The sequence below is a fragment of the Amphiprion ocellaris genome, chromosome 9 (assembly GCF_022539595.1).
Source record: "Amphiprion ocellaris isolate individual 3 ecotype Okinawa chromosome 9, ASM2253959v1, whole genome shotgun sequence".
NCBI lineage: Eukaryota > Metazoa > Chordata > Actinopteri > Pomacentridae > Amphiprion > Amphiprion ocellaris.
In genome coordinates this window covers 10137163-10194285 of record NC_072774.1, presented here as the reverse complement: position 1 = coordinate 10194285, position 57123 = coordinate 10137163, and the positions used below count along the sequence as shown (strand labels likewise).

General features: G+C 41.2%; 6 protein-coding genes across 7 annotated transcripts in view; 5 read left to right on the top strand and 1 right to left on the bottom strand.

Annotated features, from left to right (window-relative positions):
• kdf1a (keratinocyte differentiation factor 1a) overlaps positions 1-1158 on the top strand; it is a 3267-nt gene extending 2109 nt beyond the window's left edge. Inside the window, exon 4 of the mRNA XM_023278403.3 lies at positions 508-1158. Coding sequence (XP_023134171.1) covers positions 508-596 — 89 coding nt within the window. The 3' untranslated portion in view covers positions 597-1158. The remainder of the gene's footprint in view (positions 1-507) is intronic.
• Positions 1159-4400: 3242 nt separating this feature from the next.
• Positions 4401-5651, bottom strand: nr0b2a (nuclear receptor subfamily 0, group B, member 2a). Its single transcript, XM_023278404.3, has 2 exons — positions 5040-5651; positions 4401-4945 (listed from the first exon to the last, which is right to left on the bottom strand). The coding sequence occupies exons 1-2, from the start codon at positions 5563-5565 to the stop codon at positions 4704-4706; spliced, it is 768 nt and encodes a 255-aa protein (XP_023134172.1). The 5' UTR covers positions 5566-5651; the 3' UTR covers positions 4401-4703.
• Positions 5652-14600: 8949 nt separating this feature from the next.
• gpatch3 (G patch domain containing 3) lies at positions 14601-18711 on the top strand. The gene is made up of 7 exons (XM_023278411.3): positions 14601-15041; positions 15566-16023; positions 16160-16334; positions 16793-16852; positions 16962-17083; positions 17175-17302; positions 18436-18711. Exons 1-7 carry the CDS (start codon positions 14621-14623, stop codon positions 18617-18619), a joined length of 1548 nt encoding a protein of 515 aa, XP_023134179.2. The 5' UTR covers positions 14601-14620; the 3' UTR covers positions 18620-18711.
• Positions 18712-18953: 242 nt separating this feature from the next.
• On the top strand, positions 18954-23661 carry gpn2 (GPN-loop GTPase 2). Its single transcript, XM_023278405.3, has 6 exons — positions 18954-19031; positions 19298-19829; positions 20247-20403; positions 21210-21370; positions 22772-22902; positions 23105-23661. The coding sequence occupies exons 2-6, from the start codon at positions 19410-19412 to the stop codon at positions 23175-23177; spliced, it is 942 nt and encodes a 313-aa protein (XP_023134173.1). The 5' UTR covers positions 18954-19031; positions 19298-19409; the 3' UTR covers positions 23178-23661.
• A 2282-nt stretch (positions 23662-25943) lies between these two features.
• arid1aa (AT rich interactive domain 1Aa (SWI-like)) lies at positions 25944-45267 on the top strand. Of its 2 annotated transcripts, none has more exons than XM_023278384.3 (20): positions 25944-27161; positions 29560-29772; positions 29861-30466; positions 30568-30663; positions 32360-32600; positions 33867-33956; positions 34049-34219; positions 34753-35098; positions 36248-36393; positions 36485-36570; positions 36688-36897; positions 36998-37202; positions 37334-37487; positions 37618-37787; positions 37905-38106; positions 39706-39831; positions 40547-40640; positions 40855-41698; positions 41866-41987; positions 42079-45267. In XM_023278384.3, exons 1-20 carry the CDS (start codon positions 26247-26249, stop codon positions 43963-43965), a joined length of 6924 nt encoding a protein of 2307 aa, XP_023134152.2. In that variant the 5' UTR covers positions 25944-26246; the 3' UTR covers positions 43966-45267. The 2 variants fall into 2 exon arrangements, with proteins under 2 accessions (XP_023134152.2, XP_023134151.2); XM_023278383.3 differs by having other exon boundaries at positions 25945-27161; positions 41857-41987.
• A 1332-nt stretch (positions 45268-46599) lies between these two features.
• On the top strand, positions 46600-50653 carry pigv (phosphatidylinositol glycan anchor biosynthesis, class V). Its single transcript, XM_023278409.3, has 3 exons — positions 46600-46973; positions 48299-49465; positions 49552-50653. Exons 1-3 carry the CDS (start codon positions 46911-46913, stop codon positions 49837-49839), a joined length of 1518 nt encoding a protein of 505 aa, XP_023134177.1. The 5' UTR covers positions 46600-46910; the 3' UTR covers positions 49840-50653.
• The last annotated feature ends 6470 nt before the right edge of the window (positions 50654-57123 follow it).

The window sequence follows — 57123 nt, the reverse complement described above, 5'->3', positions numbered from 1 at the left end:
ACCGCCCTGCTGTGTGAATCAGCAGCCCAGTCTTTGTGCCCGCTGCAGCTGTAGGCATTTTCTCACCTCCTCCTCCACTTTCCAGCAGCATCACACTTTTTAAAACAGGTGAAAGCCCCACATTATTTCCCTTTTCTCCGCATATTACAATCCCTCATTACAGGGCCACCTAACACCATCAGACCCCCTCCCTGCGGCTCAGTGGTCATGCAACACCACCTGCCAGAGCAGCAGATCAAGTCGCATTAAATATACGCCTGATTTATTATGTCATTTTAGTGCACAGCTTGGGTTACAGGTGGATTACAGTGCAGCAGCAGGAGGCTCTTTTTTTTCTTGTGCTGTTCTGCAAAGAGGTTGTTTTTAAAAGGAGCAGGTGTCCTGTTACATGTCTTTGTGTTTCGACAACTTTCACATCATCGCAGCCTGGGAATGTGTTAAACTCCGAGGCTGAAATATACCAGTTTTTCTGCTGTAATAATGTGCCATTTTTGGTTCCTTTTGCAGCGTACTCCTCCAGCACCGCCACTGCCTACTCGGCCTACCACCACGACACCGAAACAGACTCTTCCGGTGCTCCTCTGCTCTCTCTCTAAAGGGCAAAACACAAACTATTTACAAAGGATGTCACCCAATAGACGGAGGCCTTCATCCTTCCTTCTGTTACTAAGCGGAGCACCTTTTTTTTCGTGGGGCGGTTGTACTTTGTGTCATTTTAATGCAAGGACCTTTTTTTTTTTAAAAGCTTTCCTGGAAATTACCCACTGAGAAGATTCTTCTTTCTCGCAGGGCTTAGAGTTGTATAGGAATTTGTGCACAGTGTTTTAAAGTTGTTTTCAGAAAATGGAAAAATTCGACACAGTATCAGCAGCCGCCAGGAGGCCACAGGATAGAGACTGATGGTAGAAATGCAACCGTTCTTGTCCTTGTTTATGCAAGTCATTGTGTGTGTGTTTGTGTGTGTGTTTGAGCTTACTGACTCCTGCCATTTCTTCACACTTCCGTGATGCATGTTTTGACCTGAAAATTGTTTTTGTTAAGCCATATGTTGATGTAAATATTCTCAAGTCAATGTTACTTTGTGGTTTTATGAACCATTTGCAGCCATTTTTTTATTGACTGGTCTTATTTTTAACAAAATAAAACTCTTCATGCATGTTTATGCCTTTTTTTTAATGTGCTACCAACCAGTAAATGTAACATTTAAGTCTCATCTTGTGCTTAAACAGCTTTTGCTGTCAGCCTTTATCCTCTCTATTCATTTAGCCTGAATTTAAGCGACTCAATTTGTTTCGCAGCAAATTATTCGTCCTTGTATATCAACAGGTTCTTTCCTCCACAAGGGTTTCTGGCGCTGTCTCTTTAGCCTACTTCTCCTCTTTATCTCTCAGGATTATTGTTGTCAGGCTCATCTCCCTGAGGTCACTGCGATGTGGCAGGCAGGCTTTTTCCGCCCTCAGCAAAAGAAGGAACCCGTTTGGCTGGTTCTGACAAAAAGGAAATAAAATCCCGGGGTTTGTCTTTTCTTTGTCATTTATTGGAAAGGGGAGAAGCAGTGCAGAAAATTTGACCGATTTCAGAAACCTGTTGTGAAGTCCAGCTTAGGATCAAACAAATTGAACTACTTTTATGTATGTTTTAAGAGTGTTGTGCCTTTAGTTTGCAGGTCTGTGGCTGCAGCTGCCAGCAACAGTAATTATAGACCAATGTGCACTAAAGATAAGTTCCAAATATGTTTAGGATTATTCTAAGCAGTTGGCCTAATGACATTCTTACATCTTCTGTGACTAAAAATGTGAGTTTTTGTGTTTAACTTGGCTTAAACGGTGCAAATTTACACAAATAGCTGCACTTGTATCAAGAAAGCACTACAAATGATTTGATTTCTATTAAAAACAGATGAAAAGATCTCACTGCTTGGCACAGTTCGGCAGAAAAAATAACAATCCCCACTCAGCAAAGCTGAAACTCCAGCAAATCACACATTTGCCTGTACTCTTCTGCCTCTTTCCACTTGCCGTTTCTGCTTGTGTGTTGCAGTTGCCCTGTGTAACCCCGTTTCCTCCGGCTCTCTGCCCCCACCAGCACATTCCTGTTTTACCTGTATGAGGTGTCATGTAAATGCTCACTGTTTCACAACGAACATACCACAGCGTAGGACGAATCAAAAGGACCTGCTCTGTATTAACTGTAGCCTGCAGATTACTGAGGTGAAGCTCAGATTTTTACAGCACACTCGATTAAGCATCCGTACATATTTTTTATGCTTACATTTGTGTATTAAAAATGTGATAGTTGCCTTCTGTGGGGCTTCTATATGGTTAGGTGTTTGCAAAAATGCCAGTTTAAGTCTAATTTCAATACCTTTGTGTTGTGTTTGTCTGAGTAAATATGTGAGTTCCACAGATTTCCATGAGAGGGAGACAAAGTTCCATTAAAAACAACACTGCAGACTGTAATTCTTTAACATTTGTGGTCACAATAGACTGGTGTTAGTTTCCTAACTGTATTTAACCACCTAACTGTATCTTGATGCAACTTTTATTCAACAGTGACAGTTTAATGAGTTTTGTAGCGTTGTAAGTAACATTTCATCATGTCAGTATTGGATGAAAAATCCTTTATTTGTCACTTATATGTGACAGCAGAATGGTTAAATTTCACCATAATGCTGCTTTTTCTGAGGACAGAGCATAGGATCAGCCATGATACCTGGAGCATTATGGGTTAGGGGTCTTTCTCAAGGGTCAAACAGAAATAGATTGGTGGTGCTGAGAGTAGAACATCCAACTTTTTGATCAGTAACACCAAGCCTTAACCACTGAGTCACCATTTCTATGATAAATATATAAATATAATGCAATTTCAACTATGACCAGGGTTGGAAAAAGTATTTTGATCCTTTATTTAAGTGAAAGTACTGGTGCAGCAATGCAAAAATACTCCTATGCAAGAGAGGTCCTGCATAAAAAATCCTAGTTATAGTAAAAGCACATGGGTATTATGAGCAATGTAGTTAAAGTGTGAAAGTAAAAGTACTGGTTTGGTCCCTCTGACTGACATTTTATATGACACGGTTGGATTAATAATAGAGAAGCATTGATGCATAAACTTGATATTACTATTGCAGCTGCTGCAGGTTTCAACTACTTTGTACAGCAAATAAATCTGAGGGCTCTAAACATGATAAATTGGAGAGGAAAGAAAAAAGTGAAGTTCTGATACACACACATAGATTTCAGAATTTTTCTCTAATCTGATACTGATTTTTGCTCAGATATTAGATCATTGGAAAATTCACTGAAATGTAACCACGTGAGAACTTGAGAGGGAGAAATCTCTGGTTGGTGGAGTTGCTAACAACTCATAGACTTCTGAAATGTGGGCCGGACTACACACTGCTTTTTGTAAGGCGGCAGAAGCCAGGGTTTTTCCCAAATTGAGGAATTTTGGCACCCTTCAAAGAGATTTTAGCCACGGACAGAGGAAAATCACCAGTGCTAAAATGATAACAACTGAAAATTAACCAGTTTGGTTAATTGAGGTTTCACTTATTCAAGCATAATAGCCATTTTTGTTTATCGAATGATCAGAAATGAAAGGAAAATGCATAGATTTCTGTCTGATAAGGTAACACAGACTCATTTTCTTCACTGTACGCAGCCAGATCATGCTTCCTGTCATGCATAGTCACTCCCTTAAAAGTCCATTCTGAGCCAGGAAAAAACCTGGAAGGCAAAAACGTTTGAAACCGATGCTTTAACCTTTAATAATGTGTTATTTTTTGAAATCTTGTCATATCATCCACTGTGTAAAATCAACATGTTATTTTAACAAACTAAAGCAGGAAGCTAAAGAAGTAAAAAAGACATTGTTTCTCTTGGAAATGTGATGGAGTGGAAAGATAAAGCAGCATAAACTTGGAAATGCTCAAGCAAAGTAGCTCAAAATTGTACTCAAGTGCAGTATTTGACTAAATGCACTATCCAGTATGACAGACTGACTGCTTACTGGTTAATTTTTAATAGTAACTTGCCTCAAAGTTGGAGAAGATGTACTGGCATACTGTCAGAATCTGTTTTCTGCTTCTAGCTGTTTCAAATATACTAGAAAACTACACTTACAAACCTAAACCAACATATATTTAGGGCTGTATCATACAAAAAATGTCTAAAAGTGATATAAAAGACTTTTAGACACATTTCAAAGGCTTGGAAATTCCAGCATCTGCAAGAATTTAAAAATAAATGCGCTTAGGCAATACTTGACTGTGACAGGTCACTCATGATGGATCTGCCAGATGAAGTGGAGCTTGAAGATGTTCAGATCAGACCTCGTACATAAAACAGTGAGTCAGATTTCACTTGCTGTGAGAGAAAGACTGAGACAGAACTTCACTGTTACGTTCATGTACAAAAATATATTTATTAGAAATCTTCTGTAAATGCAGACAACGCTTAGTTACAACAATGAGAGAAACAGAAAGAATCAAGTATTTTAACAGTCAAATCTTTCCACTTCTGTGGATTTTCAGACTGGGTTAAAGTGACCTCAGCTTCAGTGGAAATGCAAGCAATTTTCATAATCCCATGTTCACCACTTCACAGTTTATACTGGCGTCTCTAAGTGCCTTTTAGAGCAGCCTGCTGTTCGGAAAAAGTTCAAGCACAGCACTCGGTTTTCTCCAAGAAGTCCAACCCCTTCTATCTGCAGAAGAGCATGTCGACCAGCAGCTCCAGCAGGTCCGCTTGTCCTATAACGGGCCTGAAGAAGAGTTCGGTGATGAGGCTGGGCGTGATGCTCTGCAGCATGGAGGCCGTGAGGAGGATCCGAGCAAAGCGATCGTGGTCACCTGGGTGAAGAGGCTGGACCACCTCGCTCAGGGCGTGCTGAGCCTCCTGCTGCAGGCCTTCGACAAACAGAGCCGCCTTTAAATCTGGAACATCTGTTGATGCCAAAAAGTAGGAAAAGCAGGGTTATACACATGTCAGATGGGGATTATTTCTTTTACTATGAAGTGACGTCTGATTAATACACACCTGGGTTGAATATCGTGGTTCCTTTGAGGTATGCGTACTCCTTTGGGCTCAAATCCAAACTCCAAAACTTTTTGAGGCAGCCCTTGAGTTTGCTGACGCCGGCCATGCTGGGCTGCTCCCGCTCCATGTCTGGACTCTCCTGGCGGTTCAGGAGAATCTTCTTCAGCATGCTGTCGGTGGGGACGTCCATCACCTCAAAGTTCACATGCTCCTGAGCCAGGCCCAGGATGAAGAGCGGCGCCCAGCAGCTCCTGAGAAGTGTGAACTGGTCGTTGGGCGGCAGCTGGTTAAAAGCAGGTAAGTTCTTCATGAAGTGGAGGGTTTTAACCAGAACCGCCGAGGCTTCTTTGCAAATCTCAGACGGAGTTTTCAAGCACACAGTCCGGGGCACCTCACAGTTGCATCTGTGAGGTACTGAGATGTAGTCTTGGCTGGGTTTGCTGCTATCCATTTGGCTGAGGATGTTGTAGAGGATAGGGTTGGAAAGCCTATCGCTGCTGCTTGAACAACGACATCCGTTATCCATTTTTATTTGATTTGCAGTTACACACTCGGTCTATGCGTCCTCTCACAGGATGGGATCTTTATGAGCTTGAGAGCACTGCTGCTGTTACCTCCGGCGTCCCTGTATTTATAAGGCCAACCCACCCAGCTCGGTGGACCTTGACTTGTCAATACGCTCCCTGTGAAAAACAACCGTGTGCTCTGCCAGGTGACTGATGGAACAACCCTGGGAATCCGATAAGCTTTTCTCAATGAAAAGGAGCTGCTGGAGTAACGCCTGGGTATCAGGAGGGTTGGGCCTTATCTCGTAGCCGGTGTCGTTAACCCAGGCAGTACCAAGCTACCAAGGACTGTGGAGGTAATCAGCCCCACTGTGGCCCTGCACCCTGCCAGCTCACACCTGTGGAGCTGGAAAGAGGCCAGCGCAGAACGAAGGGCATTGACCTAGAAGTTAAGTCCTCATGAGGTGTAGTTGTTTTTAAATCAATACATCTAAACCTGGAACAGTAGGGGTTTTTTGAAAGTCTGATTTGGTGGAAATCGGTTGCATAATATTTTTCACAATAATTGTTTGGCTTTAATATGGACAAAATCAAATAACATGACTTCACCAGCAGCTGTAAACATCTCTAACAGGGTTGTATAAATAATGAGGTCATTAGTTTCCCAACTTTCGAACTAGAAATACATTAACTTCAGCTAATAGTTAATTATTCTTTGTTCCAGGGTTTGCTTTTGGCTCACTGCATGTTGCATCTGCCCATAAACAGACTTTACATTGGGATGACATAACACAAATAAAACTCTATTTCTCTAGACTCAAGGAGAGTACAAAGCATTTTTGTTTTATAGGTGTAATTTATTTTATGCTGTTCTTTGGAGAAAGTGCTTCTTGTGCCGTGGCTACACCACTGATGTGAAAATATTCAGAATATGGCATTAGTTTAAATTGATTGTCCATTTTTTAGGGGGCTAACTTGTGTTTTGCCTTCAACTCTGTCCACATCAGTTTACTGCTTAGATGATAATACACTGACTGCAATGTACCTCATGTAAACCCACTATAAAAAGTCCAAATGAACATTTTTAGAGGAGCAGCAGTAAGTGCTGGTTAAAGCTCATTGGTCCTGGGTGCTGGTTCACAACTGACTGAGTTTATAGTCATGCAGGAGGTACATAAAAATTCAAGAAAGCGTGTCATATGATGTAAAATTTACACCTCAAAGTGCAGGAAGAACTATCACCTTTTTTTTTGTAATCTTTTTTGAGAAAATGACCAACTCTAACATTAAGAATACCAGGTCATTTTTGGGCCACTGAAAGAAATTAATATCAAGTGTTTGTTCAAGTATGCAATTTTCACTATATGTTTACACATATTTATTAGATGTGCTGCAATGCACAATGATAGATGCTAAAATATATATTAATATATTGATGGTAATTATCCGGGAGAGTAAAAAGCAAACTAATAAAGTGTACTGATGATTTAAGCTTATAAGAAAAGGTCATGTAGGTCAGTTAGATCTTCTAATAGTGATAAATTAAATGTTCAGTTTGTGAAGTCTGGAAAGAAGCTTTGATATGGATGCTTTTTGAATCCTTCTTGTGTCACTGGTAGGATCCATTCTGCCGATGTACTGAAAGCAAAGAGTAGACTGAAAATCACCACCTCTGCTTCAGTTTTCCTTTTCTAAAAAATGCTTCGTGATTATTTTGGTGTTTAAGTCGGGGTGTGTGGTACTGATGATTTATGATACAACATACACCACATGCTGGCATATATGTGACAAGTAGCGCAAAACATATCATACACATGCACTCATAAAGATCATGTATTTCTCACCAATCTTGAGTTTCCAATGACTCCTATAACTCTTAATTTTATATGATGAAATCATTGAAGCACATGTGTCTTTGTCACAGAAAAACAATCATGCATTTTTGTTATTTCATGGATTTAGTATATGTCAAAAATATACATACAGCAACTTGAAATATCAGTTTTGGTGATGTAGAAAGTTGTGATAATCAGAGGCATTGTCTCTTAACTTCTTGTGAGCAATTACTGCTGACTCTGACTTCTCTGAGCCAATTTAATTAGTCAGTATGATTCATCAGTCTAAGTCATAAAGACTGCAGTGGGAAAGTCTAGGGACTTGAGTATAGATCTGAAAAAACAAATAATTGACTTTAAAAATCTGAAAAGTCATTTGGAGCCATTTGAAAGCAGCTACAGATCTCAAAATCGTCTTTGCAAATCAATGTAAGTATAAAGTGCATAGCACAGTTATGTCACTGCCACATCAGGAAGGAAACAAGCTATCACCTGCTGATGACAGACAGTGGGTCAGGATGGTCAGGAGTCAACCAGAAATCACCTAAAGGCAAGTTTGCAATTAATTAAAAATTGCCAGAACACAGCTGTCAGTATCCAGATTCAGATGCGTTTTACATTTTCGAGGAAGAAGGAAGTCCTCAAACTAGAAGCAGAACCTTAAAACTCAACTGAAGTTTTCTGCTGGTCACATGGACAAAGAAAAGAACTTCTGGAGGAAATTTCTTTGGTCAGATGTAACAAAGTTTGAGTGACTTGGCCACAATGACCATAAAAATATTTGGAGGAAAGAAGATGAGGTCTTTAACCCCAAGAACACCAAACCTATCATAGAGCATGGTGGTGGCAGCATCATGCTCTAGGGCTGTTTACCTCCACATCTTCAGGAAAACCTAAAATAATCAGCCACAAAGTAGGGTCTTGAATGCAGTTGTGTGTTCCAACAAGACACTGACCCCAAACACACATCAAGAATGGTAAAGCAATGACTACATCAGGCTAGAACTAAGGTTTAGATTTTCCAGAGTCCTGTCATCAAGAACCTGTGGACTAATGAAGAAATGAGTCTGCATCAGAAATCCTACAAATTTAGTTGAACTGCACCAATTCTGTCAAGAGGAGATCAAAGATACAACCAGAAACTTGTGGACGGCTCCCAAAAGCATCTAAATGAGGTGAATATGGCCAAAGGACATCAAACCAAATGTTACAATTGCTGTATGCATATTTTTGACCCAGTAGATTAAGTCAAATTTCCAAAAACCTGTCATGAGTGTATGAAAGAACCAAAATGCATGATTGTTTTTTGTGACACAGATGCATTAATTTAAATAATTCCATCATAGACAATTAAGAGTAACAGGAGTCATTAGAAACTTGAGACTACCATGATAGTCTTTAAGCAGTTGGAATTATCAGTGTTGTGAGCCAACAACTGAAAATTGAAAACATTGAAGTGATGTCTGGTGTTCTTGCTGGTAAGAAGCTGCAGCACAAGTGCCAGCTCATCTCTGATCTACAAATACAATAAAACAGAAGTTTTAAAGATAAAAAACATATCGCCTAAATTGTAGACGCAGCTGTAAAATGTCAGTTAGCCCGACACATCACTCAAAAAAAAAAAATAAAAGAAAGAAATCCCTCCAGGAATTGAGAAGCTCCTCCACCCTCCAAGTGAGAAAAGATCCTTGAATATCCTCAGAGGAAGTTCTCCTGATTCTAAGAGAGTAGGCTGAGATCTGGTGACTGCAAAAGCTGTAGTATATCATTCATATCGTCATTAGAATTGAAATGATTCATTACACATTAATGATGATCAATTAGTACAACTTTGTACTAATTTTTAGTAAGCGTTCCTTCTAAAAGGAGGAGTAGATCCAAACTGAGCCAGTAAAATGCTCCTTATGGCAAATTGATGAGTGGATAGAACCACTGAAATCCTATTTTATGTCAGTTCTTAAGTTCTGGAAATGCATTTACCATTTGTACAAGCACTTTTTGTGCTACTTCTGTTAGTAGTTTTTGTTTTCTAATTCTATTCCCACCAAATATTTGAAAAAAAGATCCCAAAATTAACATTTGTGTTTGCCAACACTAATGTAAAATCTAAATTTTTAAAGTTTGGTCATGAGGTTGATCTTTATCACGTCTGTGATTCCAAACCGACATATAAATATTTTCGTTCTGCTTCATCCAGAATTTGAGGAGAGCTTGCCAACAAAAATTACAAAATTCCACTTTGCTGTATCTGTAACAGATGTACAATGTCACACTTGTCATTCAAATGATTTCATCCGAATTCTCTATCTTCTCCGTGCCTGGCACCGAGGCTTGACACTGATAAGCAAATTGCTTTACTGTAGTCCCACATAAACAAACAGCTCAATGACGAGCTCCTTTGGTCTGGACATTCAGCTCCTTAACAGTAAAATGTTTACCACATTCCAAAGTCACAGCCAACACAGTATAAAATGAATTGTACTTTTTATTTTTGATGGGACGCTGGCCAAAAGGCTTAAAACCATCAACACAATGGAAGTTCCAGAGATGGATCTAAACCTCAGAGCAGTGGAGTCAAGGTCAGTTCAGAACGCCAATGGCTGCAATAAAGAGATTACATGCAGACACAACTGGCAGCACCAGTCACCGAGTGTTTGCTTTACCTCATCGCTCTCTTTACTCATTCCTTGAAAGAATAATCGAGAATATTTTCAATACATGGCGCAATCTCATTAGAACACACTGCGATCGTTCATCCTGGATGTGATGTCCACCCGCACGGAGGCTAAGTCCTAACAGGCCTCTAAACCTCGTTAAGTTATCTCCAAGAACGCGATCCTCTCAGCAGAGTGACCTATAATGCACCCGGCAATCCTCAGGCTTCATGAGGCATGCTGACAGTTGTAAAAGCTTGTGATAAGGCCTGTGTTTATAGAGTTAGGAGCAGGCAGAGACGGGCACGGAGGACAGACGCTTATCTCCAGGAGGACAGTAAAAATAAAATGTCCTTCATGCTATAAGTGGAACAACTGCTGTATTCTGAGATCAAGGAAGCAAAACAATCTACTGAAGCATGATGTAATGACTGATGAATGCAACCAAGCCTTTTTTTTTTAACTATTATGAAATTAAAATACATCATTGATTACAAATTTGAATCACTAGTTAGGACGGTTAACTCTGACTGCAATAAGAGCTTCAAAGATGATTAGATGATTTTGAAGAGAAACTTCAAATTCCTCAGTTTGCTACGCTTGGAAAACTTCCCTCCAGTATTGACCTCCAACTGACTTCACTTCCTCTGGTGTGAGGTTTCCCAGGTCACTGGCTGCCCAGTGCTGCCACATGTGTGTGATGGACATGACGGCTGGAACATGACACTTGGCCTTGACCTACTGCTAATACAGCAGAGGTTCATTTGCCTGGCTCTCTCTCTCTCTCTCTCTCTCTCTCTCTCTCTCTCTCTGTGTCTGTGTCTCTCTCTCTCTCTCTTTCTCTCTCTCGCTCTTTTTTAACAAGGTCATCAACCCAAAGATCACTTTTACAGTGTGTGCTCATTGGCAACACTGGGGGGGAAATCATCCAAATGTCCTGGAATTCACTCACCTGTAAAATGTAATGCTGTCCAATACACAAGTTCTGTCATTAATTCCTCTTTAGCAAAGCTTCTTCATTTTCAGTTTATATTCATTTAATGCATGTTTTTGTGCTGGGCAAATATTAATAAACCTTACTATTGTAAAGCAGTCAAGTACGCCACCACAACGTTCTATAAGTTCAATAATAAACATAAAATACAGTTGTGATTTTTTTTAGACATGAACAAAAACTAAATGCACTTTTTTTCTTTTGTCCATAGCGACGTACATCTCTGTACAACATATCTGTTTATCAGTCTAAATCCATGATCATGTGAAAGGGGATCTTTTAAACTTGAAAAAATGTATAGAAAAAGAGAAAACTTGCACTGGATCCTTGATTTAATGCTACACTGGAGAAGGACAGACTATTTACTGTGTTATTTAGGTGAAGTTGAGAATGAAGCTTATTTGTAAAATAATAGTGTTTCATTTGCTGAGTTTTGTACACATAAATTAATACTCCTTTTTGTGATATTACTAGTTCTTATCTGTAATTTAGCAAAGCAGGGGAAATCTTTGAAATAGTAGTAACTTGTTAATAAAAATACAGTTATAAAACCGTCCTTGTTGTTAGAGTGTAGAGTGATAGTTACTGACTTAAGTCATATTTTTCCATTTCCTTGGATACATCATGCAATAGATTTTAAACCCTGTTAAACCAAATATCCAATGACAACTGTACACCTGGTTGAGGTTGAATATGTCTGTTTGGTTTATGTCTTTGTCCACTTTGGCTCTCATAAAGAAACAGTAGTGCTGAAAAAATGGTCTGTTTGCACAATAAAAGCCTGTGAATTAAGCAGTGTGCTACAGCCACTTTATTTTCTGCTCTGGAAATCTGCTTTTGAAACTGAGAAGAAGTAGTAGCAGTATTTTGCTGAAAGATGCACAAAGAACCAATTAATGCACTTGAAAAGCAAAGCAAATTTTCTTCAATAAGAAGGAAAATAACAGATGGAAATGGCAATGACAGGTATCATAAATGTATTGTTATTTTACTGGCACAGGTATCAAATATCTTGACAATAGTGAATTTTATTGCAAAGTTTTATCCTCATTTTCTTCGTGTCCCAAAAGCCAAAAATTCATTAGAGTGTATTTTTATCCAGATGCCGTAATATTCCTGGTTATAATAAGACATCTTCTGTTAAAATCTCACTATCTATTGTTATTTTTTGCTTTATTTTGCTGCACAAACAGACAAATTTGTTGTATGCATTTACGGTATTTATTTAATATAATATATTATGTATTCACGAGACCCTGAGTTAATTCTTTCACAGATTCAGCTTAGTTAGTATTTCATATCTAAAATTGATGTCAAATTTCTGCTTTTTCTGGATGATTCTGTCTGTAAGGTCACTTTAGTTCATTATTTGAAATTTCCACACAAGTATGATACTCTCAAGGATTATTATGAGCTTCCATAAACCAGGATTGCTACTGACTAATGCACAGTATATGAGTAATATGAAGTGTAAAGTGATGTCAGGGTCCAGACACCAGAGCCTAGGTTTACTGGCTATTACTATCAAAATACTACGATAAAAGCTGAGGTGAAGGCCAGATTAGGAACTAGCCTCTGGGTTAATGAACTCTCACCCAACTATTTCTTGGTTGCTTCTGTTAAAGAGGTTAAAAGACAGACGTTAATGTGAAAGATTGGAAAGTTTTTTTTCGTTTATTTGCTTTTTTTCAGGGAACTTTAAGCATCTCATACAAGTGTTTAAATCAATAAATGAATATATGAAGTAGAAACTGACTCAGAATGCTGTTTCTATTTTTGTGTCTCGGCATTTTTAGTTAGACTGGGAACAGAATTGACCACTAACAGTGTTCAGTGAGTGTGTTCTTACTATTTTATGTTCATTTTACATTTAATGTCTGCATTTTATGTTTCATGTTCCAAGCTACTCTCAGTAAAAGTTATTGTATTTTGACCTTTGCAATATTATTATTACTTTTTCCAGGATATCATGGCTATTAGGGGAAATAAACTGGAATCACATATTTAAATCTTTAACATGATGGTAGGGTGTTATTCTATACATTCAAAGAAAGAAAGAAAGAAAGTTACAGTTCATATCTTAAAATCTGGACTCTGACAGCTCTGATACATTTAAATTTGTATTGAATTTTGATTTTGATTTCTTTAGTTTTATTTTAATGATTTTTGCCTAGGTTGAATGTTGGCAACTACTGTGAGCTAGAAACCTTCTACAAGTCATGAAACTCTACTGATGTGATGGAACATAATTCTTCCAAAAGATCACTCAGAACAACTTTATGTTTATTTGCAGAGACTTTTCCCCCTAAATGGACAAGTGGACGCAAACTATTGCAGCAAATCACCACTGCTGAGTCACCAGATCTCTTAATTGTAGGGGTTAAAAGTTTAGGTTTAGGGTGAGGCCTGGATAAGTACGTAAATAAGTAATAAACAAAATTATTCATATCGATTTTGCTTTATCGTGATTTTTTATTTGACTAATAGGTTGTTTTTGTGACTCCTTGACATAAGGTTGTGGCAAAGAATGGTAAAAACGTCTTTCTATATATATTTTTGGTTGTTTTTTTTTAACATATTTGTAAAAGATATGCCATATCAAGACTTATTCCTACATTTCTTCAGCTATCAATGGCCTTTATTTGCCATCACAGCACTTACACAATTGAATTCCCCTTTGGGGATAAATAAAGTTCTTGTATTGTGTTGTATTGTATTTTATTGTAAACAGTTCCCATAAATGCCAGCAGGCTCGCCACATGTCTCCACTGGGATTTTGTTTCACTCCTCTTTGAGATCATCTCCAGGTCTTTGAGGTTGGAAGGTATCTCTGGTTGTCAGTTCCCTCCACAGCTTTTGTGTCTGTTTTGTTTCAGTGAAGTCCTCTTTGGTCAGCATCCATGGAGACCAGCCTTGTTCAATGTCTGCTTTAGCATGCTGATACCAGAACTGCTTTGATTCATCCAGATGGTGTTGCAGCTTGGATTCCACTTGGTCTCTCTTACTACTATTTTTGCCAGCGCAGGAGCCACTTTTGGCTTCCAACCATGACCTTTGAAACTTTTACATGTGGAACACATTGTACTCTTTGATGATATTGCACATCAAACTGGCACATGCAAATATTTGACTAAATAGCCTTTTTCTGTTTTGTGAGTTGCCAAAATGTGCAACTCTCTCTCAATGATTGATCCAAATAGCAAACTCACTGAGCTAGTTGGTTGTAGCCATGACTAGCAACTGCCTAGCAACTGACTACAAAACTACTGCATCGGCTTTTCTCAGTATATAGTGTATTAAAATGTTGTAGAATTTAGCAGAAAATACCAAAAACAAATAGAAAATTTACTGACACTGGATTTTATCAAAAACACACAATTTCAAAGGACATAAATTACTTTGGACATTCATTTTTAAGTAAAAATGTAAATAATTAAAAATAATAATCTGGGCTACATATATAATACAAAGTACATATATGATACTGTATATAATGACAAATATTTTTTAGATTTCGTGCAGTTTGCGGAAGTGTCTATGACGTCTATTCTTGTCGCCGTTCTGATGACGTTCGCTGCTCACATAAACAAACATGGCGGACGGTGAAGCTGAAGCTCCGGTGTATTTAGCTATTAGCAACATTCCTGTAGCTTTTCGCTCGGCGGACCTGAGAAACTACTTCAGCCAGTTCATAGAAAGCGGCGGTTTTCACTGTTTTCACTACCGACACCGGCCGGAGGTTCTCAGGGAGTCCGAGGGGCCCGAAACCACCGTGTGTGGGAAACCAGGCGAAGAGGACAAACCGTCCAAATCTACCGACACCGACGAGCTAACTAAAAACGGCTCCCAGTCGAAACAGCCGGTGAAATCCTGCTGTTGTGTCGTCTCTGTTCAGGCTAAAGATGCGGACAGGTTTGTGAGGATGTATGCGGGGAATCACTGGATTGATTCCAAGGGAAACTGGCTGTCCAGACGTTGTGTTATCAGGAGAGTTAAAGTTTCAGACAACAAAGGTTAGTGATGTAGTATATATCATATATGTGATATATGTAAGTGGCACTATGTCTGTTTTACACAATAATCAGTTTACAGGTGAAGGGAAATGTGAAAACTCTTGTCTTGCCTGTATGATTACACATATATCAATATGTTTTTCTTTGCTCTCAAAGTACTTACACTGATTTATATTAAGCAGCATGTCTGAACCAGAGTTTAAACTGTCATGTCAATAGTTTTGCAAATTAATGTCATCGTCCTTGTTTGACAGTTGTACTTTTAATGGTGTCTCATATGATTGCTCCATCACACGTTTTAACTGTACTGCACAGTCAATAATAACTTGAAGCAGGACTTACATCAAAACATTCAGTTTCAATATCTGTTCAGATCAGATATTTTCCCTAAATCATTCAGCCATAGTTAGTATAGGTAGGTGTTAACTGTTATTTATTCGATATTTACTGTTTTTTGACATGTTTATTTGTGACATGAGATGTTATTACTGATTATACTTCATTTCTTTCTTTTATCTTTTCAGATGATGGGTCATTCCCATACAAAACAAAGTATGAGCAGCGGCACCGTGTTTCCTTAACAGAGTTTTTCACAGAGGCTGATTTCAAAAGCTTATCTGAGCTGAATCCACCCGCTCTGATGCAGAATGGGAACGTGGGAACACCTGTGAAAGTGTTCCTCCAGCTTATCCAGGCCTGCCGCCTTCCTCCACGCCTCATTCGGAAGTTGGGCCTCACGTTCCCCAAGACCAGCTCCAACCGCCGTTACGGGAACGTACCTTTCCAGTACTACAACACTTGCACACTTCCAGCCACGGAAGAAACTGTATTAACAGCTGCTGGACATGAAATATCAGGACCTGGGTCTCTGCCTGCTTCAACTTCAGGATCAAGAATGCTGGTGGATCACACAGAAACAACAGAGACTGATGAGGCAGAGAAAGAAGAGCAAGAGGAGGATGCACAGTCAAATGCAGATGATGTAGGTTGAAGTTCAGATCAATCAGTGCCAATCAGTCTGTCAAATAAATGCCTTGTTGTTAGCATGTGTAGGCTGTGTTATAATTGTCATCATCACTTCACTGTGGTTTACCAATTATTCATCTGCTTGGTTGTAGGATGATGACTGCTGCGAGGAGTGGGAGCGGCATGAGGCTTTGCATGAAGACGTTACGAGCCAGGAGCGAAGCAAAGAGAGACTGTTTGAAGAAGAGATTGAGCTGAAGTGGGAAAAAGGGGGCTCAGGCCTGGTTTTTTATACCGATGCTCAGTACTGGCAGGAGGAAGAAGGAGGTAGGCAACAAATACACTATTAATCATACAGTTTTCCACACATTCTTCAGAAGAAGCACCTCTAGTGAATGTATAGTAGTAATGAAGATGTTTCTAAAAGTCATATTTAAGTTATCTGATGGATGCTAACCACATTAGCCAACATAGTTACGTGAGGTCAAGCTGAAGCTCTGAAGGATTTTTTGGAAATAATTTTGGTTGAGATATGACTTTTTTTTTTTTTAAACATATTGTTAACTTACAAAAGAAAAAAAATCCACTTTATTCCGCTCTGACAATAATAAGACAGTTGTTCATTTATTTCTAAATGCTCTCAAATTTGGTTTTGATCTAAACATATCCAAATGTGACATATTCAGTTATGTGATTTGTTGTTTTTTGTTTTTCAGTCTTTGGTACATTTGATACTAAGTTTTAAAAAAAGGTTACATTTTTGTCTCTTTCTGTCCTTTTTTCAGATTTTGACGAACAAACAGCAGATGACTGGGATGTGGACATGAGTGTTTACTATGACAAAGGTAAGTCAAGCTTGTTTTACATCTGCAATTACTTTGATTAACTAAAACATCCAATCTGTATTATCTCTGCAGATTCAAGTTGTCTCTAACCCAGTCCTTTCTCTCACAGATGGAGGTGACATGGATGCTCGTGACTACGTCCGAATGCGATATGAAAAGAGGCTGAGGGACGGTGTTGAAGATGGCTCAGGACACAATCAGTCTATAGGCAGTTTTGAGAGATACACTAAGGTGAGGAGGTTGCTGCAGTGCATCATTAGTTCTAGTTCTTTTGTAATATTATGTGTGAAATAGAATTTCTTTTTATGTTTTCCTGGATTAGGGTGTTGGCCGTCGTGTGATGGAGAAGCAGGGCTGGAAGGATGGTGAAGGACTGGGAAACAGTCAGGCTGGGATTCCTGAAGCTCTTGAGAATGAGGGCCAACATCCCCGCTGCAAAAGAGGCTTTGGGTGAGTTTGAACACAAAAATAGAAACAGCATCAAATGTACACAGAGCAAAAATATAAGTGTGAGACTAGTAATGTTTTATTTATTTATTTAACAGAAGTATTAGTTCTTTTAAAACATGGAAAATCTGCAATGGAAAATGAAACATGAAACAACCGAGCATGCAGTATATTGAAAATTAATGGCAGATCGAGAGTGGGGTCACAGACAAGAAATCATAACTTTGACTTTATGTCATTTGAATTAAGCTGCATTTTAAGGCTTCCTTTTATAGTCACTTGTCAAAGAAGTGTCTGTTTGCTGGTCACACTATCTGATCATTGTGCTTTAAAGCCACACCTGATGAGGGTGTGGATCAACTCTTTGGTCAAGAATTTGGCACCAGTTAAACAGCACAAAACCTTTTCATGCACAGCTGTCTAAATTCAATACGTTTCTGTGTACAACAATAGAAATGACATTTTTAACCTTTTCTCCAATTCAGAAAAGTCCATTTTCATGCTGTGTTTAGAATTTTAATTGTGAGTGAGTAGACACTGATGTTACTGTTTTCCTGAATACATAAAGGAGGGCTGGAGCACACTGCTGAATTTACAGCATTTTGTTGTGTAAATAGACAAATGTTTCAGCAGTACTCTGCTTTCGTCAGAGTCTAAATGGACAAAGACATGAGGCAAACACATATAGTGAACCAAAATCAGGTGTACAATTATTATAACTGATTGAAAACAGGACAAAAAAATCTGTTGTTTCATATCAGAAGGGGGACATATTGTAAGAGATAGGATAAACCTCTCATAAAGTTACAAGGATAAAGGGTACAGAAGCACAACTGTAGGGATTTGTACAGCTAAACAACTTAGACGGACATGACAAATTCAGTTCATCATTTATGCCAAAGTGCTCCTCTATGTTTAAAGTGTTTCTCTAACATGCTTTTCTGCAGAGCAATGAGGTTTTAATGTTAGGGAGGATTTTTTTTTTTTTCTATGTCCCAGAACTTCAATGGTGCTGCAGAACAGTGGTTAACTGGGAAATAATGTTGGGCAATAGCATAGTTTGTGTTTTGTGAATGTATTGCTGTCTTGTGTTCAGATATGCAGCACTTTAATGCCAGTGCTTTTCTTGTCTGCAGGTATCATGGAGAGAAATTGGTACTGCATCCTGTAAAAAAGGCTAGAACGGACTATCATATAACCACTGTGTATGATAAACCCAAAGATATAGATGGAGGTGACACCTTGTTGAGACGCCAACCAAACACCAGCATGAAGTACAGAGGATGGCAACCAGGTGGCAGCATTGGGCCACGAAAATGACTTTTCAAATTTTTTTTGGTATTTATAAAATATACTGCAGTGTTTTCTTATTGACTGATTTTGATATTAAAACATTTTTCAAACCATGCAAACCATTTGTGCTCATTTTTACCTTTTTTTAAAATAAGTTTATTATCTGAAATGACTCACTCACTATTACAAAAAAAACTTGTTTTCCTATATTAATACTGCATATTTGTAATGATGTATTAAAGAAATTATACTGTAATGTATAGCTTAAAACATTTAAAACTGTCATGGAGTTTTACAAAGTTAAGCGATGACCCCAACAATTGAATGAAAACGAGAGACTTTTATTTTGTCAACTCTGTTGCTTGACCCGGATGTACTTCCGATTAGCTTTAGTCTGTTAGCGGCTGCGGTACGAACGCAAACGTAACGGTGGCAAACGGTAATTATCCATCAATATGCATGTATTTTTCAATAGAATGGCACAATGTCATAGCGGAAACTGTAGCCAGGTTGATTTAGATTTCTTCTGAACACGTACACGTATAATTTATTACATCTAGTAAGTTTTATTCATCAACTCACCGAAGTGTATTGATGAGTCCAACAGTTATTTGTTGCCTGTGATAGTTTAGTTCAGTAGTTAACGTCATAAAAGCTGAACATCTTGCTCTTTTATGCTAAAATGAGACGCTTTTACTCTGCCAGGTGACACTCCATCTGGATGCTGAAACCCTCCACAGGTCATCATCCCATGTGGCCCCTCTGACATCCAGGTCCCATCTGACTTGAGGCCCTCCTGGCCGCTGGCACTGAAACCATGTCCAACCAGTCAGGAGTGAAACCCTCCCTCCGCTTCGGCCAGGTGGTTATCGGACCTCCAGGCTCAGGTAAAACCACCTACTGCCAAGGAATGCAGGAGTTCCTGACTCACCTTGGGCGCAAGGTGGTTGTGGTGAACATGGACCCTGCCAATGAGGGAATCCCATATTCGTGTGTAGTGGACATCTCAGAGCTGGTCACTCTGGACGATGTCATGGACGGCTTGAAGCTGGGGCCCAACGGTGGGCTTCTCTACTGCATGGAGTACGTGGAAGCAAATCTGGACTGGTTGGAGAACAAGCTTAAGCAGTACAGTGACTGCTACTTCCTGTTTGACTGTCCTGGACAGGTGGAGCTCTACACCCACCAGAGCTCAGTGAAGAATATATTCTCACAGCTGGCTAAGTGGAATTTTAGGGTGAGTTTCTTCAGCATTCATGCCACCTAATACTGTACCCAAATAGACATCAGATACCCCAAATAATACAGCAGTATTATAGCAAAGTAGTTGCACTTTTAGCCTGGTGCTGCGACTTACAAATACTTTCATTGTCAATTCATCTGTAGATTAAAAAAATGTCCATCAGTGTTTCTCAAAGCCCAAGATGATGTTCACAAATGCCTTGTATTGTCCACAACCCAAAGATACTCAGTGTGCAGTCACAAAATATTTAAGAAACCTGAAAGTATTCACTTTACGAAACTGGAATCAGAGAATTTACACTTTTTTTGCTTCAAAAATTACTCATACGACAACTGATCGATAACTCGTTGCACCTCTACTTTGGTTTTCACTTCCATTTTATGATTATCTTTCCACCACTCTCTCTCTTAGCTGACAGCAGTGCACCTCGTGGACTCCCATTACTGCGCTGATCCAGCCAAGTTCATCTCTGTGCTATGCACCTCTCTGTCCACCATGCTGCATGTGGAGCTTCCCCATGTCAACGTCCTCTCCAAGATGGATTTGATTGAGCAGTACGGCAAACTGGGTGAGTGAAGGACTGTTGGCTTCAGAAATTGGTTAATTTACAGAGTATGGAATTTTATCATCCTGAGTGCTTTAGTAGAAGACAACTGGGCCTCTTCTTGGCTCTTGAAGACGTCTCACTTGTCATCTAAGAGGCTTCTTCAGTTTTAACTGAGTGATGTGGAGTCCGAAGTAATTATTTTCACCTCTAAATCATAAGGCTAATGGCCCATTTATAAACCAAGACTCACGTATCTGAGATGTAAATGGTTCTGATATTTCCAGGTGAGTGATGATTCAAGGTGTTACTAGTTGTGAAACTGTCTGGGAAGGGATCTAAAGGGTGCATTATAAGTTCCTGATAAGTGGTATAGCAGACCTCCACTGGTTAAAAATGGCTGTTCCAATTTCACACAGATATCTTTCTTCACCCCTCTCTCAAACCAACTGTATTCTCTGCCCAGAATGTGGACTTGCTGTCCTAAAAGGAGTGTCCCTTATCCATCAGATGCAGGTGGACAGCTGAGTCTTGTCCTGAGGAACTGGTTCTCCTGTTTGTAGAGAGATGGATTAGTTCCCCTTATATACAAGTCTGTAGTCTCCTCACTGCATTGGATAGCTGATAAAGCATTTCTCAGTTTGTGTTTGGTTGCTTTATTGAAGCATTATCCAGTTAAAATTGATGAGGTCTCTCGGATGAGAGGCCAAACCTCTTCATGAACCAGTTGCCTTCTGCTGAAGAACCAGGATGGCTGAGAATCTACATGTATATTGAAGTTTGTACTTCATCCGCAATGTTAACGTTTTCCCTATCTGTATGTTGTACAGCCTTCAACCTAGACTTCTACACAGAGGTCATGGACCTGACGTATCTCCTCGATCACCTGGCTGCTGACCCCTTCTTTAAGAAATTCCGCCATCTCAATGAAAAGCTGGCAGAGGTCATACAAGATTACAGCCTCGTCTCCTTTGTGCCTCTCAATGTACAGGTATTACTTCAGTTCTTGAGACAATTCCTATTACACGATGCACTGAATGGAACTCAATGACTCACTATATTATATACTGCTGATGGTGTATTCTAACCGATAGGAGCTAGTATTTATGTGAATTACTGTGCGCTTTCATAAATTAAATAGGTTATGAAAGATGCCCTTTATTGATAATCAAGTGTTTTATCTCCATCTTAAAACTACAGTGTACCAACAACAGTCTTAAAATAAAGAATTCAGATGACCAGGGTTTGTACGCAACAAACTAAAGAGCCATTCCCGTCAACTTGGAATACTCTGTTTCATTATTCTTCTTCGGAATCAGTTCACAGTTCTAACGTGTATGACTGAATTACACCAATAATACAGCTTGCCATTGTTTAGCGTAGAGCTGGTGTGGCTGGTGAAGCAACAGCGTAAAGTTACATCTAAGCTATTTGAATGCAGGAAGGGATTATCTTCATGGAAGAAACTACTAAATGTGTAACTTTGATCCTCAGATATCAGTTTTTGGGGTAAATCAATGACCAGAGAGAGACTTTAGGTATCCACAAAGCAGGAAAACGCAGTAGAAGTCGCCTGAACATTCAACATTAATTCACCTCGACCCTTCCGAGAATTCCTTGGAACTTCACCTCGTATTTCATTGTTTGAACAGGTAAATCATGAATCACTTTCAGCATTTCAAATCTTAGATTGGATTGATTTTCTGCAGATGGATTGGACTGCTAAAAGGGCTGCCTGCACACTGTATTCGTTCCCTGACATTACTTCTTTTTGGAGAATGATTTGATCCTGTTTGCATCCAGAGACAAGATTTTAGAACATCACAGCATATGGGACTAGTAGTTGAACCAAAAAAAGAATTGTTGTGTTCAGGTTCCCAACGTGGTGAAGTGCAGCCTTTGTGCAGTTCTGTGTTTTCTTATTTAGGAAACCACTTGTTTCCTTGGTTACCCATGGTACTTAACATAGCCAATTGAAAAAGCAAAAACACACCGTTTTTGACCTTGTGAGGGACAAAATGCTCATCTGTGTATTTTGGGGGTCAGGGAAGTTTTGGGTTTTATGGCTTTGTGTGCATCTGTTGCTTACCTCACAAAGCCAAACCTTGATAAACCAAACACAGGGCTGAAGAAGATGTGTGAATAAATTTTCAAGAAGCCTTTAACATCTTTTTGAGGAAGGTCGCTTTATATAGCAAATCTGAATCTGTATCAGGTATAACCAGATTTGGATACTGACGTTATACTTTCTAATCCTTTTAAACTGCATATTTTTAGGGTTTCACTGAGAGTTTTTGTCACAGCTTATGTGGGTAGTTTTACTGAATTTCTAAGGGGAAAAACCCCAGATAAAGTGCTTCTCCTTTTTTTTGCTTTTTGTTTTTGTTCCCAGGACAAAGAGAGCATGATTCAGGTCTTACGAGCAGTCGACAAAGCCAATGGCTACTGCTTTGGAGACCTGGAGGAGAGGAATCTGCAGGCCATGATGTCAGCTGCTGTGGGGGCAGACTTCCAGTTCAACTCGTATCCTTTCCTAATCACTGCGGTGACTCATGCTGACTCATCTGGTTTAAAATCGAACCTAAACATTACTGGAAATGGCTGACAAACTTAATAGTACCCTGATGTTTATAATGATACAGGATAATTATGCTAAAAGTAACCTGAATGCTACATATAAATGCGTCTGTTTTGACATATTTTCCTTGATTTTCAACCCCTCCAGTACTCTTGGTGTGCAAGAGAGGTATGTTGAAACCAGCGGAAAGACAGTGGAGGACGAAATGAAGGAGCTGTGAATTGAAAAGGCAAAATAAAAGGACTAAAGTGGTCGCTTCTTAAGCGCCGGTGTACCAGGGGAGTCTTGGCAACATCCATCTCACTTGGCCTGATTTCTCTCTACACAAGCAGTGGAAAGACAGGAACTAACTGTGGGTGCTGGAGATGCTCTAAGGTTGTGCCACACCTCAGAAAAATCAGAATGAGGAAGACGGAAGGGAGCGAATGCAGAAGTTTTCTTTAGTTATCAATAATATGTAGTCTTATTAATACTTTTTGATGTTTCTTTGTACATGGCAACAAAATTAATTTCCAATAAATTTGAATACATTTTCCCAAATGGTTAAAGAGCAAAGTCCCTCATTTTCCTTTTTGTTTGACTATGATTGATGATTGTGAATGCCTTATTTAAAAAAAACAAATCAGGTCAAATGTCATGTTAAGCATCCAGGTCTTTATTGTCATGTTCATTCTTAAACAATAAAATGACCACACTTACTTGAATATTTTGATTAAGCTTTATTTCCTGTTGCCTACAGTAACATCAACATTTGTTATGTTACAGATAATTATTCATTTTCAGACAAAAATATTTCATTGGAGAAGAAACTGGCTAAATACTAAATGTGTCCCTTTTCATATATTTCTTGCTACTTATTTAAGATTATTGTTGCATAAATTAAGTCTCATTTTTTTTTGTTTTTTGTATGATTTGGTGAATTGTTTAAAAAAATGATGCAGCAGATTTTGCTCACGTGTGCTTGTGCTTTTATTAGTGAGGAAGACGTCTCAGGATGATGCAGAAAATGGTGGAATATCAGAATTTGAAACTCTGCAGTGCCTCACAACATTTGCAGTGCTGTCTGTTCAGTAAAAATGGGTTTTATGGAACATTCAGGGTAAACATAAACGGTGTGTAATCCTGTAGATCTAAAGCATTGATGTTCACAGGAGATTTTCTGACAAAGATGAAGTGAATCAAATCAAAACCATCACATCAGAACTAGTAGTGTGACTTTGTCCAGGAGTGAGTCCTCCTTTCCTGGGTGTAATATTCGTCCAGCAGATGGCACATGTGCTTGCAAATCCTCCTCCCACATCCACAAAAGTCTGCTCCACTTCTTTCCTGCAGCCAGAGCAGAAAAATTAAGTCAGGCGGGGAGAGGAAGCCACATTAAATCTGTGTTTCTGCACAACTGGCCCTGTGTCTGGTCTCTGGGATGGAAGATCCTCTGTCTTTCTAAATGCAGCTAAAACTCTCCCTGTTTCACTCACACCGTCCCCTCTGCTGGCATTCTGCTCTCTTTTCAATGCGAAAATGTGTACAAAATCTCATTTTAATCATGCTTTTGCCATTAAAACTGAGCCCAGACACACGCCTAGTTGGAGACGAGGCTTCATGTGCGTGCATGCAGGGCTGTAGTGAGACTAAAATACAGTGTGATCCACTTTGCGAGCTCGCACTGATGTGGGAAATCACATTAACCCTGTGCGGTACGACGTGGCTGTGAAATTAAACGTGCACAGCCTCGCAGCCTGCAGAAGCTACTGTGTGCATTAGGGGGGTGTGTCAGGCAGAATGTTAAATTGTGTTTCGATGTTTGTACATGTGATCAAGTATGCCTTCTCATTGGTACTTCCTGCCTTTTCCCCCCCTCTCTCCCCCTATAAGCCCCCTAGAGGTAGATGTGTGTGCGCTTGTGTGCATGAAAGACACTGTGTCGAGGGAGTGAGAAAAGAAAACCAAAAGGCGTCCCACTTACACCCAGAATGTGAATTTTAACCGACACACAATGAAATTATTAAACATTTTTTAAAAAACATATTTGCACCCAATAACTCCTAAAAAAGGAAAACTCCCTCTGCTTTGCGCACACACTTTTCATCACCATCCCGCCCCTCATTTGCTGTGCGCAAAAAAAAAAAACCCTGTGCGTTTTGGGGATGCCAAAAATGTCTGCTTCATTTGACTGAAAAGAGAGGAAGACAAATGCTCCATTTTTCCTAATTATTGGGAGACTTTGAAACTGCCCGTGCATCCTCACCCTCTCTCTCTCTCTCTCTCTCTCTCTCTCTCTCTCTCTTTGGTAGATAAGGTTTTTTCTTCTTTCCTCCTCTTTCTGTATGGTGTAGTTCAATGTTGGTAGGGTGAGAGAGAGCTGTGCGCCCATCCCCCCACACTCAGCAGAGAGTGTTTCTGCTGGAGTGAGAGACAGACAGAGAGGAGAGGGGGTGGTAGAAGAGAGCCGAGCAGGCAGGCAGGCAGGCAGGGGAGGGAATAAGAGGGAATGTGCATTGGTAGTCTCGTTTGCTGCAAGGCTTCCTCCTTCTGCTCTGGAAAAACCTGTGTTGCCTAAATACCATTCAGAAACACTGGTGGGAAAGTGCACAAAGGCACATGTATGAGCTCCTCTTTCTTTTTTTTTTGTTCATTTTGTGCAACTCTTTGCATGTCTAAATAACAGTCATTTTCATGCAATATGTATATTATAGCATGCACAGCTGTATGCAAATAAAAAAAAACCACATTTCATGAATTAATCAACTCCCCCCCTGCAGGGATCACTCGTGAAATCCACCATGCATGCACTTTCCCCATCATGTTGGCGCCTGATTTAAAGTGCATTGTTTATGAGTTCATCAAGACTCATCGTGTGCCGAAATTATTCCACCTATAGGGGAGGGGGGGAGGAGGCAACGTGAGGTTTACAGCAAAAAAAAAAGTCCAGTCCGCATTGGAGCGCATCCAGCCCGTGTTTTGCAGCCATCCGTGCGGCTCAGTAAAATGGCTGTATCTAGCGGAGCCTCGTGTTGGTTGGGTTCGCTCCCTGCCTCTACCCGGGCTCAGTAACACAACTCCCACAACAATTTCTGTCGCTTTTTTACGCATTGTATGGAGCCTCCATCATCTCTCTAACCCGTTTGCGGAGCTGGAGCCGCAGGGATGGCGGCCGGATTCGGTCCGGTGTGAGGGGTGGGAATGAATCGGCGCAAGGATAAATGGTTCTAAACAATTATTTATATTCAATGCTAGCTTTTGATTGTGACTGACTCGCCGAGAGAGGGAGAGAGAGGTGGGGGGGTATATCATGGCCGCTCAGGTCGCCAGCGCCGCCACTCTTAACACTAGCCCGCCTTCCGAACTCAAAAAGCCGGATCGAGACCCCAAGGAAGACTCGGCTCCGGGGGAGAAGCAGTCGGACAAAAAGCAGCCGGGCTTGGACAGCGGATCGCCGGGCCGGGGGGATCTGCAGGACGGGGCCGACGGTGGAAATGCAGGGGGAGGAGGGGAACCTGAGATGAAGAACGGGAATGGGAACCCGCCCAGGGCTAACAATAATACCCAGAATGACTCTGTCGGACCGGAGGGAAATAACCACCCCGGTTTGGTGCATCACCACGGCCCCGCGTTTCCTCCACCTTCGTACGGATACAGTCAGCACTACGGTCGGGCCCCTTTTCATCAACATGGCGGACAACAAAGCCCTGGCATGGCAGCTGCTGCGGGTCCGGTCGTGCAGTCGAGCAACATGATGGACCCGTATCAACCCAATTCGCACGACCATGGCTTTTCCAACCACCAGTTTAACAACTACAACCCATTCCCGAACAGGACTCCCTATCCCGGCCAAGCGTACGCCATGAACTCCCCTCGCAGCGCCCAGGCGCCGACAGCTGGGGGGCAGCCAGCTAAGCAGCAGCCACCAGCGGGAGGACCCACGGCGATGGCTGGATCTTACAGTAACCAGAGATATAACATTGGAAACCCTCAGCCAACATCCACACCGACACTCAACAAGCTCCTAACGTCCCCCAGCTCAACGCGGGGCTACCAGAACTACCCGGCTAGCGACTACAGTAGCCAAGAAGGAGCTAGTAAGGGACCAGCAGACATGGGCAGCAGCGGTCAGTACGGAGGGAGCAACCCGGGCTGGCAACAAAGAAGCCATCACCCGTCGCCCATGAGCCCGGGAAGCGCCGGGCAGCCGCTAGTTAGAAACCAGGTAAAACCACATTAATACAGGGACAAGATGTGGGCTTTAGCACGTCTCCTTCCCTCCTGCTAGCTAGTTCACAACGTAGCAGGCCAGCCATTGTCTGATACTAGTTCGCAAAGACTCTAAAATGGCTGCCTCTCGTGTGTGTTTTTTCCCTTTACACCACACCATTAAATAAGTGTTGCTTTCAGTACATCTGCGTCGATATGTAGCGATAGAAGAGGCCCCCTCGAAGCAGATAGAAGTTGTCGAAATGCTCTAAGGGCGTTCAGGGAGTCAAGAAGGCCCGACTTTGAAAAGGGGCGAAAATACTCGCTGAAGAGCGCTCGGCTAGTTTTTTTGCTTTAGCTTTGCTTTACTCCCGTTACACACCGATTTTCCCCGCTGTATTTCGACATAAATGTAACCGTACTACACGGGTGTAGAAAGGACAACGTGTTCTTGGACATCTTTACTCCGCGTTGGCTGCTTTTACTCTCATGTTTGTGTCGTTTTCTTGCCCGATAATGTGTAATTTTGTGGCCATGACGGAAGGAATGCGTTGCGTGCCGAATGAGCCTCCAACAGTCGGTTAAAAGGCTCGTGTAGCTCCTGTTTAAATCACCTAGATGTCTTGTGAAATGCAAAGGAAAGAGTGTGGATTCTTCCATTTTGATTGTACATTGATTAAACGAGTTTCCGTGTAGTGAAAAGCTCGCCGGGCTTCCCATGCATGCAGCCTGTAAACAGTGAGCTGCGCTTTATGAGGGGCTGAGTGCAGCCTGCAGGATTGCAGTTTGCACTGGGATTTGAATTGTGGAGGTAAAATCCTTCTGTCAAAGCCAGGAGATAGTTGGTCTTGGGTTGACATGCTAGCTCAAATCTGATTGGCTCCTCATGCGCTGCTCATGGCCATTTATAATTACATGTGATGCAAGGCAACAGTTGCTGATAAGAACACGCAGCATTAGCTCATCACAGGGTCACCAGAGGTATTAGTGCAGCACTGCTCCTCTCACTTCCACTTTTTACATGCAAAGAACATGGAGCACATAGGTAAAATATGGGTGTATCTTTTGTCAAATACTTACCAAAATTAAAAAAAGAAAAATAATTAGTTGCTGTGTGTTCTAACATGGATGCTGCAAGGTTTTAATAATTCCTCCAGATATGGTTCCTGTTCGTTCGCTCAATTGATGGCTGAAATCTGCATCATTGCATGCCAGTCTTGTCTGCATCAGATCCAAATTAACCTACACAGCAGCATTGCAACAGTCATTAAATGTTTACAACATAATGACACACAACAACACCTGCTGTCCTATTTTCCACCTTATCTGTTCTCCTCGATGTTTCCTCATACACGTCTGTTTATGTTGTTAGTTCCACAATAGGGAAAATCTGCCTGTGAGGATGTGTGTGTGCGTTGCTGCTGCTGTGTCTGGTATGCCACACAAGTTTGACTGTGTGACTGCAAAGAATTTCCCCCCAATCCTCCCCCCAAGCCAATCAGAAGGCAGTCCACCATCTCTCACCCACCAAGGGAGTTTCCTCTCTGTCTTATGCAGATTAGCCATGTGCTGCACTTATTTATTTCACTTCATTATCTTGGATCTGCAAAAATGTCACATAAGGCATTCTGCGTGGAGGGATTGTTGCTGAGCTGAGGGCACTCTCCTCAGCAAAGTGCACACGTGGGAATTAAAATAATACGAGGGGCTGCTTTTAGTTTTAAGTAGATCTTCTCTTGTTGAAATTATCATGGAATACTTGACCTTTTTATGTGAAGTGGTTTTGTTAGAGATGAAGAAATGAGAGGATCCTTAATGTAAGGCTTTAAGCATACTGTAGCGGTAAGCTGAAAAGTTTCTACCTGAATCGTGTTTCTATATCTGCTGGGTTATAGAATGAATATGCTCTTGTACATGTTTTCACTCTCTCCTGCTGTTGTGAAAAGTACTTCCTTCATTTCTGGTGTCATTCATCCAGAGCCAAACTGCCTTCTCTGGGGGAGAAAAAAAAACTACTTGGACCAGGCTCAAAACAGGAGCACAGCTGGGATATGTTTAAGATTGGGCAGACTGCCCTCCATTCGAAAGTAGATATATATAGCTCTGTTGACTTCTGAAACTATGGCAAAGTGAGGTGAAAAAAAATCAGTGTAATGACCGTGGGAAATAAGGTGAAACAAGCACAGTTTCCTCATTCATTCAAGCTTGTTTTCAGACTTTCAGATCCGAATATGTTCCACACTGCAGCCAAATGTCGTACTGCCTTTGGAGGAAAAAAAACCCAAAACGTTGTAATGGCTTAATTATCTAAGCGTGACCAGGGCTGTTTGTCAGTTGTAGCATTTGCTATTTCAGGATTGCTGTGTTATTAGTTAATGACTGAATGTATTTTCTTGTGTGCTTCCTTCTTACAGCCACCAATGGACCCGATGGGGAAAATGAGAGGCCAGCCATATGGAACAGGCAATCCATACGGTCAGCAGTCACAACAAGGGCCTCCTACAGGTCCACAACCGGGTCCTGGATACCCTGGCCAGGGTTATGGCCCACCAGGCCCCCAGCGATACCCAGTGGGAATGCAAGGACGTACCCCTGGAGGCATGGGTGGCATGCCGTACGGTCCACAGGTATTCAGTCTTATTCAGAATTATGTGTCTTTATTTTATCTTTCAGCAGTGTGTCTATAGTCCTAATATGTCTGTGTGTTCTGTTTAGATGGGCTCTTATGGACAGCAGGGACCAGGAGGCTATGGCTCTCAGGGCCAAGCACCATATTACAGTCAGCCAGGCCAGGCTCCTCACCCAAGTCAGCAGCAAACCCCTTACTCCCAGCCCCCACCGGGACAACCTGGTGGCCAGACACCTTACCCAGGGCAACCCCACCCTCCGCCAACTTCTGGTCCACACACCCAGGGAGGACCGCCCTATCAGCAGCCTCACATGCCCCCGCAGTCCCAGGGGCCACTGCCAGGCCCATCCCAAGGGCCCCCACAGTCTCAGCCACCGTATTCTCAAGCCTCAGCTCCTCAGTCTGGCCAGTCTCCCTATGCCCAGCAGCAGGGTCCTCCCAGTCAGGCCCCACAGCAGCCAAGTTCCCAGGCTACCCCTGGATCACAGGGCCAATCCAGCTACCCAGGTTCCACACAGGGGCCTCAGCAGCCCCCCTCACAGCAGCAGCAGCAGCAGTCACAGTCTCATCCACAGCAGCCACCGGGACACAGCCAACACCCACAGGGGCAGCCTGCAGCTTACCCACAGAACCCTCAGCAGCAGCAAGCACAACAGTCACCTTATCAGCGCTTTCCTCCTCCGCAACAGCAGGTACGACCCTCAGTCTTGGATCATGTTCATCTTGCTTAATTATTTTTTCTCTGTGTGTTTGTGTATCTCTGGCAGTCAGCATGTGTTCTGTTGTTTATTAGGAGGTATCCCAGGACTCATTTCAGTCCAACGCCCCTCCATCCACACAGCCTAAATCTGGCCCTGAGGACGGTCAAGGCCGCCCCTCCAGCCTTCCGGTCAGTTATGCTTGTTATATCACTAATGGAACATTAAAAAAGCCTTTTTCACGCTGTATTTTTCATGCAAATGTAAAACAGTTATTCTACTTTTGCTTTATAGTTTTGTTAAACAGGATGTATTAATTTTCCTACTTTACTCAAACATGAAAGAATGAAGCCGATTACATTTAAAGTTAACTTTGTGTCACGTTGAATGTCGGGTATGAATGTTTTAGAAGCTTTTTGTGCTCGCTCATGTTGCAGCCGCTGCGCTCTCCATCCCTCAGTGATTTTAGACTGTGTGGTTGTTGAGGCACAGCTGTGTGGACGATGCTTGTGGAGAAGGTGCTGCTGTAAATGAGGTGGTGCGTTGGGGCCGATGAGAAATTGACAGTTGCATGCCGGTGCAGATGAAACAAGCGAACCGAGACCATTTGAAAATATGATTTCAGTCTGGTGCCAACAGACTCGTTTGTGGTGCGAAGGACCAAACACAGTATTAGAATTTTACCATAAATTCAAAAGCCAAAGGATGGTTCTTGAAGTGTTTAGGAAGCGGCCTTATAATCCATCCGTATAAGTAATGTAAATCATTTGGTAACACATATGCATGCGAAGTTCCATTTAAGCTGCAGTCTGGTTTATTTGCATCCTCTGTGTAGTTAGTCACTTCTTTAGGATCATCAAAAAGACAGAGCAACCCCACATTAGTCAGTCCAGAATATTTCTATAGGACATCTCATCTTTTCTCTGTTTCTATCCATTTGTCATTGTTCAGAATATGCAGTTGATGTGCAGTTTATAGTAATGTCCTACAGATAGTATTCATAAGCAGCTGTTTTGTTAGATCTCTTCAATTCTTCAATTTCGGCTTCTTCTTTTGTTCTTTTCTTCTTCTTTCGTTTGTTTCCTTCTCTGTGGCAGTGAACCAAATATATTTGGTTTGTGGACAAAACGAGACATTTGCAGACGTCATTTTGAGTTTGAGCGCCATATAGATGAAACACCTAATAGGTTAATAGAGAAAATGATCAGCAGTGAAAATAATCATTAGCAGGAACCCTAAAATGTACTAATAGGAAGCATTATCCTGCAGATCAACCTGCTGTCAGTCACCGGAATTAGATTTTCCCACGCGAGTCTTGATGATGTAGGATGACATCAGTCTGAATGGCTTGCTGGTATATAGACTTGGCTCATTTTGTAGAAAATCCGAACTTATGTGACTCAGGACTCAAATTAAAATGCAGAAATGTATCGTGTCTTTGGTTCCCGATCGAACTGCGTGTGTAAAAATGCCCTAAGTCTGAGATGAATACGAGAGTTTGTTTGTGTACTGAAATCACATGGCGGGGCTGGCGCTACATGCTGACTCGGCTTGCATCCTACAAACCTTGGTAACCATGACAACCCCTAGCACTAATGCACACTCACTTTTTTTTTCTTTGAAAAAGATAAATAAGGACAAAGGCCTCCGGGTGTGTGCGTGTGTGTAGTATTTGTATCTCTGCCACTCATGTCTTAAGAGAGAAGGAATTGCAACGTGCTGACAACAGAGCTAATACCTGAAGTAAACATTACAGTATTATAAAAGGTTAAGGCAAATGTTGTGTTTGCAAGCCAAGAGAATACACAGCCTCTGTCAAAATGCACAAAAAGTGAATCTTTTGGACTCATAAACTGACATTTTTTCTTTGCCTTTTTTTATTTATAGGACCTGTCAGGGTCCATCGATGACCTGCCTACAGGTACAGAGGGCGCCCTGAGTCCTGGTGTGAGCACGCCAGGTGTGTCGAGCAGCCAGGGTGAGCAGAGTAACCCCGCTCAGTCGCCCTTCTCGCCTCACACGTCTCCCCACCTGCCAGGCATCCGAGGGCCTTCACCTTCTCCAGCTGGCTCCCCCGCCAGCGCCAGCACACCCCGCACAGGACCGCTGTCACCCGCCAACATGCCAGGTGGGCTGATCCCTCACAGTGAAATGAGGCACATGATCGGTGACAGACTTGTGACATTTGTGATCAATATTGTTATAATACCAACCACAGTGTGTAGCTTTTTCAGTATTTTGCCAGATGGCTGGTTCTTTTGCTTTGACACACATCAGTGCGAAATGCAATGTCCTGTTTCAGTTCTATCAATAAATTCTTGAATTCTGTCTCCACATGTAATTTAGAACACAGAGAGCTAAGATTATTTTACATTTTTATACTTAGCTGACATTCAGATGCTTAACCCCAAGTTTTAAAGACAGTGAAAGATATTGCTAAAGTGTTTTTTCTTTATTTTTCGAAGGCTTTATAGACGCCATTTAATGCTCTCTACATAGAGCCTGCAGTAATTGGCAAGCATTAAAGATAGCCTGTAATCACACTTTTCCTCAAAAACTCAGCCTTTGGTTTCCTGTGGCACCTCAGGCACTTGGCTGGACTCTAAAAAGCATTGGTTCAGTAAACAATGCTTAATCACAAAATATACATTTGTAAGGACTGACTTTGTCTGGCGAAGTTAAAGCTGTTAAATGTGGCTTTACTAGCAGTGAGAGGTTTGAACTATCTCATATGGTATCATATGGTATATATGTAGCATGTTTTTATGTTGGCCAACAAAGGTTTTTATCCACCTACTGCACTTGGAAGCAAGTGAGAATAGGAGTAGCCACATTGTTTTCAGCTAAATAGATGTTTAAAATCATATGATACCTGTTAAGGAGCTGGCAGTCCTTCACCTGTGTTCTAGTTTTGCTGACTGCATGTCTCTTTTCACTTTAAATTTTTTTGGGCCATTGTTACTTCTTCTGAGTGTTTGACCTTTACTCTGCAGAATAATGTGGGTTTGGAGTTTGATACTAGACAGCAGTTGTCAAAAATTTCTGCTGAAAGTTAAAGGTTTCTGTAAGCTTCTTTTTGAATGCTTTTCTGGATTTGAAAAGTTGAAGCTTGCATTGAACATATTTTAAGAATGGAGATGCAGGAGACATTTTGCATACAGTTGTAGACTTATGAAAAAAGCACTACTTATGGACTTTTCAATGGAAAAACAGGCGATATGTCATTTTTAGAATTTGAAACCACACAAATATGTTGTTATCAAAACATGGCCCTGTTTTTATACATCTTTAAGAACGAAAATCAGCATGTGTTCTCAAATCAGAATAACCACAGTAGCCTCCCATCATACCCTTCTTGAGCTCTCACTAACTTCACCTAATTGTTATTGTTTAGGGACCCAGATGCCTCCCAGGCCGTCAAGTGTGCAGTCAGATGGGAGCCTCCATCCTGCGATGAGCCAGTCTCCTATGGCCCAGGATAGAGGTATGTTTCTGTTCCACAGATATTAACATTTCAAGGGTGTTTAATGTAGCACCTCTGTCTGAGCACCGTCTTCTTCCTCTGTCATCTTTCAGGGTTTATGCAGAGGAACCCTCAGATGCCCCCTTACGGCTCCCCCCAGTCGGCCTCTGCACTGTCGCCACGCCAGTCCTCTGGGGGACAGATGCATCCTGGGATGGCCCCATACCCACAGAACAACTCCATGGGGGGCTACGGGCAGCAGGGAGGACAGTATGGCCCCCAAGGTTCGTACTTTTCAAATTCTCTCTTCTCTGGGATTGACTAGGAGAGAAATTTTTATTAGGTTTTGAAATTCTGCTGTGTTGCTGTTACTTTAAGGCTTAAATTTTTATTCAGAAATGTTTTCCACTTCATATAGTATCTGTGAAGTTTGCTCATGTACATATGCCATTAGACAAACCTATGGAATATATCTCACTGCCTCATAGGAATACCATGCTATCGCTGGTCCCTCCCTCTGACTCTGTTGCAGCTATTTATAGCAGTGAAGCAGAGAGTCAGCTGATGTAGCAGAGCCTCCTGTCAGTAGAGCTGAAACTGTGACAAAGGCTTGTTGCTCAGGGTGCACAGCTCTCTCTGCTAGCAGACTGAAAGAAAAAAAAGTCTGTCTCTCACAACTCTTTAGGAAAAGACTCTGTAAAAAGACGCTTTTCATCTTGTGGACAGATAAACTTTAGGGTGTTGCAGAGATTTTTTTTGTAGGCCAGTGTTCAGTTACAGCTAAACTCATTTTTATTCACTGTAATGTCATCCTTAGGTTATCCCCGGCAACCTGGCTATGGCAACATGCCCAATGCCAACTACCCCGGGCCAGGCATGGGCTCGATGAACCCCATGGCAGGACAGGGTGGAGGACCACCGTATGCTGGCATGCCTCCAGGAAGGATGCCTCCTAATCAAATGGGGGCACGTCCTTATGGCCCCAACATGGGTCCCAACATGGGCCCCAACATGGGTCCTAACATGGGTCCAAACATGCCTCCTAACATGGGCAACATGCCACCTCAGGTAGGCTCTGGAATGTGTCCTCCTCCAGGAATGAACAGAAAGCCCCAGGATCCCACAGCCATTCAACACCCTGCCACCAACTCCATGCACAACAGGTTGGTTCACAACAGAGCCTCGAGTGCTTCCATTAATTACGGCACATACCATTACTGACTGGTTTCTTGTGTATGCTTAACCTTCTGAACCCCAACAAGTTTCTGGGTGTGTTTTGCTGCTGTTCACTCACTGTAAACTCATTTTTCACTGCAATATAAAGTCCTGCACCTCCTATGAAAAAAATCACAGCCATGGCTAGACTGTCTTTTGTGCAGTATGACGGTTATAATGCCAGAAATCTTTCTTTTTTTAAAAATCTAAAAGTCTTTGATTATTTATTTTCCAAGAATTGAAAAAAAAAATAATTTGAATCAACATGCACAACATTTTTCCGAGTGCCTACAGGTGTTAGCAGTACAGGGAAAATGGTGGCTCTCCCTACTAGAGATATTTTACTATTTACATTTTTAATTTATTTCCATACGTGTCTCCTGTCTGTCCTGTCTGTGTAAGCACAACCTGCAGTTCACCTGAAAAATCCTTGCATTTTTGTCACATGACTGTTTTATTATGTCACTAATAGCTTTGTGGTTGGGCTGAGGAGGGCAGAATTTTAGTTTTTTGCAGAATCTGGTTAGTGTAAATGTAGTTTTTCAATGTGGAATTTAAAAACTAAGTATATGTGGTCATCTTGATTTTATTAATAATGATTTTATTTGTAGAGCATTTTTCAAAATCCAGGTTAAAGCTGCTTCACAAGGCAACGAAATAGAAGAAACAATTCCAGAAAAAAACACAGAATTTAAAGTACACATGAGAACACAAAATAGTGTACAGCCCCAACACAGTGTAATGTTAAAATCTATCCTAAAACATGCTGGGGGCCTCCATAACAAGGTTAAAACAGGAGTATTGTGCTTACCTTTCTTAGTTCCTTAGCTTTTTAAGCTTAGATGTGGTTATTTTTTCAAATGACATGTCACGTCACATCAGAGATGAAGAACTGTCTGAAAATTGAAAATCTGGCAATAATGTCTGTTTAAACAGCTTCTGGCTCTGGTAAATGTAGTTTTTGCAATTTGTATGATAACATGCCCTTTATTTATTGGCAGGTTTTGGGATTCAGAGGGTTAAATATGAAATAGGTGTAAAATACTTTTGTCACAGTTCTACATGCTAGATTCTCATATATTTTCTCCCTTGTCCAGGATGCCTGGTTACCCCAACATGTCTCCTGGCATGATGGGCTCTGGCCCACCGTACGGCCCTCCTATGAACAACATGCCTGGAATGATGAACACTCCTGGTGGATCACCTTATCCGATGGGGCCAAACATGGCCAATAACACAAGTGGTGAGTTGTACAGTGATGCCTGCACCTGGCTTTGTTCACTTTTTAATGTTATAATTTCACACCTAAGTGCAATCCCTGTCACTGTGTCTAGGTATGGCCTCGAGTCCAGAGATGAACAATAAGATGAATAACAAAGTAGATGGAAGTGGAACGCCCAAGCCAGAGCCTAAATCTAAGGTAATAACGGTCCTTATGAAAATCTTTTTAAGTCTGAGCACCTAACACATCTTTGATGTTCTGCATAGTTTCTGCTCTGTTCTAAAAGCGGTTTCTTGTTTCTCATGCACAAAACAGAAGTCCAACTCTTCCACCACAACCAGTGAAAAGATAACACGTCTGTATGAGTTAGGACCAGAGCCGGACAGAAAGGTGTGGGTGGATCGATTCTTGGCCTTCATTGACGAGAAAGCAATGGGCATGACCAACCTCCCGGCTGTAGGACGCAAACCCCTCGACCTCTTCCGGCTATATATGTCAGTTAAAGAGATCGGAGGCATGGCACAGGTTAGTGTGGTTTCTATAAACAACAAAGAATTCTTAAAGTGCATGTATTGCTTGCTCTCCATTGTTTTTCTTTTCTAATTGCATCTCGTGTGTCTCTCAGGTGAGTAAGAATAAGAAATGGCGTGATTTGGCCACATCCCTGAATGTGGGTACATCGAGCAGTGCTGCCAGCTCTCTGAAGAAACAGTACATCCAGTGTCTGTATGCCTTCGAGTGCAAAATTGAGCGTGGTGAAGACCCTCCTCCTGAGATTTTTACAGACAACAAGAAGAACCAACCTGCTAAGGTCCAGCCCCCATCTCCAGGTTAGAGCTTGTGTTGTCTTTTCAAGTGAACATGCATTTCAGTGGACCTACAAAAGTATAAAGTGCTGTGTTGTAAAGCCATTAAACTCATGTACCGTGTCTTTCTGCTTCTCTTTCATTTCAATCTGAAGCGTCCCTCTGCTCCACTGCTGGGTCGGGCTCTCTGCAGGGGCCTCAGACACCCCAGTCCACCAGCAGCTCCATGGCTGAGGGTGGAGACCTCAAGCCTCCCACCCCAGCCTCCACTCCTCACACCCAAATGCCCCCCATGCCACCGGGTTCCAGGTGAGTCTCGTTTAAGATTTTACAAATGGATCCTTTGAAAGACATAATAATAAGTGAAACTAATTTCTGCATTTCCCTTTTGTCTCTCTCCATTCTAATTTCCCTCCCCTCCCCTTTTCCTCCCTCCTAGGAGCAGCGTTAACCTCCAGGACCCTTTCTCTGAAGGAAGCGACCCTGCGTTCCCCAGGAAGAACATGACACCCAACTCCACATATCAGCCCGGCATGAACACACCAGACATGCAAGGTCGAATGGGCCCCTACGAACCCAACAAGGACCCGTTCAGCAACATGCGGAAAGGTGGGCAGGCTCAATCAGCAAGAGCTGAATGGAACTCGCTATCGTAGAAGCTCAGTTAATCTCAGCTAATTAACCAGTCGAGGTAATAAGTTCTAAATGTGCTGAATTTATTTGCAGTTGGGGAGCAGTTTCTACCAGCTAACCAGGGCCCTAACAGCGGGGTGGGGGACCAGCAGCAGCAGCAGCAGCAGCAGCCGCCTCAACAACAGCAGCAGCAACAGCAGCAGCCTCCATTCAACAGAGGACCGCCCGGGGCCATGGGCACCATGCCAATGGGGCCCCGACAGCAGTACCCTTATGGACCAGGCTACGACAGGAGGTAAGAATCACTGAATGGAACACGGCGTATTCAGGGTCTTTCATCACAAGAGCCAAATGATATGCATATTAGGTTTTCAGAATGGTAATTTTTACATTCTTCTTCCACTGAAATATATACATATATAAATTGTGTGATTTTTGGAGTACAAACAAGTCCATTCTCTTACGCCTGGAGAATATGATCTATTGGCCAGGCATCTTTTACACATCACAATGCTTCATTTATAGTGGTCTTATGTTGTGACATATTGTAATTTTATCAAGAAATTGCAACAGATATTGCAACATATAGCAATTTTGCTAGCCCCATTGAACAATTCTGACTCTAACCATACATTTTTATCATCAGTCACACTTAAAAAAAAAAACCCAATCAAGTCAGAAAAAGTAGATCTAAGGAATGAATTCCCAAACTGAATTTGTTTATCTGTGATTTAAATTTAAAAAATGCCCAATAATTGGCTGGCTGGCTTCTGACGTGTTTAGCTAGGCGTTGAGTTTGTGATGTTCCGCCAGGGTTTTACATAGTTTCACTGCAGATTTAGGAGCCAAATTCAGTCCTCAAGTTTAAACACATCTGAGGAAAATGTGATTTTTGACAAGAAAGATGTGCTTGAACTGTGGTGCATGTGTTATGTTGTTGTGAGTGATCTGCACTACTCTGGTGTTTATGAAAAGCCATTATTCATGAAATCCAACCTGTTTTCTTGACTTATTCATTTCTTTTCATTATTTAAAATGATTATACTTCCAATTTGTTATTGCTCACTGACATGAGGGTGCTGATATTTTGATTTTTTGCTGCTCTGAAAAATACATCATGTGTCTACATTTAGCATTCAGTTTAGACAGAGGTAAGAGTCTTTATGTCTAAGTGACAACAGCGTTTTATCTTACTCAGGTTGCAGCTAGCGATTATTTTCACTGATGGTTAAATTGCCGATTAGTTGTTTAGTCTATAAAATGTTAGTAAATAGTGGAAAGTGTGGAAATCAGTGTTTCCCAAAGCCTAATACAACATCCTTAATTCTCTTGTTTTGCGCACAACTCAAAGATAGTCAGTTTATTGGCAGAGCAGTAAAGAAATCAGATAGGATTCTAATTTAAGAAGCTGGAATCGATATTTTTTCATAAAGATTGTTGATGACTTATTTAATAGCTAATTAGGTAATGGACTAGTCATTGCAGTTGTAATTGGTATACAGCAGTTGTAAGCTATGATTTATTTTAATAACAACAAACGGCGAAATCTCAGTTTTCATTTCTTGGATATTTTCTCGCTATTTGCCACTTCCTGACATGCAGCCGTGACACTTTACATTAGAGCCAATTAATGTTTTTGTCTCCTGATTCTTTCGATTTTCTGAGCACCACTAATGCCACTATTAAGTCTCTTTAAAAAAGTGTTTTGCCACCAAAGCAGATGTTAAAGTCAACTATCCTGAAACTTACAGTGGCAGGCTCAGGAGTTATATTATATTTGTGTTGCTGTGTGATTGTAGCATTCGTTGTCCACTTTCCTTTCCTCTGGCATAATTTGTATAAAGTATAACATGAAAAAAATTAAACATACTGTGTGTTTTCCTGCTTTTCCCAGATCGGAACAAGGGATGGGCCCAGAGGGTAACATGGGATCCGGTGCTCCTCAGCCAAACCCTATGATGCCTGCCAACGCCGACACGGGGATGTATTCGCCAAATCGCTTCCCACCACAGCAGCCACGGTCAGTTGACATGGCACTGGTTTGGCAAGCCTCTGTGTCCACTGAGAGTAGCTTCATTCTTCATATAAAACAAACACATTGCTTTTGTGACTCTTAATGTAGTAATCTATGACTCAGATCTCTCTCATTACAAGATAGCCCGTTTTATCCAGTTTTGCAGTGTAATTAGACAGTACAATTTCATATTATTTTAATGTGAAATTTTTGGCATGCATTTACTTGAATGTGATCCTATCATGAGCATGAGATTTTTGTTGCCTTCCTTCCTTGTTGAAATATTCATTCGGAATGCTACTTCATGTTCACAAATCTTTGGTCTGGGCTAAGAAACAGAGAGATTTGCATTGATTGAAATACACTTCAAATTTGAAATGTATCAGTTCCATCTATTTGTCTTGTCAGTTACCCAAAAGACATTTCTACATTTCTATTACTGTTCATTTTATATATTAAAATTTTTGTAGATGAAATTAATCATATTGATAAAACCAATATAAGTGCAATGAAGTTTAAATGTAATTTAATCAAGTGTTTAACTCTAAGCACAATGAAACTCCTGGAGCTGTATGTCTTGTTTTTGGGTTGTAAATTCATCACTGTATACCTTCATGTTGACTGCGTGTCTGTCTATGCATGTATAACAGTCGGGCTTGTCTCAGCTCGGTGAGAGATGCAATATTTTCATGGTCAAACTGACAAGGCATGATGTTTGCAGGCATGATTCCTATGGTAATCAGTATCCTGGACAGGGAACGCCCCCTACTGGCTCGTACCCAAATCAGCAACCTGGAATGTACCCACAACAACAGGTAAATGATCCATCTGCACTACACCAACTCCAGTTATTCTCAGTATGCTGTGACCAAATAATATCCAAGTTTTAGTTTTCACTTCTGTTTTTTTTCTTCTCTGGTGGTGCTGCTTACACGTGGTTGTATTCTGATAACTGTATTGTGAACCAATGCATTCATTTCTATTGAAATGGTGAGTAGTGAATTCATCTCTGTGATTTGTTACCTGCAGAGTTACAAGCGTCCTGTAGAAGGGGGTTACCCTCCATCAAAACGCCATGAGCCGGAGTACAGTGGACCTTTCCCTGGTGGACAACAAGCACCGCAACAGCAACAACAGCAAGGAGGCGCCTCTGCACCCTCTTCAGGGCAGCAGGAGTCGTACAATCAGTACAGCGGCAGTGGGCCCTACCCAGGCTCTGATCGCCGTCCACCTGGCCCCGGCAATCAGTTCCCCTTCCCCTTTGGCCGTGAACGGATGCAGGGAGCAACAGGGCCCAACGCTCAGCCTAACATGCCCCCTCAAATGATGCAGTCCGGCCCTGACGGTCCTCAGGGAGGCATGTGGCAGGGACCTCGAGACATGAACTATCAGAACTACCCCAGCAGACAGGGTGGCCCTGGAGGCCCACCACAGGGACCTGGTTATCCTGGCATGAACCGCTCAGAGGAGATGATGTCATCAGAACAGCGCATGAATCACGACGGCCAGTGGGGAGGTCAGATGGGCCCTCGACAGCCTCCCTACGGTCCAGCCGGGCCCGGCCAACCCATGCCTCGATCAGTCCAGTCCAACTACCAGCCCCCTCAGGGTGTCCAGAACCACATTCCACAGGTGTCCAGCCCAGCCTCCATGCCCCGCCCCATGGAGAGCAGGACATCACCCAGTAAATCCCCTTATATGCACGGAGTAATGAAGATGCAGAAGGCTGGCCCCCCAGTGCCTGCATCTCACATAGTGCCCCCTCCAGTGCAGTCGCCTCTAATAAGGCGAGACATGCCTTTTCCCCCGGGATCTATAGAAGCTACGCATCCTGTCCTGAAACCACGTCGGAGACTCACCATGAAAGATATTGGTATGACCATAAATTATGAATATTAAAACCATCTTGTGATATTGAGTGTCTTCATCATTGATAGCACTCGTCTAATGTTGCTTAGTCCAGTTATTGCTCAGAGAATACTTTGTACCAATTAAATTTTTTGACTTCATTTAAAAAAATTTTTTTTTAAGGAACTCCAGAGGCCTGGAGAGTCATGATGTCATTAAAGTCAGGCTTATTGGCTGAAAGTACGTGGGCCTTAGATACCATCAATATTCTCCTGTATGATGACAGCAGTATTTCTACCTTCGATCTCAACACGGTAAGACTCAATTTTGAGCCCTTTATGATTGTTTGTAGCAGATTTCACGGTGATCATATCTAACATTTTCTTTTTTTTGTTCTTTCTTTAGTTGCCTGGCCTACTAGAGTTGGTGGTTGAGTATTTCAGACGTTGCCTCATTGAAATCTTTGGTATCCTGCGGGAGTATGAAGTCGGGGACCCTGGCCAGAGGACACTACTTGATCCTGATGCCTTGAAACGAGACTGGGACAGCACGGAAGAGGAAGAACCACGGACGGAGGATATGGAGCAAGAGGAGGAAGATGACGAAGAAGAGGAGGAACAAGAAACTGAGGGGCCAGCTAATGTGAAAGAGGAGGAGGATCAAGTGCAGTGCTCTCGGGGTAAAGATGAGAAGGCAGGACATGAGAAGGAGGAGGAAAAGAAGAGCAAAGGTCCTAATTCTGAACAGACGGGTTTATCCCAGTCCTTATCTGCCAATGAGAGACCTAAACAGGCCAGCAAGTTTGACAAGTTTCCCCTAAAGGTGGTACGAAAGAAAGACCCATTTGTGGCTGCACAGACAAATAATCACGGCAAGCTTCAAGAGTTTGACAGTGGGTTACTTCACTGGAGTGCTGGAGGGGGAGACTCAACAGAACACATCCAGACTCACTTTGAACCACGCAAAGACTTCTTAGAACCGCGAGAAAGAATACCAGTGCCCCCAGTTTTACTGAAGCGAAGAGTTCTAGAAGAAGAAATACGGGAAAATTGTTTGCCTACTGAGGAGGATAAAAGGAAATATCAAGATGAAGACGAGAGGCCAAAAGAGACTTCTTCCTCTGAGAAATCAGCAGTCACAGAGAAGACCGGCTCTTCACCTGGCACTGAAGAGGAAAAGAAAACCGATTCTGAGATGAAGGCAGTTGAGAAAGGCTCTAAAAATCACCAGGAGAACAACAGACCCATTCCTTCTTCCGGCAGTATTTTCATCCAGAAGGCTCAGCAGACTGGCACCATCCTGGAGGACGAGCCTCACAGTAAAGACGAGGGGCCGCTCATTGCACTGGCTAACTGGCAGGATTCTTTAGCCCGGCGCTGCATTTGTGTCTCAAACATTGTCCGCAGCCTCTCCTTCGTGCCAGGCAATGACCATGAGATGTCCAAACATCCAGGGCTGCTGCTGCTACTGGGGCGCCTCATCCTGCTCCACCACCGGCACCTGGAGCGCAAACAGGCCCCACTCACCTACGAGAAAGACGAGGATTCTGATGAGGGAGTGGGCCAAAGGGATGAATGGTGGTGGGACTGCTTGGAGCTCCTGAGGGAGAACACATTGGTCACTTTGGCAAACATTTCAGGCCAGCTGAACCTCTCCATCTATCCCGAGAGCATCTGCTTGCCTCTGTTGGATGGTCTTCTCCACTGGGCCGTCTGCCCCTCAGCAGAGGCCCAGGACCCCTTCCCCACCCTGGGCCCCCATAGTGCTTTGTCCCCTCAGAGACTGGTCCTGGAGACGCTAAGCAAACTGAGCATCCAAGACAACAATGTGGACCTCATCTTGGCCACTCCGCCATTCAGTCGGTTGGAGAAGCTATACGGGAACCTGGTGCGGCTAATTGGAGACAGGAAGGTTGCAGTCTGCAGGGAGATGGCCGTGGTCCTACTGGCCAACCTGGCCCAGGGTGATACTATGGCAGCCCGAGCAATCGCTTTTCAGAAGGGCAGTGTGGGCAACTTGCTGGGCTTCCTGGAGGACAGTCTGGCTGCCACACAGCTTCAGCAGAGCCAGAGCTCTCTACTACACCTACAGGGGATGCACTTCGAGCCCACAAGCCCGGACATGATGCGGCGAGCTGCCCGGGCTCTGCACGCCTTAGCTAAGGTGGAGGAGAACCACTCAGAGTTCACACTACATGAGTCCCGACTCCTCGACCTTTCAGTGTCTCCCCTAATGAACTCGCTGGTTTCTCATGTTATCTGTGATGTACTCTTTTTGATCGGCCAGTCATGACAGCTGTAGGGAGCCGTGGCTCCACTTTCTGGGGGTTTTATCCCCAATCTCCTCCTCCCTGGTAACCTGGCTTGTGTGTGTAACAGGGCAAGGAAGGTTCAAGTGACTGTCTTTAATTTATGAAAATCCTTCAGATTCCATTCTCTGTGCCCTCCCCAGGCCAACCTTGCTCGAGGAGGGTAGTCACAGAGCTGTGGTGGATTACAAAACCAGAGAGACAAAGAGAGAGAGAGAGACAAAGTGACACTACTTGCAACATGAATGCCAACTGGATGACACAGAGCAGAGCACCAGAGTTGGGAGACTGTTCTGCACTTGGGGGGAAAAGTACTTTTTAATAAAGATAAATAAATGAATAAATAAATAGCTGAAAAACAAAAACTGTAACCAAAGTTGCTGTCTCGTTTACAGTGAGTTTGGGAGACACAGTGTGCCCTAGCTCTCCACTCGAGGGCACAATGAGTCTGTAACTGGTTGACGTTCAGAGGTGAAGCAGACTGACAAGTGGCCTACTGGTTCTAGTTGCTGTAGTTGGATTCTCACCAGTCAGCCCGACAGTAGACTAAATGCTGTCAATAGACACCTTCACCAGGGAGGCCTGTGCAGTGTGCAGTAGATTGTAGGATATTTTCTGTACCGTACTGCTCTTGAGTGTAAGCATTCTGTAACACGTTTCACACAGAAGCTGACAATGCAGCTCCTCTAGAGTTCTGAGGTCATTTTAGTTTGGTGTTGAACAGAAAATGGCTTTCTTCCCCAAAGTATCAAGAACCTACAACACCCTTACCTCCTCTTATCCCTTGATTGTATGAATACCCTTATGAAAAGAAATCACCTCTTAGGACTGGTTTTCAACTTCAAATACAGCTTTGCTGTGGTGTATATATAATGTTGTACATTATACTTCCTTTCTCTGTGTCTGTCTCTGTCTGTGTCACTATTCTCACACTTGTTGTTGGTGAGGGATGCAGGCTGACATCTGAGTTTGGTCCGTGACCTCCAGTCCCCACCGATTAGATCCACTCCTCTGGTCCCTCCACAGCTCCGTAGTATGGCAGACACGGCTCAAACCTGTTAACTCCTGGTACAACGAAAATAAACTAGATGAAGTACACATTTGAAAAATTTTCTCCAGTCATGGATTCTGCATATTTGTATTTCAGACTATGTAGCTAAGACGACATGTAAATTCCTCCCTTTCCCTTTTTTGGCTCAATGAATATCATTTATTCAGTATGAAATCTTTATACTATATGTTCCACGTGGTAAGAATAAATGTACATTAAATCTTCGTAAGCTGTTTGATGGTTTCATTGTTTTTGGACAGAGAAATGCATGAATTCACTCAGTTTGGTTCACTGCTGGACTTTATTTGATCTTCACAGCTCAGGAATCTCATAGGAAACATGGTTCTATTCAGCAGAGTCACTGTTTACATTGCCTCTTCAAATTGTGTCTGTTGGAGTCAAATTACTTCATAAATGTAAAAAAAATGAAAAAACATACAGCCATTAGTTGGTTGTTTCACTTTAAGGAAACACAAAACTTAAAATTGGAGGACTGAATACAATTCATTTCCATGTATAATTACAATATGAGCACAAGTCAAGTTATTCATATAGCACATAAAGTGCTTTCCATTTAAAGATAAATATTTTATTAAACTAACAAGTTAAAACATAGGGGTTAAAGCTCCAAAGTGTTAATGATAATGTGAATTTACCCCAGTAATTTACATGTTAGCATTACAACCCTTCAAAAATGATAGAAATTAGAACTGTACCTTATTTTTTTAGAAAAAAAATAAGACTAAGACCCAACAGTATTATCTGTTTTAGGTATTATGACTGAAACTCTATAGTATTAATAATGGAGATGAACCTAACTTATTGAAGTATTCTAGCTAAGACCCTACAGTAATATTATTTATGGAGATTAAACTAACAAATCTGAATATAAGGCAAAGATGATACAGTATTGTTAATTATGGAGATTAACCTAAGTAATTTAAATATTATAGCTAGGACACTTGTATTTTTAATTATGGAGTTGAATTTAACAAGTTTTATTATAAGACTAAAACAGTATGCTATTAATATTAATGGAGATTAGCCTAACTGATGTAAATATTAAAGGTAAGACCCTACATTAACAATAATTATGGAGGTTAACGTGAACAATTAAACCAGATAAATGAATATACAAGAAAATAGTAGTCGTTAGATCTAGATATTGTGGCTTGTACCTTATTGAGACAGAAAATAATGACAATACATATGCATTTAACAGATATCAGATAAACATAAGCACATTCTTTTACACCCATACGAGGCTGTAATTCACAGGCATGAGTAATAAAACAGGAAAGATTAACGTACTTGCGCCACTTGAAATACCAGCTCCATGAGACAGCGTGGAGCGCCACCTGCTGGAGGGGAGATGTACTTACAATATATTTTTAAGAGCGTTAAAATGCCACTGAAGCTGATGTATGGTTGCACACCTTAAGTCAGCAAAAGCTTAACTATTATTCAGAATTGTTAGATTTCTAGAACGTATTTATAGTGTGCGTAGGAAAAAGCAGTGCTCTCATGATGCGGACTCAAGCGCCTTTATTTTGAAACGAGATCCACGGCGACACCGGAAGTCAAAAGTGCTATTCGAACCGAGGTTGCTGTGCGGCAGGGGAAGATATGAGGACAAAGAGACAAAAAGACGCTGCTTGAATACTGGTAGCCATATAATTAAATTAGCATTCACCCTCTTTTACGTCTGTGGAACCAGTTTTAATCGAGAAACGTCCTAGAGCTCTTTAGCCGATCGTGTTTTCCCTCCTAGCTAGCTATGTTGTACAGAAAACACGACGGTGAGCGTCAGCTAGCAGCGGCAGAGCTCATGTCTGTCACAACCGGCTTCCTCACGTTTAGTCCGGCGCACCAGTGACCATGGATGTCCGAGCAGTGCTGGAGTTCGCCACAGTCACCAGAGGTCTCTCTCTGTTTCTGCAGGTGAGTTTAAAGGCTGGCAGTTTGCTCATTAGCATCTGCAGTTCACAGGTCGTTTACCTTCATTCTCCTTGATGTGCAGGTTGAGCCCCAAATTGTGCATCCCCCTTGACAAATTTTGATTTATGATGAGGTTTTATTTGGCTATAAGCTCTTCTGGCTAGAAATGACATACACACGTGACAAAAGATGGTAAGACATTGTGATAGAGATGCTAATGAATTTTATACAGCTGTGCTGTTATTTACGAACAATGTCAGTGTCCAAAATTATTCATACCCTTTCTTTGTAATCATTGTTAAATATCTGATCTTGAGTTTCCTTCACAGATTCTTCATTGGATTCAGGGACTCCAAAACCTTTGTTTTATTTTAAAGATTTCTCGATCACATGGGCTGTATTGTTCAAATGACTGTCTTGATGAAAGGTCCAGTGCTGCCCACAGCTAGGTTTTTTTCTGCAGAATGCCTGATATTTTCTTCACCCATCCATCCATCATCTATACACCACTTAATCCTCATTAGGGTGGGTGGGGGGGTGGACAGGGCTGGAGTCTATCCCAGCTGACTTGGGGTGAAGGCAGGGGACACCCTGGCCAGTCTGTCGCAGGGCTACATATACAGACTAACAATCACACTCGCATTCAGACCTAAGGGCAATTTAGAAAAATCAATTAACCTCAGCATATTTTTGGAATGTGGGAGAAAGCCCACGCATGCACAGGGAGAACATGCAAACTCCATGCAGAAAGATCCCGGGATGCCGGGACGCGAACCAGGGATCGTCTCGCTGCAAGGCGAAAGTGCTAACCACTGCGTGACTGTGCAACCCCTGATGTTTTCTTCCAGAATCTTAATGTTGTTCTCTTCTCTCATGATGCTGTTTACTACAACAAGCTTGTCTGGCTAGCCAAGTACTTGAATAGAGACCTACTGCATCAGCTGTTCTCAGTTTATTGCTGATTTCTCACAGTTTAATGTGTTGTGAATAAATTTGAACATGACAAATGTAGGGGAAAAAACCTAGAAATCATTGAAATTCATCAATATCATCACTAACAGAATGTGTTACTGTTTTTTGCCACTTGTTTGTGTAATTTCCAGCCAGAAGAAACCTATCAGTCAAGTACAAATTCACTTTAAATGAAGTTTTATATGAGTCTGAATAATTTTGGGCTTAACATGTTTGTCACTGTTGACTATTGAATAGTGTACAGGGGAATAAATAACATAAGATGTGGAAAACAGGCAGCATGACTGTACAACTGTAGGATATACAGATGAAGTCCAGCACAATTGATTTTAATAATGCAAAATATTTCTCTCCAGGCTGTCTTGAATGCTGCCATCCCTGACCATGAAGCTGATGCGTTCAGGCCCCCTCGGACAGAGGAGCCCCTGTACTTGGACTCAGTGGTGGAGTGGTTGCTGGGTGGCCTCTCTCACTGGGACGCTGAGCATTTCCTCTTCATCGCCGAAAAAGGATACCTCTACGAGCACAACTTTGCATTTTTCCCCCTCTTCCCCATCGTCCTCCGAGGCCTGGCCGAGACGCTGCTGTGGCCCATGAGCAGCTGGCTGAGCGTGAGGGGGCGGCTGCTGGTGGCGGTGGCTCTGGCCAACAGCGCCCTCTTCCTGCTGAGTGTAGTGGCCCTGCACGCGCTCAGTAGGCTCGTTCTGCAGGACAGGCGCCTCGCTCTGCTCTCCAGCCTGCTCTACTGCATCACGCCCGCCAATGTTTTCATGACTGCTGGATACTCAGAGAGCCTGTTTGCTGCTCTCACTTTTGGCGGCCTGTTCCTCCTGGAGAAAGGATTCACCTTCCGAGCCTGCCTGGCCCTCAGCATCGCCACTGCAGCACGATCCAACGGACTTGTCAACATTGGGTTTCTACTGTATCTTCCATCACTGCACGCCATCTCCCAGATTCGTGTATATCGTGCGACGACGAAAGGCCACACTAAAGTCTTCCACTATATCTGGGTCATCATCTGTCTCCTTCTCACCTCCCTCTTGGGAACCGCAATTATTGCCCTCCCATTCTGTGCTTTCCAGTACTATGGCTACAGGACGTTTTGCACACCGTCCACCTCCTTGGAGCGGATCTCACCTGCTCTTCTGTCGCTGGCTGAACGGAAGGGCTACCGGGTTCCTGACGAAAATGGTCCGCCGCCCCTCTGGTGTATGAGACCTCTCCCGCTGCTTTATTCTCATATCCAGGATGTGTACTGGGACGTGGGCTTCCTCCGTTACTTTGAACTGAAGCAGATACCAAACTTTATCCTGGCTCTGCCTATGGCCACCCTTGGCATAATGGCTGCTTATGCATATTTTCAAGCTAACCCAGAACTGTGCATGAGACTTGGACTTTGGGAGACGAATGCAAACAGAGGACTTGACAAACCAACGCCGGGATTCTTCAACCCCAGGGTGTTTGTGTATGTTGTACATTCTGCGGTGCTCCTTGTGTTTGGAACGTTGTGCATGCATGTACAGGTAAGAAAAGCATCAAATCTTCTGGATTTATCTAACTTTTGAAGAAAAACACATACTTATTCCTCTTTTTTAATCTACATTTATAGGTTCTAACCAGATTTATGGCCTCCTCGTCTCCTGTGCCCTTCTGGATCAGTGCTCACCTGCTCCTCCTCAACGAGCCCCTTCTTCATCGAAGGAAAACATCTAACCCCAATGTACAGATGCAGAGCCATTCCAGAAATGGTTGTAAGCACACACCTCAAAATCCCATCGTTGCACTGCTGCCACATTTTAAAGCCTGTTCTCCCACCACACAGAGCATTCTGGGATACTACCTCTCTTACTGGGTACTGGGCCTTGCACTGCATTGTAATTTCTTGCCATGGACTTGAATTAAGGCACTATTCAAAGGTTTAAATGCCATATTTCTATGTAGGACTGGGTTATATGGCATCATTTTTGAAATTATATGATAAAATTTTTATAGCCCCACCATTTTCTCTTATTCCAGTAATAATAAACTCTTAATTACAGTAAAAACACAAAGGACTCGCAGTTGAAATAAATGTATACATGAATACATCATTTCATCTTCATTTAAAAAAAAAAAACTAAACTCACTACTGTAGAAAAACAAATCCAAAGCAAAGTAAAAAAACAGTTCAATTTCTCATACTATTGTCCGATCCTACATAGACTTTATAATGCAGGATTACATTTTTGAAGCTAATTTATTCACAAGGAGTGAAAAAATTTGATTTGTATATTTTAGTCAGATGTGTTTGTTGTTATTTGAGAACAAACTCAAATGTACAAAACACCTGAAACTCTGCTCAACTCTGTTCGGTTGTAAATTTTGGGAAGACTGTGGTTGTACTTGAAAAGAAAAATATTAATATTTTTATTTCTTGCAGAAGTTTAGAATTTTTATTTACTCAATTTACTGCACTGCACTGCATGTTTGAAATAAAAAAAAATCCAGTTATAGCTTGGGACTTTTAAATGAGAATGGGGGAAAAAAAAGAACCTCAAAGAGCCTCATTTTATTTCCTCAACTTTTAGTTTTTTTTAATGTAAAGATAATTGTTCTTTCTTGAGGCACTGATGTTAAACTTCATGTTGTGTTTCGTTGTAGAAGAAATTTGTTGCCAAAGTTGAAATGGTAAATCAGACTTGAATTTCAAATTAAAGAAAATGTCAAGTAAAGTGAAGTCACAGTTGTTTATTCAGCACTTGTAAAAGCACTGAGCCAAAATACTTTCCAGGGAAAAACTCAGAATTTACTTAAGTTTATTATTATTACATACATTTAATAAAGTAATTTTAATATTAAGATCAAATATATGTGATAAATTAACTAGACAGGACTTCAAATATACAGTTAAGATGTCTTCTTTCTGAGTTTTCTTAAGGAACACATCCTCCGCTGCTCTGTAAGTTTAAAGTTACACTTTATGCTGCTTGCATGTGTCTCTGGAAAGCCAGTAGAGGCTGCTGTTATCCATGGAACAACCTGATGCACCTTTTAATTGAACGTTTCAATGTTTGTCCATGCATGCGTTCATGGAAAAAATGCACTAAGACACCAAAATTAACAATTTAATTGGACTTGACTGGCTATTTGTGTAGTTTCTAAATCTAATTCCAATACAGTTGGAACCCTCATGACTTAATGTGCTTCACAGATGAGCAATGTAGTTAGTTTAAGATGTTATAGGGTCACATTTCTGACTGGCATAAGAAATGGTTTAATTGTCTATGACCAAAAACGTAAAGAATTTCTAGGATTTCTCATTCGTTTAACAGAATAAATAGACTAGAAGTGTAATGAATTAAACAGAAAAACACTTCTAGACATTAATGAGGACCAAACATGGCGAGAACTTGAGTCTTCCCAGCAGCATAACAAGCCTAGAAACACACAATAACGTTGCAGCATGCTGGCCTTGTACTCGAAAACACCTCAAGCTGTGAGCTCATCACCTGTTCACAAGGCCACAAAGTGTTTAACATGGTGCTAAGTGCACTGCAGCCCCCTCAAGTCTTAATTCTCAGCAGCTGATGGTTGAATCTCTGGAGAATTAGTCTCTGCACAGACACATGGAAAACATTCAGACTTTAAATTTTACTTTTTGTCAAGCGTGTGCTTTCAATTCAAGTACATGTGACTGAGGGTTAGTACTACTTTATAATGTTATCAAAACTGAAGCTAGCCTACTCCTTCTAAAGTTAAAGAAAACACAAATACTGATTTCTCCTAGATTGTCCGTAGAAAGTAAGGTGTTTCATGAGTGGTGAATTAATATTATGTGTCATTTTTACCCGAAGTGCATTCACTAATTCACTTACATACTAATACAGCCATCTTACAAAGTGCTTGGAGAGCAACTGGGAACATTTGGGGTTCAACGTCTTGCTCAAGGACACTTTGATGAATGGATGTGAGGAAGTGAACTTTCTTTTTCTGCACTACCTCAAATGTCCTTCATAGTTTACAGGTAAATGTCACAGAAATGTCCTCAACTTCATCCCCTGCCGTTGTTCCCAGGCCTGGACAAAGTCAGTGATGCCCTTGTAGCAAAGCTTTTCTCCATTTTACACAGATGTTCAAGTTCAGCAGGAATCCTATTTTTGCCCAGCCATTTCAGAAACAGTGAAGATGATTTTTATATGAGGCTAAAACTATGATGAAAGTGACATTTCTCAATCCTGGAGTGCCGAGTGTGCACCAGATCTGCTATGAGCCTGTTAAAATCTAAATGAATCAAATTACCACACATTATAGGAGAATTTGGAGGTAATTAAATGCTGTAATAACCCTATAGAATATCCACCATGTTTTAAGGATAAAATAGAAAATCTCCCCCCTGGCTGCTAAACTTCACCAAACTCCCCTTAAATACTGAAGATTTACTGTGGTAGCTACAAAAAGCATAATTTTATAGCTTTCCAGAAGCATTACTTTTTTTTTTAGTTTAGTTGTTTAGCAGATGAAAGAATTTCAATAGCGTTCATTTCTAGTGGAAAAGGTGAAAACTTAGGGAGCAATTTAGCACAAAAAATGATTATGGAACGAGGACGTGAACTCGATAACAGCATTTGGACTATTATAGTAACATAAAAATATCTCAGAGGTTGAAAAGGTAGAAAGAGGTTGCAGTATCCGAAAATGTGAGATCTGTCTAAAACATTTAAGATATTTCTCAATCACAAACCAGGTGAAATGTCATTGTCTATGCACCACCATTGAAACGTTTTGGGGTCAACCAGGCAATTTCATGTTTTCTATGAAAACCCACACTTTTATTCATGTGCTAACATAATTGCACAAGGGTTTTCTAATCATTAATGAGCCTTTCAACACCATTAGCTAACACAATGTAGCATTAGAACACAGGAGTGATGGTTGCTGGAAATGTTCCTCTGTACTCCTGTGTAGATATTCCATTAAAAAATTTCCAGCTAGAATAGTCATTTACCACATTAACAATGTCTAGAGTGTATTTCTGATTAATTTAATGTTATATTCAGTGAAAAAAACTGTTTTTCTTATAAAAATAAGGACATTTCTAAATGACCCCAAACGTTTGAAAGGTAGTGTATATGTAGCAATAAGATAGTTAGCCCTGTTAGAAATATAATACTTATAAGTCTGTTCATGTTTTTGAGTTTGTATCTCTAGAAAAGTTTGTCTCTTGGCTGAGTTTTATTTATTTATTTTTTGCATAGATATTGTACCAGCACCTGAATCACTTCTTCTAAACTGTTTTAGGAGTCTTTCACTCAAATTACCGCTCAACAAAATGATCACTAAAAAATAACACGACCATTTAATAACGGTCCGTGTACGGATCTGGTAATTGGATTTTCCGTTCTGAAACGGGTATTGAAAAACAAAAAACGAGTGGTTATTTGATTTTAGTTTTAAAATACAAAAATTGAAATACAAGGCGTTTTTCTTTTTCATGATCAAAAAGGGATATACGATTTTTTAAAAAATGCTTTGATTTTCGTTTTATATTTAGAATAACAAGAAAGTAAAATCAGTAAGAGACAGAAACGAAAAAAGGTCAGTTTTTTCATTTTCTGAGACCGGAAGTGGTCATCAGCAAGTGTGGAGCCAAACAGAGTACGGTGCATAGACTGTATATACATTTTTTTCGTGAGTTTCCATGGTCAAAATGAGAGATCAGGTGGCTGATCTTAAAATAAATCAATACTGATTTTTTTATAGAGCGTTAAAGTTTTGCGAAGCCATGGGGCGGGACTACTTGATTGACAGTCCGGTCTGGAATGATTGACAGGTCCTATGGAGGAGGAAGCAGAGACTCTACTCTCCTGGTTTGGATTAATTCTGACATAATAACTGTTGGTTTATTTATCAGTGGAGCAGCAGAACATTTTCCACAGACAGTTTTCCTGCCCGTTGGCTTGTTTTAACCAGTTTTCTACCTTCGGCTGATTCTACCAGCAGACACTGAAAGGACTCTGATAGTTTGGTAAGTAAATGTTTATTTTCGTATCGGTGCCGCTTTTAATGCACTTTATATGCAGCTTTAGTGTCAGATATAATGTGTGCCATGCACTCCAGATGTTGGTGGAGTTTTTTTCATTGTGTGTTGACCAGAGAAGAAAGTTAGCATAGTAAATATTAGCTTTAATGTTAGCGATGCTAACCGAGCTAGCTGCTCAATCGTACCCTGAGTAAAGCTAACGTAGCATCAAGCTAATGTGTTGAGTTTCATGTAAACAGCTGAAATGTGTTGTGTTCTTGTAATGTGGTTCATTAAGTTCATAAAACTGTGGCTGGTTGACATTAATGTAACGTTCAGGAAACTTAAATGTGATTAAAACAGTAACGTTAATGTTCTAGTTGTCAGTAATCAGCTTTAATTTGACACTAAAACAGACTCTGATGGTTTTAAATGAAATCAGTTTCATTAATTTGTTGAAAATTGTCTCATTTGTTGTTGTGATGTTGCTGCTGATTCATTAAAAGCAGATAATCCGTGTTGAAGATACGTTTAGTTCTACTATCAGAAGTACAAGAAGGAAAATGGAAGTTTAGTTCTGCTACATCAAAGATTTCAGGATTAAAATAACTAAATGAGTCTTTATGCCTCAAACTTTATTTTTACAATAAAGAAATAATGAAATAATCACAGATAATAAAAATATAAATAGCAGAGAAAACCTGAGAGAATAATTTCCTGAAAAGTCTGTGAAGGAAAAGCAGCTTTTTATCCTGAAAGATCAGAATCAGCTCCAACATCTGCATCTGACAGCATCAAGTCAACCAGAAAGAAAAGAAAAAAGAAAATGACTTCTTTCTGATCACATCTGTTCCGCTGCTCATAGTCTGCTGCTGCTCGCATTCTTTACATTTATAGTCCACTTTTAAAAGTTCAGCAGACAGGTGCTCTGCTTTGGAGTGTGACGATGTCGTGGGTGATGTGGAGAGTGAAGTTTCCGTTTCACCCACAGCATGCTTTAGGGCACCGGGGTCGGACTTGATGTTTGAAATACTGACCGACAGCTCAGATTTAACTGTCTGTAGTTCTGTTTTGATGGGTGTTAAAATTTCACTCAAAGCTGCCAGGAGCTGGGTCTTTAAAATAACCGCCGTCTCGTTACAGAGTGAAAGTAGCAATTCCTCCTTAAGGTCAGAGATTGCAGCATCTGAGGGCCTCTTCAAAAGAAGACGTAGTGGATGAAGGCATTCTGGAGCAGGACCAGAAAGACCACGACCAAGCAGCCTTGAGATCTTAGGCAGCGTCTCCCTCAGGTGGGTGTCAACGGTGTTCACGGTCAGGTCTGTGGTAATCCTGTCAAAAAACAAAACAGAAAAAAATCTAGATTATAAATCAACATGTAACCAAAGCACTCTGTGTATAGCGCCATAGTATAGGATGTAGTTCAGAAAATGTCAAAGTATAGTATACTTTTCAAGAATAACATAGTATGGCCTGTAGTTCATAGTATAGCATGTCGGCAAAAAAACCCAACTGATTATTATGTGGTTCAAAAAGTGCAAAATGATAGGATGTTGCCTAAAATTGTCATGTATGATATGTGGTTCAAAAAATGTCATAGTGCAGTATATTGTGAAAATAGTATGTTTTTCAAGAAAACATCAGAGTATAATATGTCGTCTAAAAAATGCCATAGAATAATATTTCATTGCACAAGTAAAAGTATAGTAATTTTTAAAACTGTTCAAATTCTTATAATATGTTGCTAAAAAACAAAAAAAACTAAAACAAAAAAAGTCATAGTAATATGCCAATTTAAAAAGCCTATAGTATAGAGTGTCGCCCAACAAACGTCATAGTATAGCATGTCGCTCTAGAAACGTCATAGTATAGCATGTCGCTCTAAAAACGTCATAGTATAGCATGTCACCCAAAAAACGTCATAGTATAGCATGTCGTCCAAAAAACATCATGGTATAGCATGTTGCTCTAAAAACATCAGAGTATAGCATGTCGTCCAAAAAAAGTCATCGTATAGCATGTTGCTCTTGAAACGTCACAGTATAGCATGTCGCTCTAAAAACGTCATAGCATAGCATGTCGCTCAAAAAACGTCATAGTATAGCCTTTGTTCCAACAAACATCATAGTTTAGCATGTCGCTCTAAAAACATCAGAGTATAGCATGTCGTCCAAAAAAAGTCATTGTATAGCCTTTGGTCCAAAAAAACGTCACAGTATAGCATGTCACTCAAAAAACGTCATAGTGTAGCATGTAGCCCAAAAAACGTCATAGTATAGCATGTGGCTCAAAAAACGTCATAGTATAGCATGTGGCTCAAAAAACGTCATAGTGTAGAATGTCGCTCTAAAAACGTCATTGTGTAGCTTGTCGTCCAAAACACGTCATCGTATAGCATGTCGCTCTTGAAACGTCACAGTATAGCATGTCGCTCTAAAAACGTCATAGTATAGCATGTCACCCAAAAAACGCCATAGTATAGCATGCCGTCCAAAAATATCATGGTATAGCATGTTGCTCTAAAAACATAGTATATCCTTTGGTCCAAAAAACGTCATAGCATAGTATGTTGTCCAAAAAACATCATAGTATAGCATGTCGCTCTAAAAACATCAGAGTATAGCATGTCGTCCAAAAAAAGTCATTGTATAGCATGTTGCTCTTGAAACTTCATAGTATACCATGTCGCTCAAAAAGCGTCATAGTATAGCCTTTGTTCCAACAAACATCATAGTATAGCATGTCGCTCAAAAAACGTCATAGTGTAGCATGTCGCCCAAAAAACATTATAGTATAGCATGTCGTCCAAAAAACGTCATAGTATAGCCTTTGTTCCAACAAACGTCATAGTATAGCATGTGGCTCAAAAAACGTCATAGTGTAGCATGTCGCTCTAAAAACGTCATTGTGTAGCATGTCGTCCAAAACACGTCATAGTATAGCATGTCGCTCTAAAACTGTCATAGTTTAGCATGTTGCTCTGAATATTTCATAATATAGCATGTTGCCCAAAAAACGTCATGGTATAGCATGTGGCTCAAAAAACGTCATAGTGTAGCATGTCGCCCAAGAAACGTCATAGTATAGCATGTCACTCTTAAAACATCATAGTATAGCATGTGGCTCAAAAAACGTCAGAGTATAGCATGTCTTCCAAAAAACGTCATCGTATAGCATGTCGCT

Excerpts from the sequence above, each read along its gene's own strand:
- gpatch3 (XM_023278411.3), top strand. The coding sequence starts at position 14,621 with ATGGCGGACGGTGAAGCTGAAGCTCCGGTGTATTTAGCTATTAGCAAC. Across the intron at positions 15,042-15,565 it reads TAAAGTTTCAGACAACAAAG|ATGATGGGTCATTCCCATAC; the intron begins GTTAGTGATGTA and ends TTATCTTTTCAG. Across the intron at positions 16,853-16,961 it reads GAGTGTTTACTATGACAAAG|ATGGAGGTGACATGGATGCT; the intron begins GTAAGTCAAGCT and ends TTTCTCTCACAG.
- arid1aa (XM_023278383.3), top strand. The coding sequence starts at position 26,247 with ATGGCCGCTCAGGTCGCCAGCGCCGCCACTCTTAACACTAGCCCGCCT. Across the intron at positions 29,773-29,860 it reads GCATGCCGTACGGTCCACAG|ATGGGCTCTTATGGACAGCA; the intron begins GTATTCAGTCTT and ends TGTTCTGTTTAG. Across the intron at positions 37,488-37,617 it reads CCCATGCCACCGGGTTCCAG|GAGCAGCGTTAACCTCCAGG; the intron begins GTGAGTCTCGTT and ends CCTCCCTCCTAG.
- gpn2 (XM_023278405.3), top strand. The coding sequence starts at position 19,410 with ATGTCCAACCAGTCAGGAGTGAAACCCTCCCTCCGCTTCGGCCAGGTG. Across the intron at positions 20,404-21,209 it reads TGAGCAGTACGGCAAACTGG|CCTTCAACCTAGACTTCTAC; the intron begins GTGAGTGAAGGA and ends TATGTTGTACAG. Across the intron at positions 22,903-23,104 it reads GCAGACTTCCAGTTCAACTC|TACTCTTGGTGTGCAAGAGA; the intron begins GTATCCTTTCCT and ends CAACCCCTCCAG.
- pigv (XM_023278409.3), top strand. The coding sequence starts at position 46,911 with ATGGATGTCCGAGCAGTGCTGGAGTTCGCCACAGTCACCAGAGGTCTC. Across the intron at positions 46,974-48,298 it reads GTCTCTCTCTGTTTCTGCAG|GCTGTCTTGAATGCTGCCAT; the intron begins GTGAGTTTAAAG and ends ATTTCTCTCCAG. Across the intron at positions 49,466-49,551 it reads CGTTGTGCATGCATGTACAG|GTTCTAACCAGATTTATGGC; the intron begins GTAAGAAAAGCA and ends CTACATTTATAG.
- nr0b2a (XM_023278404.3), bottom strand. The coding sequence starts at position 5,565 with ATGGATAACGGATGTCGTTGTTCAAGCAGCAGCGATAGGCTTTCCAAC. Across the intron at positions 4,946-5,039 it reads AACCACGATATTCAACCCAG|ATGTTCCAGATTTAAAGGCG; the intron begins GTGTGTATTAAT and ends TGGCATCAACAG.